Here is a 65898-nt window from a genome sequence, read left to right on the forward strand (position 1 = left end):
CTGAGATTGAAACGAGGCTGTTATGAAAACATAATTATCATCCCCTGACAGGGAAAAGATGTGTCTGAGTGTGACAGTGCTCTGGAATGTTTTCCTCTCTTCACAACACACCATTCCTCCAAGGTACTCCTTGCCTCAGGAAGTTGTGAAGAAATCACTTACATACATGATTGTAAAACACCGCTTGACTAAATCCTTGGGAGATAGGTCACTTATAATTGCATTTTTGTGGGGCTTTCCCCATCCACTCATTCATGCATCAAATTAATTTCCTCAAATAGTTAGCTTGTTTACACTTTAACATTTACTCCTGCTCCAGTGTGCTACTCCTGCTGGTGTTTTAAGCTGTGTACACATGAAATTAGACACAGCCCAACCCCCTGTAGGTTTTTTTTTAAGCTATACAGTGGTACCTCTGGTTACATACTTAATTCGTTCTGGAGGTCCGTTCTTAACCTGAATCTGTTCTTAACCTGAGGCACCACTTTAGCTAATGGGACCTCCTGCTGCTGCCGCGCTGCCGCCACCCGATTTCTGTTCTCATCCTGAAGCAAAGCTCTTAACCCGAGGTACTATTTCTGGGTTAGCGGAGTCTGTAACCTGAAGCGTATGTAACCTGAAGCGTATGTAACCCGAGGTACCACTGTACTGCTGTTAGTTGTGTTTTCCCTAAAACAGCTTCCATTCAATTGGAAAATGTAACTCACATTCACTCTGGAGTTCAGATAAGGAGTGTACATTTGAGGGAGTCATTGTGTATGCTCAGATGACAGTTTGATGCCCATGATCACTGAGATCAGGTGTCCCAGAGCATCAACACCCCACCCCTTACGCCCTGTGTAGAACCTACCCCAGCCATTCTGTTGGATAAGGCCCACTCCAAGGGCAGTCCTGAACCTATCCCATAAATACAATTTTTTGTATAACAACTATGGAACAAACAGCAAACCAATAGGGAGAAAAACACAATTTAAAATTACAAACAGATTAAAATCATCTGTGGTCTAAACCACAGAGCCTAGGGCTTGCCGATTGGAAGGTCGGTGGTTCGAATCCCCACAACAGGGTGAGCTCCCATTGCTCGGTTCCAGCTCCTGCCAACCTAGCAGTTCGAAAGCATGTCAAAGTGCAAGTAGATAAATAGGTACCACTCCAGCGGGAAGGTAAACAGCGTTTCCATGCACTGCACTGGTTCGCCAGAAGCAGCTTAGTCATGCTGGCCACATGATGTGTAAAAACTGTCCGCAGACAAACGTTGGCTCCCTTGGCCAGTAAAGCGAGATGAGCGCCACAACCCCAGAGTTGTTCGCGATTGGACTTAACTGTCAGGGGTCCTTTACCATTACCTTTTAAAGCATTAAAAACAACCACAACCTAACTAAAACAAAACAAGACAGCTAAAACTTGAAACCCCGCAGATTAAAAACTGCTCAAAAATGTTTAAAAACACTTTAGACACTTGGAACAGTGAAACAATAGCAGAATCACATACAAACACACACACACACACACACCCAGCACTGCCTCAGGAGTTCATGAATAAAGAACTATATGACTGGCCAAATATTGAACTGGGAAATTGAATATTGACCTCTAGGTGCTCTCCAAGGTTTCAAATAGGGGTCTTTCCAAGCCCAACCTGGAGTTCCACTGAGTTCTCTGAGCTTCGTAACAGCAATACATCTGCCGGTCTCTCAGCAAAACAGCTGACATTAAAATGTAAGAAGAGCCTGTAGGATCAGACCGATGGCCCATCTAGTCCAGCACCCTGATCTCACAGTGGCTGAACCAGATGCCTCTGGAAAACCAGCAAGCAGTAACCAACCACAAGAGCATCTCCTCTCTCCTCTTTCCAGCTATTGGTTTTCAAAAGCATTGCCGCCTCCAACCAAGGAGGCAGAGCATAACCGTCATGGCTAGTAACCATTCATAGCCTCCTTCACCATGCATTTGTCCAGTCTTCTTCCAAAGCCATCCAGATTCATGACCATCACTGCCTCCTGTGGGAACAAGTTCAAAAATGTGACTATGTGCTGCATGAAAAAGGGGTTTCTTTTATTTGCCCTGAATGACTTCTAGCAATGTGAGAGAGGTCTCCACCTCCTTTATGCTATGAATAATTTTATAAACTTCTATAATGTCACCTCTTATATAAAGGTAAAGGGACCCCTGACCAGTCGTGAACGACTCTGGGGTTGCGGCGCTCATCTTGCTTTATTGGCCGAGGGAGCCGGCATACAGCTTCTGGGTCATGTGGCCAGCATGACTAAGCCGCTTCTGGCGAACCAGAGCAGCGCACGGACAATGCCGTTTACCTTCCCGCTGGAGCGGTACCTATTTATCGTACTTGGACGTGCTTTTGAACTGCTAGGTTGGCAGGAGCAGGGACCGAGCAACGGGAGCTCACCCCGTCGTGGGATTTCGAACCGCCGACCTTCTGATCGGCAAGTCCTAGGCTCTGTGGTTTAACCCACAACGCCACCCGTGTCCCTCACCTCTTATATACCTTTCCTCTAAACTAAAAAGTCCCCCACACTGTAACTTTTCTTTATATGTGAATTTCATCCCCTTGATTGTTTTCGTTGCCTTTTTCTGAAACTTTTCAACTCTGCAATATCCGGTCTCAGGTGAGGCAACCAGAACAGTACATAGCATTGCAAACGTGGTAACATCGTAATCTGCATAATAGCACTGTAATATTGTTTTGTTTTCCTTTCCTAATGATCCGTAGCATGGAATTTGCCTTTTTCACACTGGGTTGACATCTTCTCCATGGGTAACACTGCTCTGCAGGTCTTTCTGATAGGTTTGAACCTCTTTCTCCCTGTTCTTGAGGGCTGAGCTTTACAAGACTGGATGAGATATCCTTCCATAATAGGTTCAGGGACCCTCACACACCATAGGTTGAATCCAACAGGAGGAGGGAGCCATATCTTGAGTCTACAGCACATGAACCGAAGCCTCACTCTACTACAAATGCATAGATGGAATTATGCAAAAACAACAGCACACACTCTGTTTAGCACAACCTCCCATTTCACAGGTTTGGTGGTTGATTTTGAACTGTTAAACAGCATAACAGGTCTGGGGACAACTGTGCTTGTGCTGGTGCACCTCAGTACTTCAGGTTTTCTTCCTTGTTTTCCACTCGTGGGACCAGTTCCAAGCTGAAGCCACTTTGATGCTTGCTTGGCTGTTTGAACATCAATTACTAGAGCACCACTTCTGTTCCTCCCCAACCCATGACTTCTTATCTAGATAGCAAATGATGCTGAATGTGTACTGAGACCCAGCTATTCTGTAATAAGCCCAAGAAGATTTCGGGGGGAGATTAAGTCTTTGCAGATCAAGTTTATTTCCCCTATCCTCAAAGTCATCATGGTTAGGTTATTAAACACACCTGACTTTGGAAGAACACAAGACAAGCTATTCCAAGACACAGGAAGTAGACACTTTGGGTTGCGTCCAACTTTAGTCCCACTAAGAGTAGCCCAGTTTAGTCCACTAAGAGTAGCCCCATTGAAATTAAGCAGCATGTCTAACATACAGGTATGCCAAATCATTTCAGTTTACACCTTCTAAATATTCTGCATTGTATCCAGCTGAGTTGTTCTAAGTAGACGCAGGGAATATCATATTAGTTTTCCTGATTATAATGTTAGTTCTTCTGCCCTGTTTTCTAATATTCCTTTCACATGGCAGTACCTGTTGTGTTATGGAAGGGTGGCTTTTGATCAATATGTCGGCATGTTGTGCTAACCAGTGGGTATGGTGTGGCACAACAATCATCACTGGCCACCCTTTGTTTGTGTTCCCCTATGATTCCCCCATGAAAACAGCAGGAAATAACTTTATGCTAGTATACTGTCCCAAATTCTGTCACATTTCATAGAAGATGGCGCAAACTTGTTTTCTACTGCTCCAGAGGGTAGAATAATAATAATAATAATAATAATAATAATAATAATAATAATAATAAAATTTATTATTCATACCCCGCCCATCTGGCTGGGCCTCCCCAGCCACTCTGGGCGGCTTCCATAAAAACCAAAAATACAGTAAAATATCACACGTTAAAAACTTCCCTGAACAGGGCTGCCTTAAGATGTCTTCTGAATGTCAGGTAGTTGTTTATCGCTTTGACATCTGCTGGAAGGGCGTTCCACAGGGCGGGCGCCACTACCGAGAAGGCCCTCTGCCTGGTTCCCTGTAGCTTTGCTTCTCGCAATGAGGGAACCGCCAGAAGGCCCTCGGCGCTGGACCTCAGCGTCCGGGCAGAATGATGGGGGTGGAGACGCTCCTTCAAGTATACTGGACTGAGGCCGTTTAGAACCCAAACCAATGGATTCCAGGTAGTGTAAAGGACCCATGGACGGTTAAGTCCAGTCAAAGATGACTCTGGGGTTGCGGCGCTCATCTCACTTTCAGGCCGAGGGAGCCGGCGTTTGTCCACAGACAGCTTTCTGGATCATGCGGCCAACATGACTAAACCGCTTCTGGCGCAACGGGACACCATGACGGAAACCAGAGCGCACAGAATCACCTTAGCAGTACCTATTTATCTACTTGTACTGGCATGCTTTCGAACTGCTAGGTTGGCAGGAGCTGGGACAAATCAACGAGAGCTCACCCCGTCGCGGGGATTCGAACTGCCAACCTTCCGATCGGCAAGCCCAAGAGGCTCAGTGGTTTAGACCACAGCGCCACCCGCATCTCTGTGATTCAGGGTACAAGAACAGAGATTCCAACTAAACATTAGGAAGACCTTTCTGGTGGTAAGAGCTGTTCAGCAGTACAATAGACTACCTCAGAGGGTTTTGGACTCTCTCTCTCATCCAACAGAGGTTGGATGTCCATTTGTCAGGGATTCTTTAGCTGTGATTCTTGACTTCCAACTATGATTCTATAATAACCCAAAAAAAATGTTGCAAGAAAAAATAATATATTGTCAGTATTGTCAGTATTTCCATCCTTGATGACAACACTTTAGAAGTTTGGACTCCTCCATCCTATTACCAGATGAGTCAGCAAGGAGTTGATGTTCACTTTGAGGAAGCTCAACTTCACATGTTCCCGCTGATTTAGACACACGGCAGGGATTACCTGATTAAAGGGCGTGGCCCCAAGACTTCAAAGATCTCCGGTGCATGAATCATATGATACTCAAAGCCCTGGCAGCGCAAAATATCGTATTAAGAACCAGTTGTTAACTTGTATTTATACATTTCAATGCAATATAACAACTTTGACCTTAAAAAAATCTTGATGGTGCACAACGACACGTTCTATAGCACAGATTTTCTTTATTTCTTTTTATTGCCTTGATAGTGCACCTTTCTTTCTTTCTTTCTTTCTTCAGGGAGCTCAATGGGGTGTTTATGGTTCTCTTGTTCCTTATTTAATCCTCAAAAGAATTTTGCAAGTTAGATTCAGCTGAGAGGTGTTGATTGACCCAAGGTCTCATCGCCTCTCCCAAGTCCTAGTCCAACAGGCTAAGCAATATATTTCTTTGAGGGTTCCCGTCCCCCTCAATCAAGCAATTTATAAATTTATGAAATAAATAGAATAACAACTTGGGACTGGCAGCCCGGAACACAGGGGGCATTTCACCCTGACAACCCCTGTGGAGATTGCCTGATTCAAAGCAAAAAGTGGCATTTTTTCACCTTACAAGAAATTTTGATAGGTTAACTTCTTTTTCTTTAGTGCATTTAATATCTGCCTAAGGGCCAAGAGTACATCACAACCGTATCAAAATGTGGCCTCCAAATCACTCAAAGCAATCCTCATTTGAAATTGAATTATGCATTTTTCTTTGAAAGAATGAACAGTATAGGTTGTATCCGGGTAAGACCTACTCAGAGGAAACCCCTTAAAATAAATGAAATTGAATTTAGTTATTTCTTGCTTTTCTCTCCACAGAGGTCAAGGTCGCATATACAAAGTGCTCAAGGTAGCTTGAAGGTTGTTGGGGCAGGTTGTTGCTGGTTTTTATCACTTTTATTTTAAATGTTCTATTTATTGTTTATGACAAATGAGCCCTATATTATAAACAAATGCTTGTTTAACCTGGAGGTAAAGGTAAAGGTACCCCTGCCCATACGGGCCAGTCTTGACAGACTCTAGGGTTGTGCGCTCATCCCACTCTAGAGGCCGGGAGCCAGCGCTGTCCGCAGACACCTCTGGGTCATGTGGCCAGCGTGACAAGCTGCATCTGGAAAGCCAGCACAGCACACGGAACACCGTTTACCTTCCCCCTAGTAAGCGGTCCCTATTTATCTACTTGCACCCAGGGGTGCTTTCGAACTGCTAGGTTGACAGGCGCTGGGACCAAGCGACGGGAGCGCACCCCGCCGCGGGGATTCGAACCACCAACCTTTCGATCGGGAAGTCCTAGGCGCTGAGGCTTTTACCCACAGCGCCACCCGCGTCCCATTAACCTGGAGGTAGGCTGTATGAATTGTGTATTGATTTGTAATGATTTGTTGGGTCTCTGGACCAAAATAAAGATTGATTGATTGATTGTTTATGGCTACTTTTGTTATGTTGCAGTTATGTACTTCTTCACCTATCTAGACCCTGCAGTCATCATAGGAGGCCCTTCCTCATGTGCCTCCTCTACGAGAGGTCAGGAGGATGGCAAGGGAACAGGCCTTTTCTGTAGTTTCTCCCCATTTGTGGTATGCTCTCCCCAAGAAGGCTCACCTGGCGCCTTCATGATAGGTGGCAAGCAAAAACGTCCCTCTTCAACCAGGCCTTTGGCTGATTAACATCCTATATCCTTTAAAATGTGTTTGTGGTACGGCAAGTTATTGAAGAAGAAAAAGAAGAGTTTGGATTTGATATCCCGCCTTTCACTCCCCTTCAGGAGTCTCAAAGCGGCTAACATTCTCCTTTCCCTTCCTCCCCCACAACAAACACCCTGTGAGGTGAGTGGGGCTGAGAGACTTCAGAGAAGTGTGACTGGCCCAAGGTCACCCAGCAGCTGCATGTGGAGGAGCGGAGACGCGAACCCGGTTCCCCAGATTATGTGACTACCGCTCTTAACCACTACACCACACTGGCTCTTGTTTTGTTATGTTTTCGTTATGCATTTTGTGTTCTTATCTTGTATTTTTCTGGCGTGGGAACCACACTGAGACCTTTGGATGAAGGGCAATATACAAATGTAATTAAATAAAAAATTAAACGAAATGTTGTAAGCTGCCTTGAGCATAGCTTGAACTGTGGCATACAAATAAAATTATTACTATATAAAATCTAGTATTACTATATAAATTATATAGTATATATAATTTGCTATATAATTTATATAGTATATATAATTATATAATATATATAATTTATTTACTATATAAATTATTACTATATAAAATCTACTACATATAGATATGTGGCTCTACCCATCCTCATTTAATCCCTACAAGATTACTGTGAGGTAGCTTAGGCTGGAAGGCAGTGACTGGCCAAAAGTCACACACAGTGAGCAGGGGAGCAGAGTGGAGTGCAATGAGTCTTTTTAAATCAGCATCAACATCAGCATCTGATTCTGCATCTGAGTCTAATTTTGCCCCCTTTCTAAAATGTATTTAATGGTGTGTGCTTTTTTTTGTAAATCTACTAAAGAATAAAATAAAATAAGGATTAAAAGGTGTTCTCAGGACAGTGGAGGGATGTGTACTGTTTCCTGTTTCCCATTCTTCTGATAGGAAATGCTCTGTGAGTGGTGGGACAACAAAATGGGGGGTCAAAGAGGGTCAGTTGGGGAAGAGTGAGAAATGCCCCTATTGTCATCTGAAGAATGTTGGAGGGTATGTTACATTTCGCTCACACAAGTCACAAAGCAGCTTCCATACAATAAATCATGACATAGTAGAGCATCGCAATTAGGTACAACATAAATAATATAAAATAATTAACAAACAATCAGTAAAACAATTGCAAGTCATCAGTAAAACAGCTACCTTCTATAAAACACTATTAACAGAAGAACTTTTTGAAAATAGGCTGAACGGCACAACCACAAGACCTATTATAAAATTCACAAAGCATTACAGCCCTCATAACCCACAAAACAATATTAAGAACAAACTAACAAACAAAAAACAAATTAAGCACTGCTGAATTCACACACTCTCTCTCCCCTCCACCCCCATGACTCATAGTCTTCCATAGAATTGGAGAGTTGCCAGGGACCCAAAGGTCCAACTCCTAATGAATTACCTGCTACAGTTGCCTTAAAGTGATGTACAGTAAAAACAGAAAAGAAAAGAAAAATATTTAAACAAAAAAACCAGCTGATACACTTTATACAAATCTAAAAGGTAAAGGTAAAGGGACCACTGACCGTTAAGTCCAGTCGCAGACGACTCTGGGGTTGCGGCGCTCATCTCGCTCTAAAGGCCGAGGGAGCCGGCATTTGTCTGCAGACAGCTTCCAGGTCATGTGGCCAGCATGACTAAGCTGCTTCTGGTGAACCAGAGCAGCGCACGAAAACGCCGTTTACCTTCTAGCCAGAGCGATACTTATTTATCTACTTGCACTTGACATGCTTTCAACCTGCTAGGTGGGCAGGAGCTGGGACTAAGGAATGGGAACTCACCCCATCATGGGGATTCGAACCACCGACCTTCTGATCGGCAAGTCCTAGGCTCTGTGGTTTAGACCACAGTGTCACCCGCGTCCCAAGTACAAATCTAAAACAATGCAAAACAGACTCCAATGTCAAGGAACCATTTATCTAGCTGGAAAAGGTTGTTTGAACAAAAATGCCTTCAATTTTCACCCCCTGGAAACAGTAGATCTAGTGGGTGCCTCACATATCTTGACAGGAATGCTGTGGAGTGGGCTTCTGAGATCAGTCAGCCACAGCTGTTGATTTCAGTGCATCTATTCTCAGTAGGTTATATCTGGACACAACCTTATATTTCTTTTAAAAAAGAGAAATGGAGCAGGGAATAGGAACAATGTCACATAAAAAACACAATACCCCTACTGAATCAGAACAAAAGGGCCATCCTGCATTGCAAAGTGGTTGGCACAATGATACCCAGAAGCCAATCAAGACTGCACATATCCTTCCCTTCCATTTGCTTCCAGTATTAAATATTCAGAGGTGCATTGCTTCTGAATGTAGAGAATCCCATTGAGATATCACGGTTGTAAGATATGGCTAGACTTATCAATGCCAGCCCAATGGGCATTGCTGCATCCTTTAGGAGACACACACACTGAATGAGGAGACATTTCTCCCAGTCCTGTGGTGCTGACAAAGAAGGGCCCTTTAATCCCATTCTGGATGCATAAGAAGTGCCCTGCTGGATCAGACCGAAGGTCTATTCTAGTCCAGCATCCTGTTTTCCACAGCAGCCAATCAGATGCCTCTCGGAAGCCCACAAGTGGGGCAGGAAGAAAACAGCCTTTCCATCTGGTTGTTCCTCTTCAACATCTGGTATTCAGAAGAGCACTGTGAATACAGAGCTTCCTTTTAACTAGTGTGGCTAAGAGCCATTGGTAGACCTCTCTTCTTCCTCTTAAAGTCCTATTAAAGCCACCTAAGTCAACACCTCTGATTTGATTTGATATCTAATATGCATGCACTATGTAGATGTACGTACATTGAGACAATGTTAATATAATGTATAAGAATAATCACTGGGCATCACTTGTCAACATTGGGAATAGTTTGCTCATAAATGGAACCAACTTTATGATGGGCACTGACCACACATGATGGTGATGATAGGATCTCTTCTGGAGTTGGGCTCCATGCTATAATATGGCAACTGGATTGGGTCTGAGGGCAAACTGATTTTAGGAAGAAGCCCTGAGCTCCTGCTGCAGCCTTGCTGGGCCACCCCACAAATGGAAGGGAGCTCCTCCTCTCCCCACTGCATTCAGTGGTGGAAGCTGGTAGATCTTTATAAAATCTTCAGATAAGTCATGGCTGCCGAATGTATGAACATTGCCTATCCCTCATCTTCCAGACTTTAAATTTGACTGTATTAAATTCACTCTTCATTAGTGTTAGGTGCATACCCTCCAACATTTCTCTGGTGAAAATAGGAGTACCCTATTCCATAATAATCTTATTAATATTATTGTTTATATAACACCCATCTGACTGAGTGGCAGCTTCCAACACATATGAAAGTATAATAAAACATTAAACATTTTTTAAAAAAAACTTCCCTATACAGGGCTGCCTTCAGATGGCTCGGCGGTTAAATAACTCCATACCCTCCAACATTTCTCTGGTGAAAATAGGGACGTCCTAGGGAAAAGTGGGACATTCCAGGATTAAATAAGAAACCAGGATGGCTTTTGTAAATCCAGGGCTGTCCCTGGAAAATAGGGACACTTGGAGGCTCTGTTAAGAGCTTTGAGCTTGAATCGGTTTAGTCCATCTTGTTGGTGTAGTTTAAAGGTAGGTAGTGTGGTCTGATCACTTTAACATAAATCTAGTGGAGGGGATTTCATTCCAGAAAACGACATTCCCATTATAACCATTATTTTCTTTAAAAATAAAAAGAAACATAGAATTGCAGAATAAGAGAATTATAGAGTTGGGAGGGACCCCTAAGAGTTGGAAGGGACCCCATTTAGTCTAATGCCTTACAATGCAGGAATCACAGCTAAAGAATCCCTGACAGATGACCATCCAACATCTGTTTAAATATCTCCAGTGAAGAAGAGCCCACCACCTTCCATAGTAATCTGGTCCACTGTCATCATCAGAAGGTTTTTTCGGTGTCTACAAAACCCCCACAACCATCATAAATTAGATTGGGCTTGTGGCATACCACTATGTTGATAAGGGCCATTGGAGGTTTGGCCCAGGCATGTGGGTCCAAATTGGACCCTTTCCTCAATGGCAAGTCACTCCTGCTCAGTGGTGCATCCCTTGTCGAAAGTAGTGTGAGCACACCAACATGAAGCACACCAAGATACAATGAGGAAAATGATGCATGCTTTTAATTGTGACACATGTGGACTAGAAGGAGGGCATGGCTGACCAACTGGGATTTGTCAAGCTCTTCCACAGTAGGTTTTGTAGGATGCTGGGTTCACCCAGTTCAGCATGACCATCCCTACCCAAAATTTAGCAATGGCCATCCAAGGGTAGCATTATGTCTATCCCCCAGCTTGTTAAAATATGAAAGAGCAGGAGGGTGTTGACGAGCATTGCATGCTGAGTTGACACTGAGATTCCTTTGATAAACTAATAGCCCCAAAGGAGGGAGGAAAAGACAATTAAAGCAATTAGGATGTTGCATCTGTGTGAGTGAGCGTGGCCTACCTGGGCTGATAATTAATTAGGATTTGAAAATCCTGTGCACGAGGGATGTCTCATAATCAAAAGATTGCCCCAGATAGGGTATAAAAGGGCAAGGCATCCAACACTTCTCCAGCATCCTCACTTGATCTCCATCATTCAGAAGTCCAAGTAAGTCCTTGCAGTGATCCAGTCTTTTAGTGATGCTTCAGAGCTTTATTTGATTCCTATTGTTTTCCTAATGTGGCAGTGGTGGTTGGCTCTCAGAAGTACATTACTTGACTTTGTCTTTCTTTCATATGATTCCTCTCCTAGTCCTTATTTACTTGGCTGTAGGTTTTAGAACAGATGGTGCTGGACTCCAGTGTTGTGTTGTAGGAAGAGTGTTGGACTAAGACCTGGGAGACCAGGTTTCAAGTCCCCACTCAGCCAGGAAATTCACTAGGTAACCTTAGGCCAGCCACTGTCTCTCAGCCTAACATACCTCAATGGATTGTTGTGACGATAAAATGGGAAGCAGAGAAGCATGTACACTGCTATGAACTCCTTAGAGGAAAGCGGGGATAGAAATATAGCAAACGAATTATCAGCCTTGGTCAGCATTGCCAGATACCAGGAATGATGAGAGGTGGAGTCCAACTTCCTCCCTCTTGCCTTAGATTAAATTCCTCTGGATTTCCAGCTTAGGGAATATGGCACTTCTGCTGTTGCTGAAATATATTTTCCTTCATCCCTGGCCATTGGCTGTGTTTGGTGTGGCTGGCAGGAGTTGCAGTTCTCCAACAAAACTCAACTCCACTTTTCAACCATCTTAATACCCGGTTTGTATCCATCTACATTAGATTAGGTCAATTCATGTGGTAAACGTAGTAGAGTCTATTAATTTCAGTGGGTATACTCTGAATATTTGTGGGACGTGGGTGGCGCTGTGGGTTAAAGCCTCAGTGCCTAGGACTTGCCGATCGAAAGGTCGGCGGTTCGAATCCCCGCGGTGGGGTGCGCTCCCGTCGTTCAGTCCCAGCGCCTGCCAACCTAGCAGTTCGAAAGCACCTTCGGGTGCAAGTAGATAAATAGGGACCGCTTACCAGCGGGAAGGTAAACGGCGTTCCGTGTGCTGCGCTGGCTCACCAGATGCAGCTTGTCACGCTGGCCACGTGACCCGGAAGTGTCTGCGGACAGCGCTGGCTCCCGGCCTATAGAGTGAGATGAGCGCACAACCCTAGAGTCTGGCAAGACTGGCCTGTAAGGGCAGGGGTACATTTACCTTTTACTCTGAATATAGTTGAGTTGTCTGGAAGCTGTACGCCAGCTCCCTCGGCCAATAAAGCGAGATGAGCGCCGCAACCCCAGAGTCGGTCACGACTGGACCTAATGGTCAGGCGTCCCTTTACCTTTACCTTTAACCCTCTAATGGCAAAAGGGTTTGGAACCTTCAGGATTGTATGCAATAATTCTGGGAAGTGTAATTTGTTAAAAGTGTTGGGAATTGTCAAGAGACTCCCTATTCCCCTCACAGAGACACAATTCCCAGAGTTCCCTGTGAAGAAGTCTTGTTAAACTACTCCGAGAACTATAACTCTGTGAGAGGAATAAGAGGCAGACTTCTGACAGCCTTAACAAACCACAGCTCCCAGAATTCTTTGCAGGAAGCCATGATTGTTGCAAGTGATGCCACAATGCTTTTACATCTATGGTGAGAATGTGGCCTTAGTTTGATCCAGCCCACAGTATTGTGTTCCCCTCAGTGTTACTCCATTCCAGCACTTGACCCTTTCTGAACTTCGCTCTGCCTATTCTGAAGTTCCTCCAAGTTGACTCTGCTCTGCGCTGTGTTGTTTCAGATCCAACTCCTTCTCCAAGCAACATGAGCACCTTCAAGCACCAATCCCAGTGTGACCCAGGTTATTGCAGACCCACCACCTCCTCCAGCAGCTGCTATGGAGGCTCTGGGCATGGCTACAGCTCTGGGCATGGCTACAGCTCTGGAAGTTGTTATGGAGGCTCTGGGCGCAGAATCCGCTATAGCTCCGGAAGCTGCTATGGTGGCTATGGTGGCTACGGGCAAGGAGGTTACGGGCGAGGCTACAGCTATGGCAGTGGTTGCTATCAGCCACTGAGCTATGGCGGTTTTGGTTCCAGAGGCTGGGGCTATGGTGGTCAGGGTTGCGGACGTATTTGCTACCAGCCAATAAGTTATGGCGGCTTGGGTTATGGTGGCCGTGGTTGCTACCCACAAGGCGGATATGGTGGCTTGGGGTATGGTGGGTACGGATATGGCGGCTGCGGTTATGGGGGCCTCTATGGCCGTGGCTCTAGCTGCTATCAGCCATGCTATGGCTACGGATCCAGGCGTGGAAGCTTCTCTTACCCCATCGTCCGAAGGAACAGCATCTGTGGACCCTGCGGACCCTGCGGACCCTGCTAAGCCCTGGAGAGGACCTTCTAGTGGAACGTAAAGAACCAATGCAGGCGCAAGAAATGCATCATTAAGCTTTGCCAGGCTCTGCTTTCGGAAATGCTGAGCCCTGAAGAATCCCAGAAGGAATCAGTGGGTACTCAGCACTTCTGCAAACCAATCCTGTACCTGCTTCTGTTAAACTGCTCTGTACTTGCTCCGGACTGTTGTCTCTCTAAAGGCAGATCCAACGATTTATGCTGTGGCCACTTATTGTGATATAGATATATTTTGTCTCCAACGTGACAATAGAAACATTATTTAGGTCTCTGCCTATGTCCTTTCACTCAGATGAAAGCCAGCAGTTTTGCAATGATACAATCCAGTTTATGATCCCAAATTTCAAACGGCAACAATAATAACCGACCCAATAAATAAAAGCTTGCTTTGCATCATAATTCCAGTCTTCTCATGTTGTTTTATTGTCCACACACCCAGCATTTGGTCCTTCCTCCACACAAATGCAGATAAATACTACAAACAGAAAGTCAAGCTTATATCTGACACTACACAGCATTCTGTCACACTTGACTGTGACCAATAAATAGAACCCAAGATGTGCAGATGAAGGAAGTGGGATGCAAATGAGAGCCCACTCAGGTCTTGCAATGTCACTGAGCTCCATAGCACATAACCAAGGGGATATAACATGCAACACAGCTGGTTGGGATCAAAACCAACCCACATAGTAAAAAGGTAAAGGTACCCCTGCCCATACGGGCCAGTCTTGGCAGACTCTAGGGTTGTGCGCCCATCTCACTTAAGAGGCCGGGGGCCAGCGCTGTCCGAAGACACTTCCGGATCACGTGGCCAGCGTGACAAAGCTGCATCTGGCAAGCCAGCACAGCACACGGAAACGCCGTTTACCTTCCCGCCAGTAAGCGGTCCCTATTTATCTACTTGCACCCGGGGGTGCTTTTGAACTGCTAGGTTGGCAGGCGCTGGGACCAAGCAGCGGGAGCGCACCCCGCCACGGGGATTCGAACCGCCGACCTTTTGATCGGCAAGCCCTAGGCGCTGAGGCTTTTACCCACAGCGCCACCCGCGTCCCACCCACATAGTAGTAGTGGGTTATTTTGGGGTTCCACTGCTTTCCCCGGGAAACCCCTCAGTTTAGTGCTGAATTGGAAGAAATGCCAATCTTTTTTGCGGATTGACTTTTGTTCTGATTCAGTGCTAAACCACAGGCTTTTTCTAGGGAAAGCAGCAAAACCAAATAACCCTCACTTGGACCGATGCCTAGAAGTCATGGACGATCGAAATAAATCTCATACCAAAAAGAAGTGTGAATGAGCCTTAAGGACAGTAACTCAATGGTAGAGCACCTGCTTTAGATGCAGAAGGTCCCAAATTCAATCCCAAGAATCTGCAGGTATGGCTGTGAATTTCCCGAGTCTGAAACCAGGGAGAACTGCTGCCAGACAGCAGAGACAATGGACCAATGGTCTCACTTGGTATAAGACAGTTTCAGATGTTCTGCCCCAGGTGGTGTAGGACTGAGGATGTAGCAATGACTCTGCTACTCCACTAGACCTTGCCACGGGCCAGGCAGGCTTTGGACTAAACAGGCACTAATCATTTAATGAAAATAGGGGCACTATTATTTTAATTGGCAACAAGAGCTTTCATAGCTCAACACTGGGGGGAAACTGAGGTGTCCACAGAAGTTGAGTGGGAAATTAAATGCTGGACTTTAATTAACTTTGTTAAATTGGCTCATTGGATTAAGATTAGGGAGGGAGGGAGTAAATACTGCAGTAGAATGAATTAATCCCTTCCAACTCTACAATTCTATGGTTAGATGATTTATCTAGGTGGAATGAAGTAGACTGAGCAATTAACTACAGAGGGTTCAGACAACACCTCAAACCATGGTTAATAAGAAACAGAAGCAAAGGGTTCCAATCTCTACCTTGTCACCATGCCATAAAGGGACATTTAGAAGACACCACATTGTCTATTCCTGAGCTGGACCTCAATTGGTGATTTTAATGCTTGGACATGGTCACTTCAGGGGAGAAAATCCACCATGGGAAAACTGGCTTGTGAAGAGTGTCCCTATGTTCCTCTATAGCAGGTCAGAAACAAAGGGGCGGTGGTTTTTCAGAACATAAGAAGCCAGACCATAACACCCTGGACCATTGAGCTCATTATTTCCCAAACTGAGTGGCAACAACTTTACAAGGGCTTCAAACAGGAATTCTTTCCCAGAGCTACCTGGAGATGCTGAGGATTGAACCTGGAGCCCTCTTCATGCAAAGCAGATGTTTTATTACTGTGTTATGGCATTAAAATGTATGTCAAGTAACCAGGAACATAGCAACACAGGAAGCTGCCTTAAACTGAGTCAGACCACTGGGGTCCATCTAGCTGGGGTCTACATCAACTGGCAGCAGCTCTCCAGGTTTAGAAGCATTTCCCAGCCCTACCTAGAGATGTTGAGGGTTGAACGTGGTACCTTCTCTGTGCTAAGCAGTTGCTCTACCATTGAGCCACTTCACTTCCTCCATAACATAGAGACTACCACTATTAGATAGGGGCAATCAGTGAGTTTGCACATAGCAGCAAACCAACCTAAGTACTTTCAGAGGTCCAGTGGATCTAGTGGATCAGGGTCACAGGCAGCCGAAGATCCCCAGCAGGGGATCAGAACAAAAGGGAACTTTTTAGCCACTGAGAAGAAGTCTTTCCACTCTTTGCGCTGATTGCAGCCAATCAGCGTGAGAGTTGGCCACTGAGGATGGGTTCCTAAGGTCCCTCAGGAGAAGGTGTGTTGAAAGAACACCAAGGAGGAGTTGTTCTACGTGCTCCAAAGCTGAGCATTTAGGAATGTTAAAACACAAGGTGCTCCTGTTTCAAGGGAATGATGTGCAAGTTCTCTCATGTACTGTGGAACTTCAAGAAAAGAACAATTTAAGTCACTTGAAAAGAAGATATTGGAAAACTCCAAATCATCTGCCCATATTCATGCACAAAATATAGTAGATCAAGTTGAAAGGCAATACATGGAGATCTGCATTGATCATTGCAACACATCGCTAATTATTATTATTGCATAATTATATTGCATAGATTTAGAAAAGAGCATGGCTGCAATTATCATGAAGAGGCACTGAACTTCTAAACTCACCATTGCACTACTGGATGCTTTTGTTATTCTTGAGCAGATAAGCTATGAATGACAAGAGAAGGAGCTCTTTAGAGCGTGTCCAGATGAGGTGTGGGCCACCCTGGGGGATATCATCAATTTGTCCCTTGGCACCGGGACATTCCCAAGGGAACTGAAGGAGGCAGTGGTGCACCCGCTCTTAAAGAAAACATCATTAGATCCCTTAGATCTATCCAATTACCACCTGGTTTCGAATCTTCCATTCCTGGGTAAGGTGATTGAGAGAGCGGTTGCTGAACAGCTGGGTGGGTTTCTGGATGAAACATCGGCTCTGGATCCATTCCAGTCCAGCTTCCGTGCTGGTCATGGGACCGAGACGGCTCTGGCCGCCCTAACAGATGATCTCCACAGGCAGCTGGATCGAGGCGGGTCAGGGCTGCTGATTCTTCTAGACCTGTCAGCAGCCTTCGACATGGTCGATCACGAACTCCTGGACAACCGCCGCCTTGCCGACATGGGGATCCAGGGCACAGTCCTTCAATGGCTGCGCTCGTTTCTCTCTGGTCGGGGACAGAGGGTGGCGCTTGGGGGGGAATTGTCATCGCGCCACTCCTTGGTGTGTGGAGTACCTCAGGGTGCGATTCTCTCCCCGATGCTTTTTAACATCTTTATGCGCCCCCTCGCCCAGCTTGTCTGGAGTTTTGGGCTGGGTTGCCATCAGTATGCTGATGACACCCAACTCTATCTGTTGATGGACGGCCATCCTGACTCGGCCCCAGACACACTGATCAGATGTTTGGAAGCTGTGGCTGGATGGTTACGTGGGAGCCGGTTGAAGTTAAATCCTTCGAAGACAGAGGTCCTCTGGCTGGGATGGGATGATATGGGATTGAGGGGGCAACTCCCACCTCTTGTGGGGGTGCAATTAGTGCCAGCACCGTCCGTTAAGAGTTTGGGTGTAATCTTCGATACCTCCCTCTCCATGGAGGCGCAGATTACAGCTATAACAAAGGCGGCATTTTTTCATCTCCGCCAAGCTAAGCAGTTGGCTCCTTATCTCTCTCGCCCTGACCTAGCCACTGTGATCCACGTGACGGTCACCTTCAGACTGGATTATTGTAACTTGCTCTACGTGGGGCTGCCCTTGAGACTGACCCAGAAACTCCAGTGGGTGCAGAATGCCTCAGCGAGACTCCTTATGGGGTCCTCGCTGCGAGATCACATTCACCCGGTGCTATACCAGCTGCACTGGCTCCCGGTGGAGTACGGAATCAGGTTTAAGGTGCTGGTTTTAACCTTTAAAGCCCTATATGGCTTAGGACCCTCGTACCTATGGGACCGCCTCTCCTGGTATGTCCCACAGAGGAACTTACAGTCTTCAGATAAAAACATCCTGAAGGTCCCAGGCCACAGAGAGGTTAGGCTGGCCTCAACTAGAGCCAGGGCTTTTTCGGCTGCGGCTCCAATCTGGTGGAACACTCTGTCACAAGAGACTAGGGCCCTGTGAGATTTGACATCTTTCCGCGGGGCCTGCAAGACAGAGCTGTTCCACCAGGCCTTTGGTCAGGGCGCAGCCTGACTCCCTCCTTTGGCAATCTTTACAGAACTTAAGCTTAATGGTTGCCATCAATTGGATTTTAATTAATTTTTATAATGAAATGTTTTTAGAATGTTGTACTATTTTATTGTTGTTAGCCGCCCTGAGCCCGGCTTCGGCCGGGGAGGGTGGGATATAAATAAAATTTATTATTATTATTATTATTATTATTATTATTATTATTATTTAGTAAGGTGGAGTGAAAATAATAAAAGAATTAATGATAAATGTGATAATGCTGACTATATGGAATGCCAGTGAGGGCAGGTGGAGAAGTTTGTGGGTTCCTTTAATTGGCTATAAAGAAGGGCTAGGACATAGAAACATGCTTGGGGTGAGGCCAGGTGACACAAAGCGATGTGGGAAGGAAGCTACGATCATAAGTGTTGCTGAACTAGACTTTTTTCGCCACTGTATTCCACCCAGCATGCAATTTCTAAAGTGCCTTTGAGAGTTGGAACATACCAGGAATGTTGAGGTGTGACCCAAAAGGTCTGGTAGAACTTCTTCAGGGTCAAAGCAGTTTCCTGCTATAATAAGTGGATTCCCAGGGAGAGTGGTAGACCAAACAAGCAGTTATAATCACCTTGGTTTTAAAATGAAATGAAAAGAAAAGAAAAGCTGAAATTGGGGAGGAGCTGGTGATGTGATGGAGTTGCCCTCTGGAGGAATTTTTGGGTTTATCTGTGGCTGTCTAATCCTGTGCCAAAAGAAACATCCATACAGGTTGTTCTAGCTCCACTGCCAGGGGCAGTAATATGCCTCTGAATTACCAACTGATGGAAATCACAACTCAGAAGAGGGCTGCTGGATCTGAAGTCTGCTTGTGGGTCTGCTTGAATAGATGGGCCTTAGGTCTCATCCAGCAGCGCTCCTCTTATGTTAATATCCATGAAAGTTAAGAACATAACTTCTGTGTCATAAGGCAGTGTACCTGTGGATGCTAGATCCTGGAGACAAATGGGGGGGGGCTGGTGTCTTAGGGCCCTTCCTGGGGGCTTCCCATAGACATCTGGCTGGCCACCATGAGAAACAGGATGCAAAACTAGATGGACTTTTGGCCTGATCCAGCAGGGCTCCTCGTTGCAAAAATCAACGTTTGGGGCTGAAGAAAGACTCCACGCAGCGAATGAGGATAAACAAAAGGTTTAATGTTGGCTTACTGGCCAGCAAGCTGACTCAGAGGAATCGGTTTCCAAAGTCTGAGCCCCCTCCAAAGGGAGGGGCTCCTTAATATACATTTCTGTTATCTGTTAAGGCACTATATATGTATAGACTGCAGCAATATATATATATATATATATATATATATATATATATATATATATCCCCATTAGGTTAATCTATCTCTATCTCTATCTATCTCTATCATCTCTATCTATCATCTATCGATCGATCGATCGATCAATATCTATCTATCTATCATCTATCTATCATCTATTTATCTATCTGTCTATCTGTCTATCTATCTATCTATCTATCTAACTAACTATTATCTATCTATCTATCTATCTAATCTCAAAAGGTTGATGATTCAATGTAAGCTTTAATTGAGAAAAGCAAGTTGCAATGAAAGAAACATGTGGTCTTACTTTATCAGTTCAAACACATACACATGTGCACACATTAGGTCTTAGGTCTTATTTATTTTAAAAAATGAAATATGAGGTGTATAGAGGATCTTCTATCATCAGCAACCCACCCACCTCACAACCAATGTGGGGGGCAGTTCTGAAAAACAGGGTTTGTCACACTGTTGCACAGCTTTGACTTCCTTGAGCATCAAATGCATTTGGGTGAAATGGCTTGGGCATTGCTTAGTTTTCCTCCATAGTTCTGGTTGTGCTGATGTCAATGTGGGAAGTGAGAGCTGGTGTGACGGGAAGAGTCCCATGGTAGTTTAGGAATGGGATGAGATGAAGAGTTATCATGAGTTGGGGCAGGTTTATTTTATGCTGGTCTATAAAGCAGGGCTGGAACTAATGGGCAGAAACTTCAAGGAAGCAGATCTTGAATTGGAAAAGCTCCTTAAACGCCAGAGATGATCTGTAGTGGAACAGACTGACACAGGAGGTAGTGGAGTCACTGACATGAGGTATTTAAGCAGAGGCTGGATGACCACCTGTGCTTCAGTTGCACACTGCAGTGCATTGAGCAGGGTTATTCAGCATCCTTGAAGGTATCTTCCATGAGTCTACAATAATCAAGACAAAAATAAATGTTGAGCTAGTTGGTGCTCTCTAGAGTTTGGTAGACTACAACTTCCACCATCCCATCATAAATAGGACTGGGAAAATTCATGGCGTTTAAGTCTGTTAATGGCTACTAGCCATGATGGCTATGCACAGTTGAGGGCAATAATGCTTCTGAATACCAGTTGCTGGAAGCCACAAGAGGGGAGAGGGCTGTTGTGCTTGAATCCTAGGTGCGGCTTCCCCAAAGAGTCATCTGGCTGGCCACTTTGAGAATGGTTAGATGTGTTATTGGCCTGATCTAGCAGACTCTTCTTCTGTTCTTCATATGTTGGTCAAGGATGAGGGGAGTTGTGATCTGACAGCATATGGAGGACATAATTCTGGCCACTCCTGGTGCACGCTTGATTTCTGAACTGCATAGCTTGACAAAGAATGACGAATAAATGTGTGATTTAATTCCATTAAAATGCTTGGTGTCTGAGTGGATATGGAAGTTCTATCAATCATTGTCTCCTACACACACACACACACACACACACACACACACATACTAAGACAGGGTTTCCCAAACTTGTCTCCAGCTATTTTTGGACTACAACTCCCATCATCCCTAGCTAACATGACCAGTAGTCAGGGGTGATGGGAATTGTAGTCCCAAAACAACTGGAGACCCAAGTTTGGGAAACCCTGCACTAAAGTAATCAACTGATGAAAATGTACATGTGCATGGAACCTCTTGGCGGACTACAATTCCCAGCATCTTTGTCCATTGGATATACCTGGGATGATCAGTGTTGTAGTCCAACATCTGAGGACCCAAGGTTAAAGAACATTTCCATAAAGAGATTAGTTCCCATTGACTTCAATTGAGATTGGTTCATATTGGCAAGTCCTGATCTGTACTATCATAATCCTAAAGGCGATTAGCACGTGGCTCATGGATTACATTGATAAGAGCAGCTGGCCAACGACCTCCTGAAATAACAAGGAGATGAGCAGCTGGAATGGTATCTTCCTCCATAACTGTAGCCTCCACAGGGCAGAGCTAAGCAGCTACCATAACATGATATGTTTGGTGCCACAGCAACTGCCTCACAGCTGGCAGAGGGAATCAGCCCTGGAACGGTCAAAAGGAAGGGTGGAGGCTATACTGTGACTTCCAATGGTGGGACCTGTGAGACACAATCAACATTGGTGCCAAAGAGGGCAAGGGGTAGGTAGCTGCTGGCCATCTAGATGTTGCTGGGCTCTGTGGCATTTGTCCGTTTGTTTGAAAATGTATGTAAAGGGGGAGAGAAAGGGTTAATGGGTAGACCAATAGAAAAGTGAGAGGCGGAGCCTACCTGTTTATAAAAGGGCTTAGCCCGAGGTTTGGTGGGTTGGTTGGTAAAAGGCAGTTGGGAAAGCAGTTGGCAGACAGATGGAAATAGAGAGACAGTTAGTGCAGTCGGTTCTTGCGTGAGGGGAGGTAGAAGAGTTAGAGACAGAATAAAATAAGACTAAGAGGGTAAAGGGTAACAGCTTTTCTAATGCATTTTAAGTTTATTTGTGTTTGCAATAAACTACAATCTTCATTGTTAACTTAAAAACCTGACCGAGACTAGAAGAAGAAGAGAAGAAGAGTTTGGATTTGATATCCTGCCTTTCCCTCCCCTTCAGGAGTCTCAAAGCGGCTAACAATCTCCTTTCCCTTCCTCCCCCACAACAAACACTCTGTGAGGTGAGTGGGGCTGAGAGACTTCAAAGAAGTGTGACTGGCCCAAGGTCACCCAGCAGCTGCATGTGGAGGAGCGGAGATGCGAACCCGGTTACCCAGATTACGTGACTACCGCTCTTAACCACTACACCACACTGGCTAAGTGATTTACCGGGGAGGACCTGGTTGGTGGCAGAGGATTTTTTTTTTTATAAGATATTTATTAAAGTTTTAAAGATTTATATAAAATAGAAAAAACAAAAGAACAAACAGAAACAACAAAAATACATACAAAACACATTCAACAACAAATATAATTTCAAGTGGCAGAGGATTACTGGTGTATGGGTCAATAGTCCATGAGACGACTGGGGGCTTCGTATGAACGCCACAGGCTCCAAGTCCCATAACCCCCCACCAGAATGGTCAGTGGTCAGGGATGATGCAGATTATATTGCAGTCATATCTCCAAGGAAGGTTTAACATGTAAGCCTTCATGAGCACCAGTTAAGGCAGAGATGGGCATCTCAGATGCTGTGGGACTCTAGCTCCCATCAACCCCAGCTTGCATGCCCAAAGGTCAAGGGTGATGGTTGGGAATTGTGTTCCAGCAGCATCTGGAGGGCCACCTCTGTTAAGAGACGTGCTTCTGCAGCTGGAGCTCCAATAGCAAAATCCAATACTTCACTTAGAAACATTTTGGACCTGAAATATCCTGGCTTTTTAAATCACACACCCATGCACCACACTTCCTTTTCTCCTTTGCTGTGATCTGAACATATTGCGCTGTCAGGCTTTCTAATGAAGGTATCAGCGTGACACCTGGTGGAGCAACTGCATGAAGTCACTTGCTCCTCTTCTGTACTGGGCCAATCAAATGTAAATTTCCCTGGCATGCTATGCCTTACAATGGGCATGAGGGGGCAGCATATGATAAGAAAAAAGTGGGAGCTTCTGGGTAGTAGATTTAGAAATGGAAGCAAAGAACCAATTAGAAAACTTACTTCCATCATCACCACCTCCTTACAAGTCCATGCTCTAAAACACAAAACATTATAAACGTTCTGACACAGGGCTGCCTTCAGATGTCTTCTAAAAGTTTTATAGTTATTTATCTCCTTGATATCAGATGGGAAGGCTTTCCACAGGGAGGGTGCCCTGCTGAGAAGGCCTTCTGCCTGGTTCCCTGTAACTTCACTTCTCACAGTGAGGGAACCACCAGAAGGCCCTTGGAGCTGGACCTCAGTATCTGGGCTGAACGATGGAGATGCTCCTTCAGTCCTAGATGATGATGGAAGCTCTACTCCAATATATCTGAATGGTACCAAGACCTCAGCCTACCAACAGTGCAGCCTTATGCATTTTTACTCAGGATTTAGTCCTACTGGCTTCAGTGGGGCTTTCCCCCCCTTACAGTTTCTGTCATAATTTCCTGTCTAAACTAAATAGCAATAACCTCTTTAGCATTTCCACACAGAGAGATTTCTCCAAATGCTTTGCTTGGTTCTATTTCCTCTTCCTGCTCCTGCAATGTGATAAAAGCAATGATGTCATTCATTTCTACTTACCCACACTTGGGACCCACTTTAATTATACGTTGGCAGTCAGCCTCTGAATATTCTAGTTTGTTCATAGGAAGGTATCCAAAGAGCAGGACCGTGTAGAACTTGTCTGAGGCTCAGGGCAGGATTCTGTTAGAATAAAGTTATACAATAGCAAAACTGATGGGATCAGTTAGAGGAATAGCGAGACAAAAAACAACTAGAGAATGGATAATATTTAAGAATTATGTAAAACTTTATTGTACAAATAACTCCATATTAGCAGAAATTGAGTGATATTTGTAAAGAAAAAGATCAAAGGAATGTATACAAAGCAGAAAGAAAGGATATTATATAATGTAAACCTGTGTAAAAAAGAATGTTATATCAAACAGTATAATGAGAAAGTTTGTGTTGATGAGTACTTATACTATGTAAATAACTCTTTTTTGTTACTTCTTTGTTTCTTATCTTTGCTACTTCTTTATTTTTTACTTTTTCCTTTCTTTATAAATTTCTATTTTATATAATTTTCTCTTTTTTTACCTTTTAAGAGATAGTACATAATCTTTGTATAGACATGCAATTTTTTTTTATTTTTTAAAGATATTTATTGAGATTTTACAAACAAAGAAAATTACAATATAAGAAAAGAAAAATAAAAAAAAGAAGACAAAGGAAAAAGATACAAAAATACAGAAAAAAATACAAAATATGTAAAAAATAAAAAAACAATTAAAAACAAATCAAACTTTTAATGTCTTGTATTTCAATTACTCGTTTCCTGACCTCCTCACACCTCCCTTTTTTGTATTCCAGTTCACATAGTTAATTCAGCAAATCCTTTCCCTCTTTGTTTTTATCCTAATTATAAATCTTGACACGTTAAACATCATATTTTCATCTAATTATCAATCCTTTGATATATTCTTTTAATTTTGTTACTAAAACCATCTCATTTCAATCCTGCATCATATTAACATTCATTAATTTTACAGTGTTTCTGCAGATAGTCTTTAAATTTCTTCCAATTTTCTTCCACCAACTCTTCTCCCTGGTCGCAGATTCTGCCAGTCATTTCCGCCAATTCCATATAGTCTATCACTTTCATCTGCCATTCTTCCAAGGTGGGTAGATCTTGTGTCTTCCAATACTTCGCGATGAGTATTCTTGCTGCTGTTGTTGCATACATAAAGAAAGTTCTGTCCTTCTTTGGCACCAATTGGCCGACCATGCCCAGGAGAAAGGCCTCTGGTTTCTTCAGGAAGGTATATTTAAATACCTTTTTCATTTCATTATAGATCATTTCCCAGAAAGCCTTAATCTTTGGGCACGTCCACCAAAGGTGAAAGAATGTACCTTCGTTTTCTTTACACTTCCAACACTTATTATTGGGCAAATGGTATATTTTAGCAAGCTTGACTGGTGTCATGTACCACCTGTATATCATTTTCATAATATTCTCTCTTAAGGCATTACATGCCGTAAATTTCATACCTGTGGTCCACAACTGTTCCCAGTCAGCAAACATTATGTTATGTCCAACATCTTGTGCCCATTTTATCATAGCAGATTTAACCGTTTCATCCTGAGTATTCCATTTCAACAACAAGTTATACATTCTTGATAATGTCTTAGTTTTGGGATCTAACAGTTCTGTTTCCAATTTTGATTTTTCCACCTGGAAGCCAATTTTTTTGTCCAAGTTATAAACCTCCCTTATTTGATAATAATGAAGCCAATCTCGCACTTTATCTTTTAGTTTCTCAAAACCCTGCAGTTTCAGTTTGTCACCCTCCTGTTCCAGAATCTCCCAATATTTTGGCCATTTGGCCTCCATATTGAGCTTTTTCTGAGCCTTCGCTTCCATTGGTGACAACCACCTTGGTGTTTTATTTTCAAGTAAGTCTTTATATCTTGTCCAGACATTGAGCAGTGCTCTTCTGACAATATGGTTTTTAAATGCTTTATGTGCTTTAACCTTGTCATACCACAAATATGCATGCCACCCAAAAACATTATTAAAACCTTCTAAATCCAAAATGTCTGTGTTCTCAAGAAGCAGCCATTCTTTCAACCAGCAGACATGCAAATTTTTTAATCAATAAAGAATATTAACCAAAAATAAAATAAAATAAAGTTATACAAAAACCCAAACAGAAGCTGATCCCTGGTGCCCTCACCCCGTTGGATAGCCCTCTGAGGCCCAGGAGAAATGTACCCAACTGCCCTCTGCATGGGCCTACTGAAGACAGCCCTTAACCCAGTAATGCCTCAGGTGTTAAACCAGCTCTTCAACACAAGAATGGGCCTTTTTCTTGCAGTGGCTCCCCGTCTGTGGAATGCTCTCGCCAGGGAAGTTCACCTGGCGCCATCATTATACACCTTTAGGTGCCATGCAAAAAGGTTCCTTTTTAAGCAGGCCTTTGGCTGATTATAATCTGGTGCACTTTTAAAATGTGTTGGGGAGGGGGGAAATTGTTGGGTTGGTCTTGTTTTTGTTTTTATTATGTATTTATTATGTCTTTTTATATTGAGATTTTATGTTGTGAACTGCACTGACACCTATGGGCAGTTTGCCGCAATACAAATTTAAGAAGAAGAGGAAGAAGGAGGAGAAGGAGGAGGAGGAGGAGAAGGAGGAGGAGGAGGAGGAGGAGGAGAAGAAGGAGGAGGAGGAAGAGGAGGAGGAGCAGGAGAAGAAGGAGGAGGAGGAGGAGGAGGAGAAGGAGGAGGAGGAGGAGGAGGAGGAGGAGGAGGAGGAGGAGGAGGAGGAGGAGAAGAAGTCGTCAAACTGCCCAGACTAAAATGCAGTGAAACTAAATAAATGCTATTCTGGAAGCTGTTTAGAATGACTCAACAGTGTGAATTGCCAAGAAGAACATTCCCAAAGTCCAATCAGGGGCTTCCCTTCAAATACTACTCAGCCCTCAAAAAGTGGCCAGCAAAGTCCACACTATTAGACACAATGACTATGTTCTGCTTCCATTGTTGAAGGCTGTATGCCTCTGAAATCCACTTGGCTGGAATTGTAGGTGGGGGTGGTGTTCTTGATAGGGTCACCATATGTCTGGAATTTCCCAGATATACCTGGAATACTGCAGTTGGAGTAGTGTATGGGTGGAAATTGGTAAAATGTCTGGGAAAATCTGGACATATGTAAGGTAAAAAGGTAAAGGACCCCTGGATGGTTAAGTCCAGTCAAAGGAAACTATGGGGTTGTGGCGCTCATCTCACTTTCAGGACAATGGAGCCGGCATTTGTCCACAGACAGCTTTCCAGGTCATGTGGCCAGCAAGACTAAACTGCTTCTGATGCAACAGAACACCGTGACGGAAACCAGAGCACATGGAAACGCCGTTTACCTTCCCGCCACAGCAGTACCTATTTATCTACTTGCACTGGTGTGCTTTCAGACTGCTAGGTTGGCAGGAGCTGGGACAGAGCAACAGGAGCTCACCCCATTGTAGGGATTCAAACCGCCAACCTTCTGATCAGCAAGCCCAAGAGGCTCAGTGGTTGGCAGTGTTGTTTCTGCTGATTTCCTCAAAAGCAGTGGGATTTTTTTCTTTTTGTGATTTTGCCAAAAAAGCTCAATAACTTTGGGCAAAACTTTAAAAAAGCCCAACAGCTTTATGTCCAGATTTTCACTTTTTGAAATATGGCAACCCTACTGCTTCATCCAGGTTTTGCTTGCAGGTTTCCCTTAGGCACCTAGTTGACCTCTTTGAGAACAGGATGCTAGGCTACATGTGCCTTTGACTAGATCTAGCAGGGGCCTTCTTACATAGGTGTGATGGCTAGTAGCCTTTGATAGCCACATCCTCCAACAGGCAAGAACTGCCAGAGTAAAAAGAAAGTTATTTAACTGCCTGCAAAAGCACAACAAGGCCTTGCCTGATTTCCATAGGAAGCTCCACCCACAAACAATGCATCACAACAACAAAAGTTCTCCTCCAACCCCCATCCAACCAAAATTTTCTGGGTGTTGTACAGTCAGAAAGGCCTCCTCCAGTAGACCACAGTGACCTGGGTGGACCATATGGGAAACAGCAACTTAAGATAGCCTGGTGTCAAGCTTTTCTGGGACTGCCCAGCACCTTATCGCACATGGTCTTTTAAACTCCTTCTGAAAAGAAATAAGAATAGAAGAAGATCACCAAAGCTGAATCAGGTCCAGAAGCTATTCTGGCCAGCAGTCAACAACAACAACAACAACATATTTATACCCACCCATCTGGCTGGGTTTCCCCAGCCACTCTGGGCAACTCCCAACAGAATATTAAAACACGATAAGACATTAAGCATTAAAAGTTGCCTTCTGATGTCTTCTAAAAGTCAGATAGTTGTTCATTTTCTTGACATCTGATAGGAGGGCATTCCACAGGGTAGGCACCACTGCCAAGATGGCCCTCTGCCTGGTTCCCTGGTTCAGTTGCAAAGGGGACTCTGAGATTTGCACAGTTCATTTGAAAATTACCTTTTATTCTGTGTGATAAGGAATTCTGGTGGAACCGATCATGGTTTTATGCATATGTAGCAACTGATGGGTCCCCCCTCCTTCTTTGAATGATGCCATGACCTTTGGCTAGCACAATAAAAGTTTGTGTGTGTAAGTTCATATGGCCCAGTATCTTGTTCTCACAGTGACCAACTTGATGGCTCTTCTGGAAAGCCCAACAGCAACTACCCCCACTTGTGTTTCCCAACAACTGCTATTCACTGTCTCTGGAAGTGGAGGTAGAACATAGCCTTGTCATCCAGTTTCAACACATTGGTCCTAGTACTGCCTTCTGGGGGAACAAAGAACAAGTCTTCTCCCCCTTGTATTTCACAGCCCATCAGAAATTTGAAGGCAGCTGTCATGCTTCCCCTTCACCCTGTCTTCTCTGGGATAGACATAGAATCATAGAATTGTAGAGTTGGAAGGGATCCTTAGGGTCAACTAGTCCAATCCCCTGTGGAGAGCCAGCATGGTGTAGTGGCTAAGAGTGGTGGACTCGTAATCTGGTGAACCAGGTTCGCTTCCCCGCTCCTCCACATGCAGCTGCTGGGTGACCTTGGGCTAGTCACACTTCTCTGCAGTCTCTCAGCCTCACTCACCTCACAGAGTGTCTGTTGTGGGGGAGGAAAAGAAAGGAGATTGTTAGCCGCTTTGAGACTCCTTAAGGGGAGTGAAAGGCTGGATACCAAGTCCAAACTCCTCCTCCTCCTCCTCCTCTTCTTCTAGTGCATGCCATTCAGCTGCTCTTTCCAGATCCTGTGACATCCAGGACATCATCCACTGGACATGGTTTAGTTCATCAATGTTTTTTTCTTAAAATTTTGCACCCAGAACTGGAAATGGTACTCCAGAGGCAGCCTAAGCTGAGTGGAACAGCTTGGAACTGTTAATACTTGTGACCACGACAAAATACTTCCATCAGTGCCTCCTGTGTTAGCGTAATACTCACGAGAACAGCTGAGTGTTTACTCCAGAACTGGAATCTGGGGCAAGCGTTGCATCTGTCCACAGGACAAACTGCAGCAATCGGAGATACTGCTACCATTATTCCGTCCCAGGAGCATGTGTGGGTGTTGTAAGAAACACAGGAACAAGATGGTTCTTGTCCTGAGGGTTTATGTTAAGAACGTGAGAGTCCTGCTCAGTCAAGGATGCCTCGAATCCAGCATCCTTTTCCCCATGGTGGCTAATCAAGTGCCTCAATGGGAAGCCCAGAAGCAGGGTTGTGATGTATTAGCTCTTGCCTGCTGTTGCTCCCTAGTGACTTGAACTGAACTCACAGGCATGGTGTCATTGATACTGAAGCTTTCGACTAACTTCTTCTCAGAGCAGACCGGCTGCAATGAAGGAAGTTTAGTCGTGCTCTCTAATTTCAATGGGTTTACTCTGAATAGCACTGACATTGGATATAACCCATTAAATACAATGGCAAATAGCAAGTGGTGTACCTCACCCTAAACAACAGGTACACAGAAGTACAAAGCATGTCCATTACCTCTCTTGAAACTTTAGAATATGTAACATGGCCGATATGAAGTTATTTTGCCTTCCCTGTCAAGCGAAGCTAGAGTTGCTTCCATGAACCTGATGTTCTCCAGAAGTTTCATGAAGTTACACCATGAGTCCCAAATATACACCTTGAGTTCCAAGTAAACCTGTCTCAGCTAGGGTTGCAACATGTGGTTGGTTGATTGGTTGGTGAGATCAGTCTTTTGCCAACCTGAAAATGTTGCTGCACTCAAACTCCCATCAACATCATTGTTGGTCATGTCAAGTGGCACTGGTGGCAGCTGGAGTTCAAGTATGCATGGAGAGCACCCATGGCCCATGGGTTAACACTAGAATTCAGGGACATCCAATGTCCCCTAGAATGACCTAGAACACAATAAAGAATTCCATGAAGGACTTTCAGCATTACCTACATTCCCCTAGAATCCAATGAGCTGAATGTTGGAAGATTCAAGACAGATTTATTTATTTATTTATTTTTTAAAAAAGCAAAACAGAAACAACACTTATTCATGGCAGCACAAACTCTGGAACTCACAGGAGGCAGTGATGGCCACCAACTTGGATGGTTTTAAAGGAGATTAGATAAATTCATAGAGAAGCGAGCTATTGATGGCTACAAGCCATGATGGCTGTGCTCTGCCTCCACCAGTGGAAGCAGTAATACTTCTGTTTTTTATATATATATATATATAAATTTTTATTGGTTTTCCAACATAAATTAAACACATTACAATTCACAATACATAAACAAACAAACATATAAACACGTATAATTCCATAACCTCTTTTTCATAAACCTTATTTCACCGACTTCCCCATGCCTCCCTTTTCTGCATCCCTATTTTAAAATTTTCTTCAGCAACCCCTCACTTTAATTAACTTATAACTCACTTTCTTTAATCCTTCTTCTCTTACCCAGTCATTTACAGCTGTAATTCTGTTTTTTTTTCATTACCCTTGACATTTTAGCACTCATTAATTTTATAACAGTTCTTAAGGTAAACTTTGTATTTCTTCCAATCTTCTTCCACCTTCTCTTTTCCTTGGTCACGGATTCTGCCAGTCATCTCAGCCAGTCCCATGTAGTCTATCACCTTCGTCTGCCATTCTTCCAGCGTGGGTAGTTCTTGTGTCTTCCAATACTTTGCTAAAAGAACTCTTGCTGCTGTTGTAGCATACATAAAGAACATCCTATCTTTCCTTGACACCAATTGGCCTAGGAAGCAGTAATACTTCTGAATACTAGTTGCTGGAAACAGCAAGAGTGCAGAGTGCTTTTGTGCTTGGGTCCTGCTTGAGGCCCCGGCTTGCTTCTGGTTAGCCACTGTGAGAACAGGATGCTAGCCTAGATGGGCCATTGGCTTGATCCATCAACTTCTTATGTTCTTATTGTCTTATGACAACCTCTCAGGAGGTAGCTGCAATCTATAGAGCATGTTGCTCCTGCAACAGTAGCCTAAGCAGTTACGAAATTGCAACACCTGTTTTTCATTGTGGTGGTTAAATGCCTCAATCTTTTACATTCTCTCTTCGTGGACGATCGCTTGATCAACAGAGTGTAATCTTGTCATCCTTTAGTTAAGTAGCATGTAAAGCAATAAATAACTATAGCTTCGAGGGTGTAGGCTGTGTGCCGCCCTGTTTAGGATAAATGATATCAAAGAGGATGGTACAAGGCCCTGATCAGCATATGTAAAAAGGATGTGCAATTATTACTCAAGGTACAAGCAGCTGCATCTTTCATTAAGATTGCCCAACACTTTCCTCTAGCAGAAACCTCCTTTCCTTACTTCTCTTGTCAACCTTATAATTGCCAAAAGTTTGGTTGTTTCCATGGACTCCACAAAATTGTTTTGGAAAACCATGTATTTGTCTTTGGTATAACACAGTTTAGGAATGGGGAGCCTGCAGCACTCCAAATGCAGATGATCTCCAGCTCTCATCACTCTTCAGAAGTAAGGTCAATAGTGGCAGATGATGGGAGTTGGAGTCCAGCCACACCTGTCCTAGCATGTTCCCAGCCAATTGGGGATCACGTATGAAATGCACTTGTTGAGGTGTAGAACATGGATGGTAAGCCAGTGGCCCTCCAGATGTTTCATGAACTACAGCTCCCATCCTCCCAGTCACATGGCCAATGGTCAGGGATGATGGGAGTTGGTGTTCAAAAATTCTGGAGGGCAACCAATTCTCCACACCCAGTGTAGTTGGTCAAAAGAGTTGAAGTCCTGCTGTTGTTCAATGCTATAAATTAAAGACTGGGAATCTGCGACCTTCCAGTTGTTGTTGCACTCCCATCAGCATTAGTAAGGAGGGTGAAAGTTCAGGGATGATGGGAGATGGAGTCCAACTACATTGGGAAGGCCACACTTTCTCATTCCTGGGGAAATGGGTAATGCTTCAGATGAGGACTCGGGAAAGCTGTGTGTGTGTCCAGTCAAATGCCAGCCAAGGTTAGGGAAAGAACTGCATCTCAGGAACAGAATGTCAATGGTAGAATGTCTGATTTGCATGGAGAAGGTTCCAGGTTTAATCCCTGGCAGTTCCAGGCATACTGCCTTCAACAATATAGTTGGAATGGATCCATCAGGCCTAGTAGCAGTGCTATTTTTCTGGGGAAAGAGTTGCTGGAACTCACCATTAACACCTCCCTCATTCTCTTAGAATGGCAATGGTGCCCACCAGAGAGGTGCCGGAACTGAGTTCTTGTGAGTTGCCCCTGAAAAAATCTCTGCCTAGTAGCCATCAGTAGCATCTCCTTCAAGAATATGTCAGATCCTCTCTGAAAGCCATCCAAGTTGGTGGCCATCTCTGCTTCTCATGGGAGAAAATTCCATAGTTTATGAGTTGTGTGAGGAAGTTCTTTTATCTGCCCTGCAGAGAGCACCTGGAGAGTCCTAATGCATGTATGGCCTTTTTGCAGGCTTTCCAGGAGAACAGTAAATGAGGACTATTGCCTTCACACCTTGCTAGTGGCCTTTCTAGAGGAATCTGGTTGGCCACAGTGCCAAACAAGATGCTAGATGTATTTGGTCTGACCCACCAAAGTTCTTCTTATGTCCTTCTCAAATCTAGCAACTATCTTTCCTTGTCTACGAGACCATTTTTTTGTGATGGATGCCCCATGTCCACCCAAACTGCGAGCCAATCTTGTTAGAGGGATGTGAATGCCAGTAGTTTTGAACAAAAATGTTTGTTGCTAAAGTTCCAAATGTTTGGCTTTGGGGGCGCGCACTATTTACACACTGATTCCGTCACCAGATCACACCAGCATGCAAGAAACATGGGAAGATCTAGGATAGAAAGGAAACTCCCAACAAAGGATCTTCAGGGAACAGAACGAGACTGAACTTTTTTTTATTAACGTATTTAATACGACACCAATTAAACCAAATAGTGTGATACTCCTTCATCCTTGCCTGTGACATCAGAATTTTTTACAAGGTCTGCTGGGTGTGAAGCAAACATCATGACCTTGTTATGACAATCCTAGACCAATATAACCCTAAATGCTGTGGTAAGCAGCAACTTCAGAGTAATTCGAAGAGTTGCACAGATAACAGATTTGAAATTGGCATTTAATTATGGGGGCATCATATTACTAAGAGGTCACATGCACCACAGAAATAGTATAAAAACATCCTTGGTGGGAGGACATCTCCAACAGCTTCACCTCGACTTCCAACAGCTTACATCTTGCCTTCTCCTTGGAGAGTCAGGTAAGCATATTTGCCTTCACTTGGGACACTGCTTCTCAAACTGTCTTCCTTGAAATTCTGGTCCTTTGAGAATTTTGTTGCGAGGTCATCTTGGGTAGCTGTAAAAGAGGATTAGACAAATTCATGGAGGAGGCTATCAGTGGCTGCTGGCCATGGTGGCTTCATTCTACCCCCACTGTCAGAGGCAGGATGCGTCTGAATATCAGATGCTAATTAATGCCAAGCAGGGAAGGTGCTCTCGCACTTGGGTCCTGCTTGAGGTCTTTCCATGGAGGGGGGTCTAATTGGCCACTGTGAGAATGGTATACTGGACTGTAGTTGGCCTGTGACCTTGAATTTGAAGCAATAAGAAATGTATATTCCCTGACAGTGGCTTTCCAAGGTTTCAGATAACATTCTGCCCTGGTCCTGCCAAGCTTATTGAACCTGTGACTTTTTGCATGAAAAACATGTACTGCAAAACATGTACCTCTTTAAGCAGTGCACAGTTATACCATGCAACTGGCCTGATCCAGAAGGTTCACTGGCCTGATCAGAAGGTTCTTATGTACTTTGCCTCTGAGCTGTAGGACACCCTACTCTAAACTTTCTCTTAAATGAAAACCACAACCACACTAGTTGCCTCAACCATTCAGTTATATGTGATGTCCCTACAACACTGATTAAACTATATTGAATCAATGGTATCAGGGTGATATGTCTGAACAAGTGTCCACACCTTCTCTTCTCCTAAGTCAGGCCAGGATAAGCATCTAGGTATCTAGAGAAGCTTTCAAAAAATCTTGGTCCATCATTATTGCAAAATCAACTTCTGTTGACCAATGTTGAAAGGAGCTCTTGCAAAGCTTAGCGTTGGGCAACATTTCAGAAATCATTTCTGTGAGCATTTAATTAATACTTTCAGAATTCAGGGTTGTAGCCAACTCAGAGCAGACACAGTGAAATTAAGGAACCTAGGTAAGTCATGTCCATTAGCTTCAATGGGTCTGCTCTGAATAATGTTAGCACTGACTGCATAACTCAGTTTTGAGTTAAAGATAAGAAGAGCCCTGTTAGATCTTCTTATGGGGGAAAAGATGCTGGATAAGATGGGCTAGAAGGACTCTCTCTACATTATTAGCCAGGATGGAAACTTATTTTAAGAACATAAGAAAAATCTGATGTATCAGGCCAATGCCCTGTCTAGTGCAGGATTCTGAGTAACCAGATGCTTGTGGGAAAGAAGCAAGCAGCCCCAACCAAGCCCAAGAGCAACTCTCGCCTCTTGAAGCTTCCAGCAACTGGTATTACACTCTGACTGTGGAGGTAGGGCATAGCCATCACGGCTAGTAGCCATGAGCAGCCTTCTGTTCCTCCATGAATTTGTCCACAAAATTCACTCTTGGGGAACATGTGAAAAGTTGTGCTTCCGTCAAGATCTAAACTTGCCAACCTGTGTACTGTTTCAGATTCCATCCCGTTCTTCCAAGATGGCCCTCTGTGAATACAGCAGCTGTAGCCCAGCCCTCTGTGGGATCAACACATCCTGCGTCTCGCAGATCCCGTCTTCGGAAGTGGTGATCCAGCCTCCCTCATTTACGCTGACCATCCCGGGACCCATCCTCTCTGCCAGCAATGACCAGGTGGCCGTAGCACAAAATGCTCCATGCGCCACTGGATATGGAGGGTATTGTGGTTACGGGGGATATGGATCTGGCTATGGCTGTGGATATGGATATGGATATGGAAGAAGATCCCGTTATGGGTATCCTTGTTCTTATCCCGGTTATTCCCGACGATGCAGCTACAGCAGCTGTGGACCGTGTTAAATGGCTGGGAATCCTAGGGAAGCCACGGGGGGCTACGAAGCCCCCACTCAGTAATTTCAGAAACAACGAGTACCTCTCTACCTCCCCCAGAGTCTATGTGTTGTAGCCAACTAAGTCCACCTCAGAGCAGAGCCATTGAAAACAGTGGACCTAAATGAGTCTTGTTGATTGATTTCAATGAGTCTGCTATGAGACGGACTATCATTGGATACCACCCTTTGATAGCTGGGGAGGCTCCTGTCTTCTGAAATGCAGCCCTTTGATATACCTCTCTTCCACTTTCCTTTTGATGGCTGCAGTTTATCATTTCCCTGTGTATGTCATGTGTTTAAGGTTTTCTGCAATCTTACGATGTTTGTTACTCCCTTTTAAACCTGCTTCTTGGCAGGGAGAGAGATAACGAAAAGCAACAACAAGAAACTCGTCCTTCTTACTTCTCAACTTGTAATTGGTCCTGTTGGAATCAGCTTGCCTGTTTACACATTGTCTTATTACTCAATAAAGCTTAACCGTTGCATCTTAATATTTGCCTTCTGGTTTTCTTTTGCCTGTCAGTTATTTTCCTTATCCTTCAATAGTTAACGCAAGGGAAGGGAACAAATTCTGGCTGCGGGGCCACATTCCCTCCTGCTAAGCTTTCAGGGGCCACATACCAGGGGCAGATGAAACCAAAGGTAAAAGTAAGTGGGGAATTTATGCCAATTTTGCCTTTTTACAGCAGTCTAGTTTCTACACAACACACACACACACACAGAGAGAGAGAGAGAGAGAGAGAGAGAGAGAGAGAGAGAGAGAGCTCACTATCCTCAAATCCCAAATCCAGGCAAGTAAGAAGCATTGTCAGAGTTCAATGACATGTTCCAGTCTGGGCAGGGGGGACATTCAGGGAGATCATGAAGCAGGGACAGTGAGAGGCATGGTCTGGGGAAGGAAGGGGGTTGCTACAGTGGAGGAATCATCTGGGGAGAGTTCCAAAAGGCTACATGGAAAGGTCTTGGTGGGCATATTCAGCCCCTGAACCTGAGGTTCCCCACATTGCTTTAACAGATGAAAATAGAGACATGCTCATTTAACCTCCTTAATTCTTAGTGCCAAGGATCGCTTGGCGGGATCTCCTCCCTTCCATTATTACTGACATACTCTCCATTTACGGTATTTAAAGACCAGGTGGTTGGTTATTACCAACAGTGACCATGTTCTACCTCCACTGTCAGAGAGGCAGTAGTCTCTCAATGCCAATTGCTATTGTGTTAGCTTGCTGATTGTGGGTTTCTCTTCCCACTGGGACATCTGATTGGCTACTGCAATAACTGAATGCTGGAACAGATGAATCCTTATGTTCTATGTGCTACGGCCAGTGTTAAAGGTGATATGCTTTTGAATACAGAGTAGGGACACCTAGAAGGTCTTCGGTTGAATTGTATTTAAATTAAGTCCCTAGGATCTCTGCTGTTGGACTACAACACCCATTACCCCTGACAATTGGCTATGCTAGTTGAGCCAGATGGGAACTGGAATCCAGGAATACCTGGAGGGCCCTATGGGCGCCATCGCTACCCCAAAACAACTGAGATATTTTTGAGGCTTCAATATAAGCATTTTAGCTTCCATGCATTAGAGCTTGACACTAAAAAGAGGACCAGGCTAGTCCCGAAGGATATGGCTATCAATGGTCACTAGCCACAATAGCTATGTTCTCCATCTAGTGTTGGGGGCAAGATACCTCTGAAGGCTAGTTGTTGGGAATCACAAGTGGGGGAGAGTGAGTGCTTCTTGAGGGCTTCCCTTTGAATCAACTAGTTGGTCACTGGGAGAACACAATGCTGGACAATATGGGCCTTTGACCTGATTCAGCAGGCTGTTCTTCTGATGTTCTGGTTCATCTTCTGGGAGTGATCTACCACAATAACAACTGCCATAAAACAGATTGCCATTTCAAAATATGTCTCAGCTGAAGTATGTGAAATGGCAGGACTTGTGCAGCCTGATGTTGGATCCAACATTGCATTCCAACAACTGATGCAAGATTCTTCCACCCCATTTCAGGTGAGTCTTGCCTCCTGCTACAGCCCTAGGTGGACAAGGTCCATCACAGTTAGTGGACCTAACCCTGTGAATACATTGTGGAGGGATTTTTGGAGGAGGAGTTCAGGGCACTTAAGGGGAAAGGAAACCAGGCACCAAGGCTAGTAGCCATTAATAACATCATTCTCCCAGAAGAGCCCAGAGAAAGTTGTAGTGATGGTGACCACCAATTTGGGAGGCTCTAAGAGAGGATTAGGGACGCGGATGGTGCTGTGGGTTAAACCACAGAGCCTAGGACTTGCCGATCAGAAGGTCGGCGGTTCGAATCCCCGCGACAGGGTGAGCTCCGGTTGCTCGGTCCCTGCTCCTGCCAACCTAGCAGTTCAAAAGCATGTCAAAGTGCAAGTAGATAAATAGGTACCGCTCTGGTGGGAAGGTAAACGGCATTTCCGTGCGCTGCTCTGGTTCGCCAGAAGCGGCTTAGTCATGCTGGCCACATGACCCAGAAGCTGTACACCAGCTCCCTCGGCCAATAAAGTGAGATGAGCACTGCAACCCCAGAGTCGGTCATGACTGGACCTAATGGTCAGGGGTCCCTTTACCCTTTACCTTTAAGAGAGGATTAGACATGGAGGACAAGGCTAGGAATGGCAACTAACCAAAATGCCTATGTTCTGTCTCCATTGTCAAAGGCAATTCATTTCTAAAGACCAGTTACTGTACATTTTTATGATTCTATTAGTGCAGAGTTAAGTTCATTGTACACATGTTGTACATTGACAATAAAGGTATTATTATTATTATTATTATTATTATTATTATTATTATTAGGGACTTGCTGTTCTGCTCAGGTCCTGTGTGAAGGCTTCCCATTTGGGTATCTGGTTGACCACTGTGAGATCAGGATGCTGGACTAGATGGGACATTAACTTGATCCAACAGACGTATTATTTCTTCTTTAATAATAATAATAATAGTTTATATACCACCCTTCATCCAAGGAACACAAGGTGGCTTACAATATAAAAATGCACAACATAGTAACAAACAAAAATCTCACACATGCACACACACCGTTTAAAAGGCCATGGATTGTTTAATTAGCCAGAGGCCTGGGGAAAAATGAATATTTTTGCCTGGCACCTAAAGATAGGCAACGAAGAAACGTTAACAACCATGATCGTTCAGAGTAGAGCCTCCATGTCCTAAGACAGTCTACCTATGAACATGCTGCAGACAATCAGGGCTCTGAGCACCAGTTACTGGGAACCACAAGTGGGGAGACTACTGCTGCGCTCAGGTCCTGCTTTTGTGGCTATCCCATTGGCCACAGTTGGCCACTATACAAACAGGATGCTGGAAGAGATAGCTATTCCATAGCATCTGCCTCATATTTGAGTGGACCATTGAGTCCCCAAGGTTTACATTTCCAAGGAAGGAATTGCAAGCTCCAATCAGAGGTGGGGAAACATAACATTGGTGCACGAGAAGTCTAAGGATCTGGAGTAGTGCTGGGGCAACACAGTTTGGCCATGGTGTTCGGAAGATGGCGTTTTTATGCAGTGACTCAAGCTCCCTTGAGGCTATGGGATGAGCTCTTAATGAAATTCCAGCTGCTGTTTTGCCCGTATGAAGAAGCCTCACCACTACTCTTTCCCACAGCCTTTTATGAGGAACTCATGCAATCCTTCTTTAATAGGCATGCAGTTACACCCATGGACGGCCTGTCATTTGAGTGGTTTCTTATTTTAATTTAACAACCCTCCCAGCACCTTTTCTGCTAGGTGTTTTGGAATCCCCAGAGTAAATGAGGAGCTTGGCTTTATTTTAGTTTAACGAGAGTAACTCATTCTCCCAATACAAACATCTTTAAGGGCTAAATGTGTAAACCGTATAAATGAATTGGCCGGGTAAGCAAAAATTAGAAACCTGGCAATTCACTAGATTATTTTCCCTTGGCTAATTTTAGCATCAAAATAAAATAAACCATGAAAGCAGCCGTAAGGCAAGAGGAGTAAATATACAGAAGAAGAAGAAGAAGAAGAAGAAGAAGAAGAAGAAGAAGAAGAAGAAGAAGAGGAAGAAGAAGAAGAAGTTGTTTTAAAATAATGAATGGCATAAAGTATATTTCATGGTGGGATACAGGATTCATATTTATACATCAAGTATTCAGAACAGTTGCCAGATAAAATCATATCTGGTAGGAATGTTTGTTTGGTCATAAAATTCATAAATAGTCCCCAAACAGATAGAAAATCTGAAGGGTTCATATCGTTCCAATGGAACGTATCTTAGAGGTTAGTTTTTCAGAGATGGCAATAAATATGACTTGTTTTAACCATGAGTCCAAAGAGTAACAAGATGGATCCTCCCTTTCTTGAGAGACAAGCAGCAACCAGAAGATATAGAATTAATTGTTGACAAATAAGATCAACAGTAGCACCATAAAGACTTAACTAACTCTCTAAGGAGACTTGTTTGCCAATAATAATAATACTAATTTCTGTTACAACATGCTTCCAGAACTTACCTTTTATTTAAAAGAAGGGATGGGCAAATCTGTCCATTCTGGTTTCTTGGGAGTTTCACACTTTTCCAAATTCACTTCTCCACATTTCCACTTCACTCTACAGGTTTTTTTGAGTCCACACAAACATTATTATGCCTTATATTTCACATTTCTTCCAATAAGTATATATATATATATATATAGTTCCATGCCCTGCAGCATTTTAGAAGGGCAAATCGGGATGCACCCCCCCACACACACCATGCTGCAGCCCCCATCGTTCTCCCACTCACATCTGTCTCCTCATTTGTACGCCCCTCCCTCCTCACACCTTCACCCACCACCACCGCTGCGGCCTCTTGGAGGTGCTTTGGCACCGCCAATTGGCATCGCCAAAGTGCCTTCCTGGAAGGCAATCATGAAAGGGTCACACAAGAGTGGAGCAGCATTGGTGCAACCTTTTGATGCTCGCCAAAGTGATCCAAGAGGCTGTCTGGCACACCAGGGTGCCATTCTTGAAAGGGACATTGTCAGGCTTCGGGAAATCGGCTAACTTCCCCATGGTCATTAATAAGCAGATCAAACTAAAGGAATTCTTACCAGTTAGTTTCTTTAATAAGCACAGTGAAGGACAAAAGAAAGCACCTTCCCAGAATGGTGGTGCTCCCGGTTAAGGGACACTCCCTCTTCCATCCCTATTAATCTATGTCGCTCCTACGTCTTGTAATCTGAGTTTGTAGCCTCTGAGCTTTCTGTTCTGACACTTTCTGAGTTTTCCATGTCTTTGGGGAAGGGGGGTGGATACTACCCAGAGACTGTGAATCTGTTAACTCTCTCTCTCTCTTCTAAAGTTTCTTCTGCTAGCTGTTCCCCATCCAGTATTTCCCAGCTTCTGCCTTCTGAACTATGCCCCTCTTCAAACCACTGTTCCAAATCTATACTGTCCTCCTTCACCTGGAAAGATTCAGGACCAGGATCAGGAGGAGGGGGTGACTCCCACCATTCTTCCTCAGTGCATCCCTCCTCAGCACAGTCCCTGACAGACATTCTGGGATCCAAACAGAAGCTGGGATTGGCTTCTGTGATCTGGGATATCCGACTTAAAACAGGACAGTTGTGGGGTCTGCATTTCCTGACCCCATTCAGCAGACATGGAAGGAGTTGGTTGATTAGGATAAATGAGGCATTTGCCCCAACAAGTTCAGTCTACCTTCAGCCAGCCCTTACCTGCTTGACTTCTTATTTGCTTGGGCTTCTTAATGCAATGTAGAGTTAAACTCTGAAACTCACTCCCACAAAAGGCAGTGATGGCCACCCATTTAGATGGGTTTAAAAGAGAGCTGGACAAATTCATGGAGGAGAAGACTGCCAATGGCTGCTACCCATGATTGATGGCTAGCATAATTGGAGGCAGTAATGCTTCTAAACACCAGTTTCTGGGAACCATGGGAGAGATGAGTACTGCTGTTGCACTCAGTTCCTGCTTGCCATTGTGGCATCTGGTTGGTCAGTGTGAGAACAGGAAGCTGGACTAGATGGACTAATGGCTTTGTCCAGCAGGCTCTAAAGTTCTTAGCTGGAGAAGCCAGGGATTGAGCTAGGTCCATTCTGCTCCACCAATGAGCCATGGGGCTCCCTTCCCAGGGTACTTGCTGGCTCCCATTATCCCCTGTGCAACATTCCCATGCAAATTTCTGTCAAGCAATGAGACAAATATACAGTGGTACCTCTAGTTACGAACTTAATTCAGTCCGGAGGTCCGTTCTTAACCTGAAACTGTTCTTAACTAGAGGCGTGCTTTCTTGTTGCCACTGCACCGACGGCACATGATTTCTGTTCTCATCCTGGGGCAAAGTTCTCAACTCGTAGTAACTCTTCCAGGTTAGCGGAGTTTGTAACCTGAAGCATTTGTATCTCGAGGTACCACTGTATAGGGGAGCAGGCCTACATGGTAAATGTGTGTGTGTGTGTAAAACACATTTTATTGCACCAAATCTGATTGGTGGTCTTGATTCTACACACACACACACACACTTAGGAGTAATCCTCACTTATTCTCAGGTAATTGTGCTGGACCAGATGGACCATAGACCTGAGGTACCAGGTTTTTCTTGGGTTCAGATGGGAGCAGGTACCCTGAATGTGTGGCAAACATTTCAGCCACCCATCACTTAGGCATCCAATCTGGTCTACAAACCATTAAAATAATGGTTTGTAGACCAGATTACTTTATGAATAATGAAGTAGTGATGAAGTAGTAATGAAGCCCATTACTTTATGAATAATGAAGTAGTGATGAGTGTTTGTGAAACACGTTGAAATACCATCACTTCCTTCTCCTTTGGTCTTTGTTTTTTGTTCCAGGGAAATCCTCACTTGCAGTCACCTCCCTCTGGGAGTCTTCACATGTTTCGTATTCCTTGCTTTCAGAGTAACAACTCAGGATGGGATGGGAGGAGAAACCAAAAAAAGTTTTAAAGATCTTGATAACTTCCCACAGTTTTCTTGCCATAAAGGGGGGGGGATGTATTACATGAATGTTGTGATACCAGGATTTTGTTTTGCGGAGAGCAGAATTTGATTCAAAAATGATTGATGATTATCATGGCAAACCTCTCTTCCTCGTTTAATCCCCTCAACAACCCTGTGAGGAAGTTAGGCTGAAAGACTGGTCTAAAGTTCACCATGTGAGCTTCATGAGCTGAATGGGGATTTGAACCCTGGTTTCTCTTACATCCTTGTCTGAAACTCTAACCTCTACACCACACTGGCTCTCCAGCATGCTTAATGATTTCACTTGTTGTTACTTTGCGGGTGGCGCTGTGGTCTAAACCACTGGGCCTCTTGGGCTTGCTGATCGGAAGGTCGGCAGTTTGAATCCCCGCGATAGGGTGAGCTCCCATTGCTCTGCCCCAGCTCCTGCCAACCTAGCAGTTCCAAAGCACACCAGTGCAAGTAGATAAATAGGTACCACTGCAGCAGGAAGCTAAACAGCATTTCTGTGCACTCTGGCACTCGTCACGGTCCTCCGTGTGCCAGTAGCAGTTTAGTCATGCTGACCACATGACCCGGAAAACTGTCTGTGGACAAACACTGGCTCCCTTGGCCTGAAAGCGAGATGAGCGCCGCAACCCCATAGTCGTGGGTTCTTTATCTTACCTTTACCTTACTTTCTAAAAAATAAAACAAATAAAATTCATTTTTTAAAAGAAGTGCAGATTAAGTAGGTTCCTCCAGCAGACATCTCCACCACCCCAGGCAAACACCCTGTGATTCCTATATTGCAGGGGTCGGACTAGATGACTTTTGACTAGGGCATTTGTAGCATGCTTCTCAGGTGAAACTCTGGGGATGAGAAATGATGTTGGCTTAAATGAAATGCTTGTGGTGGCGGGGGGGGGGGCAGGTGTGTCTGTGTATCAGGACTCTTTCTTGACTCCAGGTAGCTCCAATCTTAATGTGCCTCCATTTAACGGCTCATGAAAGGAGAAGTTACACCCAAAAGGGTAGGTGTCAGGCAGGTGCCTTTGAAATGAGTCTTGTAAAAATATTTATCACTGTTGTACATGCAAAAAAGGGATACAATTAAAACAGTTTCTTTCCCCCAAAGCCATACACCCTCTTGTTGATCAACGGCAACGCCTCTCAAATTAAGGCCTCTCAAATCCATTTGCATGATTGCTTTGAAATTTAAATCCCCTTTATGATTAACAGCGTCGGCATCTGGGGCGCTTTAATCACTTGGCATTCCTTATAATTTGATATTTGTTCTATCTGCCTAAATAAGCTTGTTTTGTTTCTCAGCCTGTGACATTAAGTCATTGCCTTTTCTTTCCTTTCACCCACAACAGATAAATGGTCCCCTGGATCTAGCCCATTGTGGAGGGAAGGGATGTAGCTCTCCAGAGTGAGGGCAGTAGAAGTTGCCATTGCTCTGATTTGTTCCTGAAGCCAGCTCTGAGTGAGGGCAGTGCTCTCAGTCTGAAGCCTAGTAGAAAGAAAAGGGCCCACTAGGGGGTAGGACATCTGCTTTGCATGCAGAAGGTACCATGTTCAATCCACGAAATTTCAAGTAGGGTTGGGAATGTTCTTCACCTGAAGCCCTGAAAATTTATTGCTCCCCATGCTTCTATTTCTTTGATGTGTCTGTAGATCCTACCACTTAGATTAGACATTTGAGAGAAAGGAGGATTGTAATGATTTTATTGAAAACTAGTGCCATCCAGTAGGGATGTGGGTGGTGCTGTGGGTTAAGCCACAGAGCATAGGACTTGCCGATCAGAAGGTTGGTGGTTCAAATCCCCGCGAGGGGGTGAGCTCCCGTTGCTCGGTCCCTGCTCCTGCCAACCTAGCAGTTCGAAAGCATGTCAAAGTACAAGTAGATAAATAGGTAGCGCTCCAGCGGGAAGGTAAACGGCATTTCTGTGCGCTGCTCTGGTTCACCAGAAGTGGCTTAGTCATGATGGCCACATGACCCAGAAGCTGTACGCCGGCTCCCTCAGCCAATAAAGCAAGATGAGCGCCACAACTCCAGAGTCGGTCACGACTGGATCTAATGGTCAGGGGTCCCTTTAACTTTACCTTAGTGCCATGCAGTGGCTAAAGTGCTGGGGGAAGACCAGCACGTTCCTAGCTCAAATTGGCTTTTCTTGGTTATAAAGTAGGATATAAGTCAAACAAACCAACTTGCTTTCAGTTGGACTGCACACTTCTTCAGAATCCGAAGTGTACTTTTAGTGCACAAAAAGAGGCATGCAGGAAAATCTGTATTTTGCTGGTGAAAATGGCTAGTTATGATTCGTTTCTTGTTTAAAGGTGAACCTATCTAATTAAAGCACAGCTCCACCCATGGGTCTTTGGAATGGTCAGCGTGAGGCCGTACTCTTTAGCCCCAAAAGGTGAAAGGCCAGGTGTGGTATGCCACATGCAGAGCCTTTTGTGATAGTAGCTAAGCCTTAATTGCCAATCAGAAGGTCGGCGGTTTGAATCCCCGCGACGGGGTGAGCTCCCGTTGCTCGGTCCCTGCTCCTGCCAACCAAGCAGTTCGAAAGCACGTCAGAGTGCAAGTAGATAAATAGGTACCGCTCCAGCGGGAAGGCAAACGGCGTTTCTGGTTCGCCAGAAGCAGCTTAGTCATGCTGGCCACATGACCCGGAAGCTGTACGCCGGCTCCCTCAGCCAATAAAGCGAGATGAGCGCCGCAACCCCAGAGTCGGTCATGACTGGACCTAATGGTCAGGGGTCCCTTTACCTATTAACCACTATGGCTAGATAAAACCTCCAGGATTAGAGATAGACGACTTCTTGAGCACCGGTTCCTAGGGAGCAACACGAGGAGAGGTGTGCTGGCTAAACGGCAGAAATTCAAGTCGCTTTGCGCTGAAAGGCAAACCTAGAAGACCCATCAAGTCCAGCATTCCATTCTCACAATGGTCATCCAACTGCCTCAATGGGAAGGGAAGCTACCTTATTCACATGTTCCTAAGCAATACATGAGCTCTCCTTGGAAATCTGTGAATTTTGCAGTGCAGTTCTCTAGCCAAGCAGTGTGTGCAGAAATGCATATGCTAGGATGAAGTATGCATAAAAATGCATACCATAATGAAAACAGCACACATATTGCATTAAATGAAGGAAATTTCTTTTGCAAAAGTGTCCCAAAAGATCTTTATGCTGAGAGAAATTCGCACCGAAGTGCAGGTGAATTTTCACAAGGAATGTACATTTGCACAATGATGTACAAATGGGGAACACTGAATTTCAATTTTGGAAAAATGGGATTGCTGAGATATGCTCATCCCTACTGTTCAATGTACTGAAAAGTTTGTTTTATGTGAATAGCATTCACAAAGTTGGTACAATGGGATGGCGTGGCATGCCAAGAGATGGAACAAGACAGAAGGATATATGATTAAGTTCCAGAGATACCTAAATGGGATGGAACTATTCATTCATTCATTCATTCACTTAGTCTGAGAGACAGTGATTGACCTAAAGACACCTAGTTTATGGCTTAGTGGGGATTTTACCCCAGGACTTTCCCAGGTCTTAGTCCAACACTTTAACCACTATTTGCTGTCCAGACCACTCCTTTTCTGGATGTGATCTCCAATCCCTCCTGCTCAAAGCAAATTTGACACCAATTCATGCATTCTCCTGCCCTATTCCTTTCAAACATGCCTCTCCTGGGAACTGCCCAAAACATCATTATTCCAGCCATATTTGGTAGATTTGGCCACCCCATTTTAAAAACAAACAAAAATAAACCCCAGAACTTCTTAGCTTTCTTTGGAATGTGTTGTATATGTTGTGCATTTACCAGAGCGAGTGCTCCAAAATCCTCTTTGGATTTCACCTTAGGCAACATTCGCTGGTAATCCTGAGCTTACTGACAACTTTGCCTACGTGACAGCAGACGATCTCAAAAGTTCAGTGAGCTTCTCATGCTGGAGGTAAAGAATTGGATGCAGTCCTTGGCACTGGAATGAAAGTGGTTTTATGTATTAGGTTGCTGTTGTTTTTCCCCTGCTGATGCAAGAGTGACCCATCTCCAAACAGCAGGGCGTTAACATTGTTGATGCAATGGGACGGGATATAGTCTAATGGGTGCAAGAATTAAAGGGAGGTGAAAGAACTTGAGAGCAACTTGGAATATGATGCATCAGCATATTTCCCCCTCCTCCAAGATCTAATCAGGGCAAAGTGCATACGAGAGGGTGGTACACACACCCTAGACACAGCCAAAAGAAATTGTATAAAAGGGCTTGCAACTCGGTACACTTCCAGCAGCAGATCGCTCTCCTGTCTACTGTTTGCTTCGTTCTACATCTCAGAGAACCAGGTGAGTGTGATCTGATGCTCTCTTAGTGCAACTGCTCTGATATATGAGGCTCTGTGTTTGTGATGTTACTCTCTTTTCTTCCCTTTCCCCATTAATGTTCTCCATGTTGTCCATAAGAGAGAATTTAGCTCAGAATGTCCCATGTGTTTCCCTGCTGTATACCATCTCTGAAACTCTGCCTGTCAATGTAAAACAATACTGAGATGGCTGGACCCGCTGTCTGATGCCATATGCAGCAGCTTCCTATGTTATTATTTAAAATCACCTTTTTATTTGCAATGCTGAGGACTAGTATCTCACTTTACTTTTAGGGGAAGGGCAGTAGCTCAGTTGCAAGTTGAATTCTTTGCATCTCCAGGTAGAGCTGTCATTGCAAGACAGTAGTGAGCGGAATGGACCAATGTTCTGATCCAACATATGGCAATTTTGCATGTTATTATGTCCATTGTACAAAACATTTCCTCCACTACTGAGCTTCTACTGATCTATATAGTCTACATACTGTGGTATATTACTTGGAATCAGATGTTTGGAGTTGTAACCAACTAAGTTCTACTTACAGTAGTTGGCAAATTACAATTAATGGACCTAAAAAGGAAGGGTCATAGCTCAGTGGTAGATCATCTGGTTTACATGGAGAAGGTCCCAGGTCAATCCTTCAAGATTGGTAGGATGGGGAATGTCTCCAGTTTGAATTCATGGGGGGGGGGCACTGCCAGTCAGTGTAGACAGCACTGAGTTAAATGTGCCAGTGGTCTGATCCAATAAAATGCAGATTCCTATGCTCCTATCCATGACCATTAATTTGAGTGGGTCTATTCTGAGTAGGACAAGCACTGAGTATCATCCAATGAGCCTAAATTACTCGTGTCCATTCATTGCAAAGGAGTAGGATGTGTATCGGATCCTACTCTTCCTCAATCTAGCACTAAACTGAGAGGCAGCAGATCTCTACAAGGTCTTTCTCAGTCAGGCTGCTCGAGATCATCTTGCCTGGAGATGCTTAGTACCAAAACTTTAATGTACTTTAAAAAGATGTTTGGACAAACGCATGGAGGAGGGCTACCAGCCATGATGGCTCTGCTCTGCTTCTATGGTTAGAAGCAGTAATGATTCTGAATACTAGTTGCTGGAAATCACAAGAAGGGAGAATGCTCTAGTGCTCAGGTCCTTCTTGTGAGCTTTCCATTGAGACATCTAGTTGGTCACTGGAGGAACAGGATGCTGGAATAGATGGGCCCCCTTTGGCCTGATTCAGCAGGCTGTCCTTATGAAACTGATGTCTTCTGAATGCAAAATATGTGCTCTTACAGACCTTTCCAAATTTTTTGATCTCCTTCCACCAATTTCAAATTTGCAAGAAATTCCAGCTCCTTCCAGCTTCTTGCTTCTTGCTTCTTGTTAGGTACTTCTAATTTACTGATATTGTGTTGCATTTTCTTCTTCCCACCAGATCTTCACCCGACACATCAAGATGACTCACTGTGGATCTGTGTGCAGTGTGCCTTGTGGCGTAGGCTCCTGCTATGGTGGTGCAGGATCCGTAGGGTCTTGTGGTGGTCTGGTCCCAGTCTATGGATCCGGCGCCCTCTCTGGCTTTGGTGGTGGGTTTGGCTACGGTGGTGGTTATGGCTCCGTAGCTTGTAGCAGTCAGCTCCCAGGGTCAGAAGTTGTGATACAGCCCCCTCCCTCTGTCGTGTCCATCCCAGGACCAATCCTGTCTTCATCTTCTGAGCCTGTTGCTGTGGGCCAAATCTCACCATGTAGCTATTCAGGTCTGGGATATTCTGGTGGCTATGGAGGATACGGCAGGCTAGGATATGGTTCAGGGTATTGCGGCTATGGAGGTTATGGAGGTTACGGAGGCTACGGAGGTTATGGAGGTTATGGTGGTTATGGTGGCTGGAGAAGATATGGCAGGAAATGCCTTCCTTCCAATTGTGGACCTTGTTAAATGCTGAAACTTGCAACGGATTTACACGGAAACAGAAACAAGACACCGAACTACAACTCTGAGCATGTTTTGCTGAGATTTCAGAAATGCTGCTCACCAGACTTCCCCCCCTTTCAGCTCTGGAAGAAGAAAGCTATACAGCAACACTGAATGATCAAGCATGGTTACATTCTTATCCTGTTTCTCCTTGATCTGCTCGTCTTTAATTCAAAAGTTTTAAAAGAAGTTTTTAAAAAGTCACCATCTTCCTTCTCAACAGTGTTGGCAATGCTACTGCAAACTACCTCTTTGAGTGGGTGTGGGGAAAGACACACACATCCTGCATATTTTTTTTCTGTGCATGTTGTCGATTGCCATCATAGATGTATATTGTACGTAACAATCTCATACTGTTCCTCCACTGCTTCTCTGCCCATCTCTCTTTTGGAATAAAGCTTAATGTTGCATCATCATGACTGTCTTCTTCTTCTTCTTTTTTTTGGGGGGTGGGGAGAACTATTGCCTTGATATGCATATCAGGAAGTGAATATCCAACCCCCTGCTCCAGGGCCAGTCCTACCATTGGACAGAGAGAGGGAGAGGTGTATTCCTCAGGTGGCACTGGAGTGAGGCACTGGAGGAGTGTGTGTCCCCTAGGTAGCTTGCCCAGTCCCTCACTCAGCTTGCTTTCTGCCTTCCATTGTGGCAGAAGGTGCTGTCCAGTGACCAGTGCTGAAATAAGGCTCTCTTTCTCAACATGCACTGTGTTGAGCTAGATATATCAGTGGTCTGTCTCTGTAGAAGGCAGCATCCTATATTTCTGCTGGACATGAGACCGTAGGGTTGAGGCCAATGATCAGTCTAGTCCAGCATCCTGTTCTCACACTGGCCACCAAGATGCCTGCAAGCAGGACATGAGTCCAACAGCAACTTTCCAGTCTTCTATTTAAATAGATAGTAACCATTGATTAGGGTGGTGCTGTGGTGTAAACCACTGAGCCTTAGGCTTGCCGATTGGAAGGTTGGTGGTTTGAATCCCCATGATGGGGTGAGCTCCCGTTGCTCTGTCCCAGCTCCTGCCAGCTCCTACCCTAGCAGTTCGAAAGCATGCCAAAAAGTGAAAGTAGATAAATAGGTACTGCTCCGGCGGGAAGGTAAACAGTGTTTCTGTGCACTGCCCTGGTTTTGCCAGAAGCGGCTTAGTCATGCTGGCCACATGACCCGGAAAAAACTGTCTGTGGACAAACAGTAAAGCTAGTAATGCGAGATGAGCACCATAACCCCAGAGTCATTTGCTACTGGACTTAACTGTCAGGGGTCCTTTACCTTTTTTAGCCATTGATCGCCTTCTCTTCCCTGAATTTGTCCAATCCTCTTTTAAAACCATCTAAGTTTGTCATTATCACCATTGCTTCCTGTGGGTAATTATCACTCCAAAAATCTGATGAATTCATATGAGGATTTTTATTTTTATTTTGGAAGCACCCTGAGAGTTATTCCCCTTCCTCATTGTTGCCCCTAGGTTTCATGAGCTGTGTTCACTAAGATCAAGCACACTCTATAAGCATTCTCTCCAACAGTAAAGCAAATTTGATTTTAATAACACCTTAAATGCTCAGATAGCCCCTGGGTAAGAGAACATGAGAGCTGGGGAGTGGGGTGGAGTTGCCAACTGCCTGTTTCAGTCTGGACTTGAAAGTGTGTTTTTAATTTTAACTTCCTAATCCTGTCATTATCTCTTTATTGTAAGCCGACACTTATTGGAAAATCACAGTTCAGTTTGGGGAAATGAGAAGCATCCAGGTCCTTATCAGATCTTCATTTCCTCCTGGAGAATGTACAATTCCTAGCAACTGCCAAAGAGCTCTGTGTGGCTCCAGAAATATCAGCTGGCAAGGAGCTCTGTGGTACTCCAAAACTTGCATCTTCCCTCATCAACAAACAGACACATCCCCCCCCCATTCTATTCAACTCTCTATGGATTTACAGCTGCTAACCCGTCCCACATTTTTTCAGGACTTTCCACTTCCTACAGGGGTGAGAAAGACATTCCTTGATGTTTCCAGATGGCAGAAAAAGCCATTTATTGTGTTCATATCCTTCTCAGATGTATTTTCTACCAAGCCTCCAGTTGGGGTATATATTAGGATAATTTGTGTGCATTTCATATAGGTAGAAGTAAACTGATTGCAGTAACTAGGGATGAAAAGGACATGTCCATTTCAGTTCTCTTGTTTTCTCATTTCCTCCCCCCCCCCACCAATCTTAAATTCAGTTCCCCACATTTCTGCTAAAATTTGAATTTATTTATTTTTAATCCACACAAAAACCCATCACTTTGGTGTAAATTTATATTAATAAACACATTTTTGCATGCTGCGGTCTAAACCACTGAGTCTCTTGGGCTTGCCAATCAGAAGGTCGGTGGTTTGAATCTCCGTGACGGGGTCAGCTCCCATTGCTCTGTCCCAGCTCCTGCCAACCTAGCAGTTCGAAAGCACACCAGTGCAAGTAGATAAATAGGTACCACTGTGGTGGGAAGGTAAACGGTGTTTCTGTGCACTCTGGCTTCAGTCATGGTGTTCCATTGCACCAGAAGCTGTTTAGTCCTGCTGGCCACATGACCTGGAAAGCTGTCTGTGGACAAACGACAGCTCCCTCGGCCTGAAAGTGAGATGAGCACCATACCCCATAGTTGCCTTCGACTGGACTTAACCATCCAGGGGTCCTTTCCCTTTTTACCTTTTAGATGGAACAATAGTATGGTTGGGTAAAAGGCAGCTTCTATGGTGATGAAGCCATAATAATATGGGTTGTATCCAGCTAAATTTTACTCCAAGTAGACCCACTGAAATTAATGTACCTAATTTAGTCCCGTCCATCAGTTTTACCATGGCTGCTCTTAGCTGAATTAATGTTGGATATGACAACCCTTTGATCTGCAAAACAATAGAAAGAAAGCAAGCAAAGGTGTTTCTACTATGCAGAGTGTTTAATAAAGAAAAAGAGCGGACACCACCACAGCTTCCCCGTTTGTAAATATCAGTTGCAGAAATTCAATTGCAGAGTAACTTCAGATGAGGCATATGCAGATATGGCCAATATCTCCATTTGGAATCTTCTGCTGGAGATGAATGAATGAGCAATAACTGACTTGCCTAGCTTCTGAGGAAATGCATTAGGTATATCACACGGCTCTCATCTAAGAAAGCACACAGACCCACTTTGAATTTTCTTTTCAGAAAGATGTTGGGGGCAATCTCAGAAATCATGGAGAACCCTCCTCAAGAAATTATAGTGCTCTGAGCCCAGACCTTCAAAGTTCTGCTGAGGTCTACCCTGAATGGAATATTTCAAATTCGCTGTGAGCTTCACAAAAAATTCTCCCCACTCCACCCACTGAAACCGTCTCAGCAAAATGTCTCCCTTCAGAATTCCTCAGCTCCTTTGAATAAAGAACCCCGCCAATGCCTTTCATCCCCCGCCCTTTGGAAAATATCAGTGGCTCCTATAATGTTGCAAAAGCACATTTAACTGCAATTCTCATTTACAAGGATGTGGTGCAACCACAAAGGGCTCTTTCAGTTGAGCAGATCGGCAGTGCTCCTGGCAGAGGTGTCACTGCTGCTTACTGGAAGGCGTGGAGGTCAGGAAGTTGGAAGATGAAAGTTGTACCACTGCACTGGTGATACCAATCCATACCATGCCAACCTCACCATGCCAACCTCCTACACCTTGCCCTGACAAGCGGCAGCGACATCTCCTCTGAGAAGTTTGCATCGTGGCTCTGCCACACAGGGCGAGACACTTTGGAATCCAACTTAGTTTAGGTCAGGCATGGCCAAACTTGGCCCTCCAGCTGTTTTGGGACTACAACTCCCATCATCCCTAGCTACCAGGACCAGTGGTCAGGGATGATGGGAACCGTAGTCCCAAAACATCTGGAGGGCCGAGTTTGGCCATGCCTAGTTTAGGTATATATTGCAGGAAGGAAGTGAAATGACCTTCTAGAATAGGGATGGGAAAGCTGAAGTCTACATCCCATCAGCCCTAGCTAGCATGACCAATGGTCAAGGGATCATGGGAACTGGAGTCCTACATCCACAGGTTCTAGAAGATGCAGATTAACCATGCCTGATTAATGATTTGGGGGAGCAAACCACATTGTTATGGGAGAGAGAGAGAGAGAGAGAGAGAGAGAGAGAGAGAGAGAGAGAGAATAAGCTCAAAGGAAATAAGGGATAGCTAATCCTGAGCCTATTTGTCAGTGGTGCTGAACATCAACGTCTGTAGGAGCTCAGTAACCAAAACTTGGCTACATTACCCTTTGCCATTTCCTCGTTGCTCCTGGTTCCATGTGTCCGTTCAATCTGAATTTAGCAAGGATATCCACAGATGCTTGCACTTTGCCCCCTCAGGAACCTCTTGTAACCATTCCCGAGCCCGTAAATCCCTCTTCCGTAGCCATTCAGTCCATAGGATCCAGCAGTGCAGGGCGTGTTTCCCCCCACAGAAAGTGGCTCACAGCTTGCAGAGAGAATGGGTCCTGGAATGGTCACCACAGCGGCGGGAGGTTGGATGACCACTTCGGCTGCTGGGATCTGGCTGATGCAGGAAACAGGGAGCCCAGCGGATGTGCCGAGACTGGTGGATGATATCCCGGTTGGAAGGAATGAACCATAGGCCCCTGATCCGAGACCACATCCTTGTCCAAAGCCTACCACCGGGCTGGAGGAACAGGATGGGATGGTGCAGGATGGGCCACAGTAAGCCATTATTTTGGGAACAAAGATGGATCTGGAATGAAAGAACAGGCTTCTGTTTGAAGTGTCTCAAGTCCCTTTTCTGCAAATGTGAACCACAATAATGGGAAGGATCAAAACTACATATGCCCCATCTCCCAAATGTAAATAATCAAAAGAAGCTGAATGTGTTTATAATGTAGATATTCCCGTTGTCAACAATACCAGTCCATTGAGATTAGTAAAATAAATTGGATTAGACTGATGGATTGGTTTATGGGACGGACGGAAGGAAGGAAGGAAGGAAGGAAGGAAGGAAGGAAGGAGTAGCAGATAGACAGTGGTGTAGTGTGTGGGGACACAGGGGTGGTTGCCCTGGGTGCAAAATTGTTAGGGGTGCAAAGTTTCAACACCCGGTGCTGTCTCAGTACAGCTGTGCGCTTCCGTCGCTGGGTTTCTTCATATGAACCAGGAAGCGACCTCTCCAGATCTATTTTCTTATCTCTGCTGCTGAGATCTCCTGGGTGATGCTGATGCCATTAGGCAGTTGAATGCACACACATTCTCCGTCTATTTCCCTCCCTCTCACCACCCTCTCCATGTGTGGCCCTGGGCGCTGGCAACCCACGCTACACCACTGCAGACAGATAAGCAGATAAGACAGGCAAGAGAAACAGAATATATTATTGATTGGTTGGTTGGTTGGTTGGTTGGTTGGTTGATTTAGAGCATTTGCACCCTGCTCTTCAGCCAAAAGTGCTCTCAGGGCAACTAACATACTGAAACAAGACAGGCAATTTATTCAGGTTTACAATCTTAAAGAGAGCAAGGGGGGGGGCGGAGAGAGAGAAAGAGAGAAAAGGGGGAAAGGACAGGGAGGGGGAGGGGAGAGTTAAATTATGGCACCAATTCTTAAACAGTTGTTCTTATAATGATCAGCTGGCACAGTTCAGGGGTAGGAGGTGCCTGTTGAAAGTAAGCTTTCAGCAAAGATGATGAGGCTCAATTCCCCCTTGAAAAAGACTTACGATGCTCCCCTCGAGGAAGAAGATGGGGGTACTCCACATGTAGAACAGAGCCAATCTGTGTGTGTCACTGGTCTTCAACTGGTGGGTTGGGTCACAACAGAAGCACCACTACCATGCCAATATACAGCAAAAGATGAATAAGTGGATCCCTAATTGTATGTTTGAGTTAAAATGGGTTCCTGTGTCTGAAAAGGTCAAAGACTACTGCTCTGTGCTCTTATATTTTGAATAAATATCACCTTTTGACCCAATTAGGATTCCTGAGGCTTTCTTATGGGTGTGGTCTCAATGACCCCCGAGACGCTCTGATGGAATGGCTGCTCCCAGGTGGCATTTCAGGGAGAGAGATATATGATGGACAGATGGTAGACAGAGGAGATAGGTGGATTAAGGTTCGGGGACAGATACAGTGGTAACTCAGGTTACAGACACTTCAGGTTACAGACTCCGCTAACCCAGAAATAGTACCTCAGGTTAAGAACTTTGCTTCAGGATGAGAACAGAAATCACATGGCAGCAGGAGGCCCCATTAGCTAAAGTGGTACCTCAGGTTAAGAACAGTTTCAGGTTAAGAATGGACCACCGGTAAGTTCTTAACCAGAGGTACCTCTGTACAAAGTTAAATACAACAAGTTTCCCTGAAGAGGTCAGGCTATGTCTGGACCTTTTGAGGGCACGCAGGTGGCGCTGTGGGTTAAACCACAGAGCCTAGGACTTGCCGATTGGAAGGTCGGCGGTTCAAATCCCCGTGATGGGGTGAGCTCCCGTTGCTCGGTCCCTGCTCCTGCCAACCTAGCAGTTCGAAAGCAAGTCAAAGTGCAAGTAGATAAATAGGTACCGCTCCGGCGGGAAGGTAAACGGCATTTCCGTGCACTGCTCTGGTTTGCCAGAAGCAGCTTAGTCATGCTGGCCACATGACCCGAAAGCTGTACGCCGGCTCCCTCGGCCAATAAAGCGAGACGAGCGCCGCAACCGCAGAGTTGGCCACGACTGAACCTAATGGTCAGGGGTCCCTTTACCCCTTTACCTTTACCTAGAAAAAAATAGCAGGTAAAGGAAAAGGCCTTATCTCACCTGTGCCCCTAACACCCTAGCTGTCTCCAAAAAAAAACCTTATTTGCCATACAGAGGAGCATTCATTCATATGAACTCCACAGTTCAAAGCAACATAACCCAGACACAGGCTAATCCCCTTGGTGAAAATCCACTGGTAGATGCCCTGCTTACCAATATATCTGGAGAGAAGAGATGAAAGGAGCCCGAGAGTCAGTGCTGGATGCACCTAGCAAGGCTTTACGTTTATTTTATACATTTTTGCAGGGTCCCCTCCTGCTGGCCCCAGAGGCCAACACCCCTTTGTTACATAAGTTCTAATTAGCTATCGGCAAAACAATTTATGTGCATTTTTAACCTCAATTTACATTAATTAGCCCAATGAGACAGGAGGACAGGGATGGGGGTGGGGAGGAAATAAAGCTATCATCATCTCCATGCAGAATTTGCACACACCATTCTACACCCTGTTTTCCTTCTTTTGAACATATTCTGCTGAGTCGGCCCAATCCCGTAACATGTTTAGTCAGTTGTCCAAGTGAGTTCAGTCAGGGGTGGATTTCCTTGCATGATTGCTTAGGCTGGCTGGATAAAATTGTAGAAGATCTAGTGATGGCCAGATCTGACTCTCCAGGTTCAAAGGCAGTATACCTCTCCTCATACCCATTGCTGGGAGACAAGCATCAAAGGAAGGAGTTTGCCCTCCTTGTGGTCTTCCTGGCTAACCATTTTCTTAATAACATAAGAAGAGGCCAGCTGGATCAGGCCAATGGCTCATCTCATCCTATTCTCACAGTGGCCACCCAGATGCCCCAATGGGAAACAAGTCCCGAGCACAAAAGCACTCTCCCTCTCCTGTGGTTTCTAGCGACCTGTATTCAGAAGCATTACGGCCACCTGCCATAGAAGCAGATTATAGCCATTGTGGCTAGTAGCCGCTGAGAAGAAGAGTTTGGATTTGATATCCCGCTTTATCACTGCCCTAAGGAGCCTCAAAGGGACGCGAGTGGCACTGTGGGTTAAACCACAGAGTCTAGGACTTGCCGATCAGAACGTCGGCGGTTCGAATCCCCACGACGGGGTGAGCTCCCGTTGCTCAGTCCCAGCTCCTGCCAAGCTAGCAGTCCGAAAGCACGTCAAAGTGCAAGTAGATAAATAGGTACCGCTCTGGTGGGAAGGTAAACAGCGTTTCCGTGTGCTGCTCTGGTTCGCCAGAAGTGGCTTAGTTATGTTGGCCACATGAGCTGTACGCCGGCTCCCTCGGCCAATAAAGCAAGATGAGCGCCACAACCCCAGAGTCGGTCACGACTGGACCTAATGGTCAGGGGTCCCTTTACCTTTACTAAGGAGTCTCAAAGCGGCTAACATTCTCCTTTCCCTTCCTCCCCCACAACAAACACTCTGTGAGGTGAGTGAGGCTGAGAGACTTCAAAGAAGTGTGACTAGCCCAAGGTCACCCAGCAGATGCATGTGGAGGAGCGGAGACGCGAACCCAGTTCACCAGATTACGAGTCTACTGCTTTTAACCACTTACCACACTGAGAGCCTTATCTTCCATGAATTTGTCCAATCCCCTTTTAAAATCATGCAAGTTGGTGGGCATCTCTTCCTCCTGTGGGAGTTTACCTACTGTATGTGCTGTTTGCTGAGAAACTATGTCACCAAATATACATCCCCCTGCTGGCTAGCTCTAGATATGGGCTATTGTCATTGTGTCCTGCTTGTGGTCTTCATAGAGGCATCTGAATGGCCACTGTGGAAACAGGATGCTGGTCCAGAGCAAGTATCTCCACCCTTTTCAGACCCAGACTTTTGACCAATATCTGCATTTCTTATCTTTTACCACATATTTGCAAGGTGGTAGTGTTTCCTGTTGCAACCCACCAGTGGACCCCAATTCACCAAGGGAAGATCAATGCTTTTCTGTGCTGTGATCCACCAGGGCTCTTCTTACACCCCCCCCAAATGATTACATAAACTCCATTGCCTAGGAACCTCTATCTTAAGAAATGCTTTGTGGTTTTTCAAACATCTCACTGAACCTCAGCAGATAACCTGTTCATACCATCCCATATATTCTCACCTGAGCCTTAAAACTTTAATTAGAAGTCCTTCATCTCTATCCTGCTCCATCTAACAGGGCAAGACACATGACTAATGGGGAAAGATACCGATATTGCAAAGGCATTATAAATCCCTGTATTAGGGGATGATTCATTGGGTTGAATGGGATACTGCCCCACCAACTAACCAGCCAGCTCTCACTTGCCTGCTTTCAAACAACAAGGCCAGATAGTTCAATTGCCTGTCAGTTTCCTTCTCCTTGTCCTCAATGTTTCCCCTTGTAAAACTCAGCAGAGAGGAGGAGGATAGGGACAAAGCTAGAAAGAGCTGCTTTTGCCTCTCACTGGCTGTGGCTCCACCCACTATTGGGTCTCCTTGCCTACCTGTCTCAATGGGCACCAGCCACCAGTGCTGTTTCTCATCCAAAGGGCTCTCAGCTTCATAAGGTAAAAGGTAAAGAGACCCCTGACCATTAGGTCCAGTCGTGGCCGACTCTGGGGTTGCGACGCTCATCTTGCTTTATTGGCCAAGGGAGCCGGTGTACAGCTTCCGGGTCATGTTCATAAACTTACCCTGAAACATGCCACTGATCAGAAGCACAAAGCTCATGAAAACAACCACAGATCCTCTCTATAGTATAGTAGCACTAATCTTGTTAGCAATTAATCTCTTTGAAGATTGTGTGCTTCCATCCTGAAGAAAGCCAGCAGGATGAAATGTCAGCAATTTTAAGAGATTATGTGCTCCTATGAAGGTGGGGCAGTGCATTAATAAGGTTCTGCACCTTGTTCAGATGTTATCTAAAAAGGCCTTTTCACAATTCTTTTTTCCCCATCATTGCCAAGCAGACACTTAGCTTTCTGAGACAGTTGAGTCAGCAACACTTCCTAGTAAAAAGCATTTAAAAATAATAATCATAATAGTAACTTTGGGTCAAAGCAAGATGATAGTGGGCCAATCTCCAGCTTCTGTCATTTGCACAAATTTCCAAGAATCATCTCCATTATCACCCACATAAGATGTGTGATTTGGATGGGCTGTTGCAAGCAAAATAGCTGCATCAGTCGTTCATGGAGAGCTGCGGTGAGCAACCAAGCACACAACCCTTTCATTAGCTCACTACTGAATTTTGCCCAAAGCATAACCGTTTTAGCTTTGCAGGGGTGGGGTCAAATCAGAGGCATTTTGAGGGAAGCAAAGAGGTAGGCCACATTCACACCATATATTTAAAGCACTATGATACCACCTGAAACAGTCATGGCTTCACTCAAAGAATTCTGGGAGCTGTAGTTCATTAAGGGGGCTGAGAGTTCTTAGGAGAACCCTGAGAAAATGAGGGAACTGGTCACTGTAGCTCAAAACATAGCTATGTTTTTGTTGTTGTATTGTTTCAGAAAGTGCAGGGTGGGTAGGTTCATAATTAACTGCTAACTGAATCAAATTTCTTCCCTATTTGGGCTGTATCGTTTGAGACCAGTGTCATTGCCAAAGTCCATAATTGCCCAGAAAGGCTGTCCCAATACATTTTGGCACCTGAGGTGAACTGCAAAATGGCGCAAACCAACCCACCTGGGAAGAAGGGCTAAATGAAGAGAGCTACATCAGGAACAAGTGGGGAGTGAAGATCTATGTTGGGAACAAGGGGGTGAAAGAAGATATGCATTGGGAACAATGAGGGGAATCAAATCAACCTCACCCAGTGCTTGAAGTGGAAATCAAAGGCCATTATGGGTGGGGCTGCACTGAATCATGCCAAATGGGTGCAGAAGACCTCAGAAGGCAGTCCTCACTGTTAGGTGTAGACCAGTAGCACTTCCTATTTGCCAAGAGGCCACTATAGAGATGTTATTGGGGGGATCTGCCAAGGAGGATGCAGTTATGGCCTCGAAAGAGTGTGTGGCAGCAGCAGTGTCCAATTCATTTCTTGGAGGCCGAATCTGCTGCCCTTGTAGATCCTGTCACCTGAGACAGTGACTTCACATTGTCTCATGAGAGGGCCGGCCCTGTTGCTCAGCTTGGAATGTGAATTGATCATAGGACTCGGTTGCATTATGAATTGGACAAACACCCCACCACCCCCAACAAATTGCTATCTATCTTGGAATGTAAGTCAGATATCTCCATGTACAGGCTTTTATTCAGGTCTAAAGTCCGATGCTGAGGGATTATTTGGTTTATTAATGTTTGTAGTTAAGGGGCATCTCAGGAAATGGCATGCAGAGAGATGTGTCCCACAGTGTGTGCAGCAGCAGGGATCATTCGGTCTGTAACTTAAGGGTTATTTCTGATATTGGAAAATCAACCAACAGGAGGCATTGCTGAATAGGATGGTCTTTACTGAGTTAGCACATGCCCTTATTGGCTGTGTGGTTCTGAGTGAGTTTTTCTTCTGCATCTTTGAATATCTCCCTGTTATGTACAATATCTGAAGTAAGAAAGACAAAACTTTGGACTCCATTTGAGTTACATAAGTGAGTTTCTTAACACTGTGGGGGTGTGCAAATCATATGCATGTATGTATGTATATAATGAGCAGATAAATGCAATATTTAAAGAAAGATTCCTCACCCCTGGCTTATAACAATGTTTCTGCTAGAGATTTTTTCAGGAATTAGATAAAACAAGACAAAAAGGCTTATAAGAGATTGATGAATAAACTTTAATGAAAGCAGAGTGGACAGTTTGCTTTTACAGTAGACCCTGTCAAATGTTGTTAGACTACAACTCCCATAATCCCTGACCATTGGCTATTCTGGCTGGGGACGGTGGGAGCTAGAGTGCAAGAACACCTGGGGCCAAGAGAGAGGTTTCCCATCCATGAGATAAATCATGAGATACACTGAAAACCGCACATAAACACAGGCTAAACCAATCAGGCAGAGCACTGTCTTTGCAAGGAATTGCTTGCATCTTCTTCTACTCAAGGGGAAAGCTTTTAACTCAAGAACTCTAAGTTCACATATGACAGATTGTGTAGCTTAGTGTAGAGTGGAGGCTTGCAGAACAGACTTGCTGTTTTATATATAAGAAGACAAAGAGAGGGACATATACATAATTTTTTAAAAAAGGAAGGCAAGAAAAGGCATGAAAATAGGCTTTTCAGAGGGAGCTGAGCATCCACAAGTTGCATTCTTTTCCTGTAGCAATGTGCACACTCAGCCTTTCTGAAATGTGAGTGCATGAACTCAGGCATGAGCCAGGATATCACAGTTCCAAATTCTGAGTTTTCAAGGGGGTCATCCATCTGGGTTTAGCAGGGGTATGAACAGATACCAGAACGGCCACCCAACAAAGACCTCTTTCCAAGGTAACCATAACCATCCCCAAAGAGCCCTCTGCCATACCCATAGCCATAACCCCCAACAGCACATGGAGTGTTGCCCCCAACAGACACAGGCTCACAGCTAGCAGAGAGGATGGGCCCTGGGAGGGTCAGGACACTGGGAGGTGGCTGGATCATGACCTCTGCTGGTGGGAGCTGGTTGATGCATGAAGGGATAACACCGTCCAGGGTGCCGAGGGATCCAGAGGATTCAATAGAGCCTCCATGCCCCCAGCCGAAACCTCCATGACCAAAGCCAAGGCCATAGCCAAGACCTCTGTAGCCATGACCTGCTGATCCAAAACCCACAACTGGGGTGGAGGCACAGGATGGGACAGCGCAAGATGGACCACAGTGAACCATGTTGGGTTGGTGGAGGTTAATCTGAAACAAAGTGAGAAATGTCAAAAAGGGGAATGCAATATTTATACCTGGGGCAGCCAACCTGTTGCTCTCCAAATTATTTGGAATGCAAAATCCATCAATCAGGCCACATGCTCAGGAATGATGGGAGTTGAAGTCCAGATCATTTGGAGAAAACCACATTAGCTATTTATAGTGTTGTACAAACGCCCTCCCTCACTGTTACCCATATGAAGAGCCCTTCTGGTACAAGATCATGACCTCTGTCAGAAGAGAGACAGCAGAAATATGTCCATGTCAATTCTCATTGACATCTCAGCAGCTTTCTATGCCATTGACCATGTTGTCCTTCTAGAGCGGCTGTCCAAGTTTTGCACTGCTTTGAGGTGGTTACAATCCTACTTGGATGGTCATTTCCAGAGGGTGATGATTGGGGATTCAATGTGGACTCCTTAGGGTTCATGTCTATCCCCTATGTCATTTAGCATCTACATGAAACTGCTGAGAGGAGTAGGGTGTCAGCAGTTTGCTGATGGCACACATCATCTGCAGGTATGAAAGTGGATGTGCTGGACCACTATTTTGCCTTGGTAATGTACTGGATGAGAGTCAACAAACTGAAGCTCATTCCAGATAGAAATGAGGCAGTTAGTGGGAGGTTCCCTAGACTGGGCAGATGGGAAGTTGCCTGCTCTTGATGGGGTTACTCTCCCTCTGAAGGAGCAGGCAAGTAGCTTGGGGGTACTCCTGGATCCTTTGCTGTTGCTTGAGGCTCAGGTGGGCTCAGTGGCGCAGAGGGCCTTCCATCAGCTTGAGCTGATGACCCAGTTGTGCAAGAATAGCCTAAGTCCTGTTGTTTATACTCTGGCAACCTCTAGGTTGGAGTCCTGCAACACGTTATACATAGGGCTGCTTCTGAAGATGGTTCAGTAACTTCAGCTTGGACTACTGAAATGTGCTCTACCTTTGAAGGTGACTCGGAAGCTGCAATTAATCCAGAATGTGGCAGCTAGACTGGTGACTGGGAGTGGCCGCCGAGACCATATAACACGGGTCCTGAAAGATCTTCATTGGCTCCCAGTACGTTTCTGAGCACAATTCAAAATGTTGGTGCTGACCTTTAAAGCCCTAAACAGCCTAGGTTTTGTATACCTGAAGGAGCGTCTCCACCCCCATGGTTCAGCCTGGACACTGAGGTCCAGCGCCGAGGGCCTTCTGGTGGTTTCCTTGCTGCGAGAAGCCAAGTTACAGGGAACCAGGCAGAGGGCCTTCTCGGTAGTAGTGCCTGCCCTGTGGAACGCCCTCCCAGCAGATGTCAAGGCAATAAACAACTATTTTACTTTTAAAAGACAACTGAAGGCAGCCCTGTTTAGGGAAGTTTTTAATGTCTGATGCTGTGTTGTTTTAATTTTCGGTTGGAAGCCGTCCAGAGTGGTTGGGGAAACCCAGCCAGATGGGCAGGGTATAAATAATAAATTATTATTATTATTATTATTATTATTATTCAGCCCAGTTGCTCACTGGAGCAAGACAGTTGGAGTATATTACACCGATCCTGATTCAACTGCCAATTAATTTCCAGGCCCAATTCCAGATGCTGTTTTTGACCTTTAAAGCCCTAAATGACTCAGGATTGCAACATGTCAAAGACCTCCTCTCCTCATATAAACCAAGCAGAGCCTGTGATCATCATCTGAGGGCCTTCATTTGCATATTTTTCGGTACCAGGCTAAAACGTTTCTCTTCAACCAGGCATTCGGCTGATTAACATTCTATGGCTTTCAAAATGTGGGTTTTTTGGGGGGTGGTATTGGTTTATTTTTGTTTTATTTTGTATTTTGTATTCTCAGTTTGCACTTCCTTGTTGTGAAGAGCCCTAGGATCTTTGGATGAAGTTTGGTATACAGATTTAATAAATCCTCACCATCCTCATCTAGTCCAGCACTATGTCTCTCGGTGGCCATCCCTATGACCCCATGGGAAGCCCACCATCATCAGGGGGGAGGATCCTGTTGCACTTCAGATGTTGGTGGTCTGTGAGGATGGAAGCTGCAGTAGAAGCACATCTGCAGGGCAATCAGTTCCCCAACCCTGCCCAACGTGAAGATCTTCATGGAAACAGCATCAATAATGACTGCAATGGCTTGGGAATATTAACTGGTTTAATATGGAGTGGTGAGAATTTTAGATTGTGCAAGATAGCAAAGTCTACTCTACCAACATGTTAGTTTCCAGGAGAAAAGAGCATAAGAAGGGCTTTGATGGATCAAAGCAAAGACATATCTACTCCACTAGCTTTCCCCCCACAGTGGCAAACCTTGGGGAGCCCACAAGTATGACCTGAGCACACTTCCACTCTATCTTGAGGACCAACTCAAGGGGCTGGTTCTGACCTTGGGAGGCCAACACAGATTATGTGCTATCATTCTGAAAGGACACCTCTTACCAAAAGTCCTCTCTTCTCCAGCGAAGTTCAGTCGGACACACACTGCCTCTGATCTTTCAACCTCAGATAAAAGAGTTACTGCTCCAGTTGGCTTCTGTCTAATGATGTGCTACTCAGAGTAGGCCTGGTGAAATTGATTTATTCAAGTTTCTCATGTCCATTAATGTCAATGGGTCTACTTTAAGTATTGCTACCATCGTATACATTCCCCAAAGCTGGACTTACCTGGTTCTCTGAGGTACAGAAGGCAATGGAAAGGTAAGGGATCAAGTGAAGATGTCAGCATGCATCTACACTGTCTAATATCATGCACAACCCATTGAAAATACATTCATGAAAGCTGGGCTTACCTGGTTCTCTGAGAAGCAGAAGTCAATGGAAAGGTAAGGAATCGAGTGAAGAGCCCAGTGTGTCTTGAACTTTTATACAGTTCAGATGGGATCATCAGTGGTTTGGAGCCTCCCCTTCTTGATTTTTAATTTAGATACCAGTCTTCATTTGTTTTTAATGTAGCTTTGCTTTAATAAGTCCATTTTTTTTAATAAGAACAAAGAAAGTGGCAGGTATTTTTTGGTTTTTTTTTATTAAAGTCTTTTTTTCATAATACAATAATATATAGAAAACTAACGTGAATAAAAAAAAACAAGAACAAAAACAGTCACGGAGAGTTTAAAAAAGAACATGGAGTCCTCTCTAAAAGGTAGTGCTTAACTCTTACCACCCACAGAAGGTAGTACCCTTCCCAGCTCACACCTGAGATCTTTGCTTTCTCCTCCCAACCTCTCACCCTGGAAGACCAAGATTTCCCTCCCTCCCACCCAACCTCCCTCCATCAACCATTGACTACTCCCAGGAGGGCACAATCCCTGGACCCCAATAAAGGCCCTGAGCAGAGGACACAGCTGGAGTTCCAGCTGGAGATTTTAATACCTTGTAAGCATTTTTTTTTATTATTATTTTACTGAATTCGCTGAATCCAAAGAATTTTCTCACACAACCCAAACAAAGCCCTCTGTGTGGACCCTGAGAGTGGAGGAAGATGTGGGCATCTGAAAGATACAGCTCCTTTGGATATACAGTGGTACCTCAGGTTACATATGCTTCAGGTTACATACGCTTCAGGTTACAGACTCCGCTAACCCAGAAATAATGCTTCAGGTTAAGAACTTTGCTTCAGGATGAGAACAGAAATCGTGCTTCAGCGGCAGCAGAAGGCCCCATTAGCTAAAGTGGTGCTTCTGGTTAAGAAAAGTTTCAGTTTAAGAGTGGACCTCCGGAACGAATTAAGTACTTAACCCGAGGTACCACTGTAAAAAATAAAAAAAAATTGTATCCCGCCCATCTGACTGGGTTGTCCCAGCCACTCTTGGCAGCTTCCAGCATAGCTTTATAGTTGAATATTTACAGGAGCTCACCCCATCATGGGGATTCGAACCGCCGTCCTTGCCAATCAGAAGTGGTTTAGTCATGCTGGCCACATGACCCGGAAAGCTGTCTGTGGACAAACGCTGGCTCCCTTGTCCTGAAAGCGAGATGAGCGCCGCAACCCCATAGTTGCCTTTGGCTGGACTTAATCGTCCAGGGGTCCTTTACCTTTACCTTGAGGAGTAAAGGTAAAGAAGGGAGCCACACACACTGTCTATGAACCTGGAGGTTAGATCTGGCCATTGCAAGATCTGCTGTGAAGTCTGGATCAGGTTTATAAGCCACAAATTTAGCCTGACCATCTAAGCCGGGCTTCCTCAAACTCGGCCCTCCAGATGTTTTTGGCCTACAACTCCAATGAGCCCTAGCTAGCAGGACCAGTGGTCAGGGATGACTGGAATTGTAGTCTCAAAAACATCTGGAGGGCCGAGTTTGAGGAAGCCTGATCTAAGCAATAAAACAATAAAATCCATCCCTAACCGTTGGCCATGCTTGCTGGAGATGATGGGAGCTGGAGCCCCAATTAACACCCCTTGCGTAAAAAGAGAGCCATTGTGACTGTTGATGGTGTGTGTGGCTCCCTTCTTTTGGTGGAGGAATCTTGAAGGAAGACCAAATAGGTCCACAGTTGGTTTGGTCAGTTGATAAAAGCCAATATTCTTATTTTTAAGGTTTACATTTTTGGGGGCCATTTTAAAGACATGCTATTCTTAAGGTTATTGAGCAACATGAAACT

The 65898-nt window shown here is 44.7% G+C and overlaps 1 protein-coding gene across 1 annotated transcript; it reads left to right on the forward strand.

The window, feature by feature from the left end:
* The first annotated feature begins 46708 nt into the window (after positions 1–46708).
* On the forward strand, positions 46709–49192 carry LOC128403928 (claw keratin-like). The gene is made up of 2 exons (XM_053369110.1): positions 46709–46786; positions 48240–49192. Exon 2 carries the CDS (start codon positions 48261–48263, stop codon positions 48738–48740), a length of 480 nt encoding a protein of 159 aa, XP_053225085.1. The 5' UTR covers positions 46709–46786; positions 48240–48260; the 3' UTR covers positions 48741–49192.
* The last annotated feature ends 16706 nt before the right edge of the window (positions 49193–65898 follow it).

This window comes from Podarcis raffonei, chromosome 16 (assembly GCF_027172205.1).
Source record: "Podarcis raffonei isolate rPodRaf1 chromosome 16, rPodRaf1.pri, whole genome shotgun sequence".
NCBI classification, from domain to species: domain Eukaryota; kingdom Metazoa; phylum Chordata; class Lepidosauria; order Squamata; family Lacertidae; genus Podarcis; species Podarcis raffonei.

What these genes read in the sequence shown, in the direction of transcription:
- LOC128403928 (XM_053369110.1), top strand. Translation starts at nt 48,261, where the DNA reads ATGACTCACTGTGGATCTGTGTGCAGTGTGCCTTGTGGCGTAGGCTCC.